This window comes from Cenococcum geophilum, assembly GCF_001692895.1.
Source record: "Cenococcum geophilum 1.58 unplaced genomic scaffold K441scaffold_8, whole genome shotgun sequence".
In the NCBI taxonomy this organism is placed as follows: domain Eukaryota; kingdom Fungi; phylum Ascomycota; class Dothideomycetes; order Gloniales; family Gloniaceae; genus Cenococcum; species Cenococcum geophilum.
Genome location: NW_027137566.1, coordinates 2,967,713 through 3,028,660, shown reverse-complemented (window position 1 = coordinate 3,028,660; position 60,948 = coordinate 2,967,713). Strand labels below are relative to the sequence as shown.

The 60,948-nt window shown below is 40.2% G+C and overlaps 12 protein-coding genes across 12 annotated transcripts; 5 read left to right on the top strand and 7 right to left on the bottom strand.

Moving 5' to 3' along the window:
• Positions 1–1,839: 1,839 nt before the first annotated feature.
• Positions 1,840–2,996, bottom strand: K441DRAFT_741164 (DDE-domain-containing protein). The gene is made up of 2 exons (XM_067654373.1): positions 2,219–2,996; positions 1,840–2,135 (listed from the first exon to the last, which is right to left on the bottom strand). Exons 1-2 carry the CDS (start codon positions 2,634–2,636, stop codon positions 2,128–2,130), a joined length of 426 nt encoding a protein of 141 aa, XP_067507652.1. The 5' UTR covers positions 2,637–2,996; the 3' UTR covers positions 1,840–2,127.
• Positions 2,997–4,844: 1,848 nt separating this feature from the next.
• Positions 4,845–5,354, bottom strand: K441DRAFT_655102 (uncharacterized protein). Its single transcript, XM_067647788.1, has one exon. The coding sequence runs from the start codon at positions 5,070–5,072 to the stop codon at positions 4,884–4,886; it is 189 nt and encodes a 62-aa protein (XP_067507651.1). The 5' UTR covers positions 5,073–5,354; the 3' UTR covers positions 4,845–4,883.
• Positions 5,355–17,736: 12,382 nt separating this feature from the next.
• K441DRAFT_674777 (uncharacterized protein) lies at positions 17,737–18,267 on the top strand (the record flags this gene model as incomplete). The annotated part of the gene is made up of 1 exon (XM_067650793.1): positions 17,737–18,267. One exon carries the CDS (start codon positions 17,737–17,739, stop codon positions 18,265–18,267), a length of 531 nt encoding a protein of 176 aa, XP_067507650.1.
• A 609-nt stretch (positions 18,268–18,876) lies between these two features.
• Positions 18,877–19,608, bottom strand: K441DRAFT_545765 (thioredoxin-like protein; the record flags this gene model as incomplete). Its single annotated transcript, XM_067642830.1, has 2 exons — positions 18,877–19,203; positions 19,297–19,608. The coding sequence occupies 2 exons, from the start codon at positions 19,606–19,608 to the stop codon at positions 18,877–18,879; spliced, it is 639 nt and encodes a 212-aa protein (XP_067507649.1).
• Positions 19,609–20,070: 462 nt separating this feature from the next.
• On the top strand, positions 20,071–21,936 carry K441DRAFT_703642 (UDP-galactose transporter). Its single transcript, XM_067653490.1, has 4 exons — positions 20,071–20,414; positions 20,467–20,554; positions 20,603–20,986; positions 21,036–21,936. The coding sequence occupies exons 1-4, from the start codon at positions 20,163–20,165 to the stop codon at positions 21,473–21,475; spliced, it is 1,164 nt and encodes a 387-aa protein (XP_067507648.1). The 5' UTR covers positions 20,071–20,162; the 3' UTR covers positions 21,476–21,936.
• A 56-nt stretch (positions 21,937–21,992) lies between these two features.
• On the top strand, positions 21,993–22,376 carry K441DRAFT_344488 (uncharacterized protein). Its single transcript, XM_067641285.1, has one exon. The coding sequence runs from the start codon at positions 22,028–22,030 to the stop codon at positions 22,238–22,240; it is 213 nt and encodes a 70-aa protein (XP_067507647.1). The 5' UTR covers positions 21,993–22,027; the 3' UTR covers positions 22,241–22,376.
• On the bottom strand, positions 22,198–24,259 carry K441DRAFT_693947 (uncharacterized protein; the record flags this gene model as incomplete). Its single annotated transcript, XM_067652685.1, has 3 exons — positions 22,198–22,580; positions 22,758–23,411; positions 24,159–24,259. The coding sequence occupies 3 exons, from the start codon at positions 24,257–24,259 to the stop codon at positions 22,469–22,471; spliced, it is 867 nt and encodes a 288-aa protein (XP_067507646.1). The 3' UTR covers positions 22,198–22,468.
• Positions 24,260–25,323: 1,064 nt separating this feature from the next.
• K441DRAFT_655097 (uncharacterized protein) lies at positions 25,324–26,053 on the bottom strand. Its single transcript, XM_067647787.1, has 2 exons — positions 25,659–26,053; positions 25,324–25,605 (listed from the first exon to the last, which is right to left on the bottom strand). Exon 2 carries the CDS (start codon positions 25,581–25,583, stop codon positions 25,362–25,364), a length of 222 nt encoding a protein of 73 aa, XP_067507645.1. The 5' UTR covers positions 25,584–25,605; positions 25,659–26,053; the 3' UTR covers positions 25,324–25,361.
• A 774-nt stretch (positions 26,054–26,827) lies between these two features.
• Positions 26,828–28,060, bottom strand: K441DRAFT_674773 (TPT-domain-containing protein; the record flags this gene model as incomplete). The annotated part of the gene is made up of 5 exons (XM_067650792.1): positions 26,828–26,980; positions 27,043–27,149; positions 27,209–27,756; positions 27,811–27,994; positions 28,057–28,060. 5 exons carry the CDS (start codon positions 28,058–28,060, stop codon positions 26,828–26,830), a joined length of 996 nt encoding a protein of 331 aa, XP_067507644.1.
• Positions 28,061–28,530: 470 nt separating this feature from the next.
• Positions 28,531–29,320, top strand: K441DRAFT_344388 (uncharacterized protein). The gene is made up of 3 exons (XM_067641284.1): positions 28,531–28,672; positions 28,726–28,909; positions 28,963–29,320. The coding sequence occupies exons 1-3, from the start codon at positions 28,592–28,594 to the stop codon at positions 29,064–29,066; spliced, it is 369 nt and encodes a 122-aa protein (XP_067507643.1). The 5' UTR covers positions 28,531–28,591; the 3' UTR covers positions 29,067–29,320.
• A 15,697-nt stretch (positions 29,321–45,017) lies between these two features.
• Positions 45,018–45,786, top strand: K441DRAFT_655093 (uncharacterized protein). Its single transcript, XM_067647786.1, has 3 exons — positions 45,018–45,294; positions 45,325–45,431; positions 45,474–45,786. Exons 1-3 carry the CDS (start codon positions 45,280–45,282, stop codon positions 45,571–45,573), a joined length of 222 nt encoding a protein of 73 aa, XP_067507642.1. The 5' UTR covers positions 45,018–45,279; the 3' UTR covers positions 45,574–45,786.
• Positions 45,567–45,904, bottom strand: K441DRAFT_655092 (uncharacterized protein; the record flags this gene model as incomplete). Its single annotated transcript, XM_067647785.1, has 2 exons — positions 45,704–45,904; positions 45,567–45,616 (listed from the first exon to the last, which is right to left on the bottom strand). The coding sequence occupies exons 1-2, from the start codon at positions 45,807–45,809 to the stop codon at positions 45,570–45,572; spliced, it is 153 nt and encodes a 50-aa protein (XP_067507641.1). The 5' UTR covers positions 45,810–45,904.
• Between the last annotated feature and the right edge of the window lie 15,044 nt (positions 45,905–60,948).

Below are 60,948 nucleotides of genomic sequence, written 5' to 3'. Positions count from 1 at the left end.
ACGAACGGGCGGACGCCCTCCCTGCTAGTATGTTTTCAAAATAAGCGAGCCCTTGCAAAATGGTTGGGCTGTATTATTCTGCTAGCATACTAGCAGGGAGGGCGTCTGCCCCGTACGTGTTACCCCCTTGTAACTGCTCCTTCCTCTGGCAGCTACGAGCCACCAGGCTTTAGAGGGCAATATTTAAGAACTCAGTTACTAAAGATTAGCTTCTACGACCAATTTTTGCCGTAGGTGAAAGTATATCGATAGGAGGCTTAGGGTGTAAACAAGGGGGTAAATAGAGCAGTAGCAGTATATAAGTGATCGGGGCGGTTACAGACACGTGAAGTAGATCTACAAGTAATACGTTAGCTGAATTAAAGCTCCTCTAGTACAAATAGTAAAGTAGGGAACCAAACAGTAGAAATTGGCGATAGTCAATAGCGACCGCTACAGTGACGACTAAGTTCAAGCCAAAATATAGCAATAACTACTAGGCCGATTTAAATAATTTTTACACCGTTCAACTGGCCTTGATAAACTCTCAAACTTAACGTAGCCTAATTACTAATAAAAGCGTTAGGTGGTGGTTAATTAAGAAATCAAAATTTAATATGGCGCATAAAGTTGTAACGTGAGCGATAGGGCCGGCATAGTTATGACGGTTCCTAACAAATTTCGTCTGTGCATAGTTTTGATGTTCCAAACTATGCCGACCGTTACAACCCTACCGCTCACGTCATGGGAATACAAATCGGCGCGTAGTTCTAAGTAAAACTCCGATCCACCGGGGTGAGGTTTGTGAGTGCGGTCTTGCCACACCCACCAAATTTGAATTGCCATCAACATATCCACAACAAAGACATTTTTTATCATTATCTATATTTTGCAGGGCCAAAGTAAGGTCTTTGCTATTATATTCACGACTTTTTTTAGTTAATTTGGTTTGTGTTTAATGGTGCAGGCCTAATTAATAATTTCTGCCCTGGTGCCTTAACCGAACTCACAAACCTCACCCCGGTGGATCGGTCATCCAAGCTTATGTAATCTACACGTGATGCAACAAGCGCGTGATGATAACGTGGGAACGAAGTAACATTTGCCGAGATTCGGCCGCCTTCAGGGCTCGACAGGGCAGAAATAAGCTTTTGCGTCTCCGGGACTCAGGTTACCTCAGCGAGCTCAGACGTGATTTTTTGGCTAGCGTCGGAATAACGGTAGGGCCCTCCTTGCAAAATCACGTCTAAGAGTGTTTGGCGCGTCTTGTTAAAATCATAAGCAAAATCCGCCAAGCGGATATTGCGGATATCTAATTTATTTATTCATATAACGCATTACTATTACCAAAAGTTAATACATTATTTTTAAGACTTAGGACTTCTAAATGGTATAAATTTTATAATGTGGCCATTGCCTAGTCCTAATATTAATTTCGTTAAAGTTAAAAAACGCGTTGTTAAAGTTATGAACATATATTATATTTTATTGAATAGTCTGCTAATATAGATAAAACTATATAAATTTGCAGTTATCTATTACTTAAAGCTATTGCAATACCTAGGAGGTATAATAGTTAGGTCCTTTTTTATAAATATCCTCCCTTGGCCCGAAGTGCCTCTGCTACTATTAGGAGGTAAGCTTTGGCAGAACCTCGTGCAAAGCCAGTAGAGCTTCGTGCAGAGCTTCGTGCAGAGGTAGAATTGTGGCCTCTACCGCGACAACTTCCTCCCAACGTCGCGCGGGTATAAGGAGCTAAGGATCTCATAACTTACAGAGTAACGTATTAGCCACCCGATCGAGCTACCCCCCGGTCGAGCCACCCTCCCGATTGAAACATCGTCCCGATCGGGCCACGCTCTGAGCAGAGCTCTCGTATGCACAGACTCTCACCCAAAACGTCAATTCTATTAATACTATTTAAAAACATCGTCCTGCATAGGTAGTTCCTTCCACACCTTCTTCGCGAACGTAATAACACCTCGTAGAGCTCCACGTCTTTCCTTTTGGGTAGCCTCCTCCTGCTCCTTTTCCTCCCTCTCTTGGTTCTTCTTAAGAGCCTCCCCTACTGATAAAACCCGTGCCTTCCTATATGACTTCTTCTCCTTGCCACGACGTTGTCTCTTCTGCTTCTCTATAAGCTCCGTACTAATACGCTGAAGAACAATCTTATTAGCAAGAGTGCTTAAAGCTATTTGCTGTAGATTGAGTATTGCTTCTGAATGTAGGGGTGGTGCACCTTGTAGAATTAGATCGACGACTTTATTGATCTTCTCTCCTACAGAAGGAGAGATAGGAATATTAATTCGAACACTATCCTTACTTGTAAGGCTTGCAAAAGGAGGAGTCTTAGGTTGGATCTTTGATATAACAGTAGAAGGATTAAGGGGAATAAGACCTGTCGCCCGCCACGCACTAGCTATATTAGTTAAAGATATAGCTTTATTACGCGCAGCTTGATAATATTGCAAGAACTCTAACTTAGTGATACTTAAGGCTCCGTAGAGCGCAGAGTTATAGAGGTGCTTTTTGTAAGCTCGCGCCAAGGGACCAAATACGCCGATATTAAGAGGTTGAAGTCTATGCGTCGAATGTGGGGGAAGGCAGAGAGCCACGATCTTATGAGCCTCGCAATACTTGATGAATTGCATTAACATGTAGCTCTTGTGGCCATTAAAAATTAATAAGCGATAGATTCCTTGGAGTCGTGGGCTTATATATAAGTTAAAGTGGTGCAACCAGTTAAGAGCAATATCCGAATTTGTCTACCCCGAATTGCTTACTTGGATAACCGTCTGGCGATTAAGGCGTGGAGTTATCTAGGCTCGTTGTATTTGCTTTCCTTTAAAGATGATATAAGGAGGCAGCCGATATCAATTTCCTGATATACATTCGATTAAGGATACCCACTTGCGATTGCCTGCCTCTATAGTGAAAACCTCAGCCTCTGACCGTGACATTAACACCTTAATCTTATCACTAACTCCCATTACAATTCCCTTCTCATCCATATTGTATTAATCTCCCTTAGAAATTCCGTACTTGGCGATTGTAGCTGCGTACAGCTTAAACTAATCTTTAATGATCTTGGGGTCTTTAGCATTCTTTCGCTTTTAATTAAGACATCTAGCAAATTAAGCTTTAAGTTCTGAGTGGCGATTGAGGAAGTTCTTATACTAGTGTTGGCCAAGCTCCGTAGAACACTTCTTTGCTTTGAGAAGATCTTTGGCCATAGATTTAAGGTGCTAGATTTAAGGTGGCCACCCCTAGCTTCCCATAGTATTAATCCATTTGACGATAGAGTCCTCCTTAAAGACTGAGAGCTTTTGCTGGGCTTGATGAGACTCCTTGCACGACCGGCGCCCCTTCCAACGGTGGTTAAGAGTTGATCGCGGTAGGTGGTGAGATTTAGCAAGCTGACGAATAGATTGGTCGGGGTTGGCTTCTAAAAGCTTAATCGCAATTTGCATTCGAGCTTCTTGATCNAGTTCAAGCGGTGCGACAGCCGTAGAGTCCATGGTTGTGGTGTAGGAAAGGTAAGATGCATCAGAAAAGGGGTGATTTGAATCGCGATCGGCGGGTGGCTCGACCGGGGGGGTGGCTCGATCGGGTGGCTAATACGTTAGGCTTTTCTCTATAATTTGGTGTACTTTTAACGTTGACAGGTATTGTGGGAGGGTAGATCAATTTGGTCAAAGTTGACAAAGTCTTCTCATATAAACAGTGTTCAGGTTTTCTACAAAGCTCGCCAAAGTCTCTCAGACCAAGAAAACGATTGCCGTCCTAAATCAGCTTAGCGGACGGTGCGGATATTCCTATATCCGCACAATCGTTTTCTTGGTCTGGGCTTCTGAGGTGTGTACGTAACGTCCATCCCTGCGTCGCGAGACACCCTGTCGCGAGACATCGCGACCAATTTTCCACACAACAATACCAAATCTTAGCTAGGAGCACAAGTATTCTCGGAATAAAAATTGTAAGCTATCTACTTCAGCTTCACATTATATGGAGCTGGTGTACTCTCTGCTCAGCGTGTAGTACCACTTTACACCTTAGGTGTAGTTTAACCTTCATAACTCTGCTTATCCTTTACAGCTGTTGAATTAATGATTTTATGCGCAAAATCTGTCAGATATATATCAATGCCAATAGATGCTATCCCGAGAGTTTTATTATGCTTACTGCTATATTCGCGCGGTTGCATTTATTTTTGTTATGTTAAGCTCAATTCGCAAATTATGATCGCATTCACGGTGCGTAAGATACGGCTAAAAGAGTATAGCCCGGCACAGTTCCAGCTCGGGGTACACTTATTATGATACGTGTCTGGAGTCTTAGCAATACCCGAATGCCTTAAAGGTCGGCTTGAATCTTGTTCCTATTTAATTACACGTGAACCAATTCTTCGAAAGCTTGCCATACATTACCTGTCTGCCTCGATATTCTAACGCCGACGCTTGCCAGCCCACGTGATCTGCCCCACTGCCTGCGCAATCTGACTGGCTAGCTGCGCGAATGCACTGCCCGGAATGCTGGCAGCAGCCATGATCTCTTCGACAGACGGCTTTCGTCTTTCTTTGCGTGCGCGCGTAATTATTTCCAGAGCACAACTTTGGTGGGAAATTGGCCTTGGGTACGCTTTACGCCCGCGTGAGTTCCACCATACCCTGTGGGCCACGTGGTGAACCCATCAGGCAGCTAAGCCTTAACACTGAGCAGAGTCCTCGTTTTGATTCTTCTCATTAGTCTTGACAATAACTTATTACCCTACCTATTTGTGTCACACCTATTGACAACCGCCGTACACTCAATCATGTCGAGCGACAAGTGGCCGATAATAGCAGCAGTCGGTGCTGCCGCTGCCGCTGCCGCTGCCGCTGCTTTCGGTCAGGTTATCGTCGCGGCTATTCAAGCGGGTCAGCAGAGCGGGGAGGTGAGCTGAGTACAAGCATGTATTCTACTGAGCGTAACATCTGGTCGCGATACCACAGGATAGAGATATCAAGGATTTGCAAGAGAGAGTTAAAGCAATTGAGCAACAGCTCCGCCAAAACGATGTCACGTCCAGCTGCAGTAGTTAAGAAACGCTCCATCAATTCAGAGAAATCGAAAGTCGGGTAGAGAGATCTGCGAGGTTGGGTGGATACCCTCAAAAGAAAGAATTTGGAAAAATCTTGGCAAAATTAGAGGGTACCCTGGCCTAAAACAGATTAATCGATCCAAAGATACTTCCAGTTTGTCACTTATTTGAACATAACACAACTTACTAACAGTCTTCAGAAAAAAACTTAGTTAGAGCGCTTTTTTAAGCGCAAAGGCGTAGAATATATAGGCATACGATATAATAGGTGAATATAAACAAAGATTGTAGCCCTACAACAGCAAGAGTTTTAGTGCAACGAAATTCTACTTTTATAAATAATGAAAGATTAAGGTCTTAAGTCTCTGCCTCTACAATTTAACAATATAGTTGTTGTGATAAATTACATGCTGCGATTAAGCAGTAGCGGAAGGGAATTGCCTTTTATTAATGTTATGTCACACGGGAATGCAGGTGTATGGTGGTGTGAGGACTCCATAAGGTGGAGCAGTCTCAAAGGATGAGAATATATACAACAGGCGAAAGCAATCACGTGATCTCAGGAAGCTCCTGTGGATGTCCACGTACCTCCCCCCCTACCAACATGTTATAAGCTTAAGGATATATAAAAATAAAGCTGGTACAGAGGTATACTCGGGCGCATAATCTACGAGGTAAGTGCACTCCCAGCCAAGCTTGCCTGGCTATACTACTTTAAGCTAAGTACTACTGACTAAAGTCTTAGCCCTTGTTCGTCAATTGCAATTATCGCAAACCGCAGCAGCGCGTGTAATATGAGAAGGATTTTCATAGTTTCGGAATAGCTTCTTTATATATTAATCGATTGTATAAATGATTTTCCGCGGTTTAATCGCCTATTTAGCATATAAGGGTCTGCCAAAGGACGTAAGGCTAAAAACACACTTAAAGTATAAAGCGGTATTATATAGTAACTATAGATAATATAGGCTCAATATAAAGAGGGGATTAAAATCAGATCTTGCGCTACCTATTCTGATAATATTTTAGCTATTATTCTAAAGTTAATATTGTTGTAAGGAAAATAAGTCGCGATGTCCCGCGATATAGGGTGTCTCGCGACATAGGGATGGACATTAGATACTGCACCTACGAAAAAGGCTGTGCACTTCACAAAGGTACAGACAAAACTCCTTAGTACGGTATGGGTTTTGGCGCCAAATGTACCGTAATACCAATAGTATTGTTATATTAAGAGTCACGTATAGGGTGAATAGGCGGTAAAATTTCAATAAAAAGTGAATCTTAAAGCCTGGAGGGTATAGATTTCCCTCCTTATGGGCCAGATATACCCCCTTCCCATACAACTAGTTATACTGATATTGGTGGTAGAGCTTAACGATATCGTCAAAAGTCAGATTATCGTTAGTTGCACCAAAAAAGGCTTGATTAGGGTGTGTAGATCGTAATACAAAATGTATCGTTATATACCCCGGTATTATATTAAGGAGTTTTGCCTGTATCCCTTGCACTAATAGGGTCCTATAAAATGTGGCTCGTGCACGCATGTCAAGAACATCAACAGGGTTGCGGCCGATAACTTTTATCCTGATAGCCTATCGGATAATAATAGTATCAGCTAACACCGTATTATCCGATATTTATCCAATAAAGCTTGGCATTTAGAACTTCCGCATAAAAAATTATTAAATTCTTTAGATGGCTCTAATATGGCTAGTAATAATCTTTAATTCAATAATTTTGATAGCAATATCTCATTTAAAAATGATGTTTCTTCTACTACTCTTTTAAGCGCTAAAACTAAGGGTGATAAAGGCTTGGTCTTAACTAGACGTATAACAATAAAACAGTCTTCCTTAATTTATAAACACACCTATACAGCAACAGCTGAAGAGAAAGCTCGTACGAAGAAGAGCTATTTCTGTCAATATTGTCCTTCTAAAGACCCAAAAGGATATTGTATAATTACAGCACCTGTTGTACCAAACGCGTGCTTACGCGTTCGGTACACCAGGTACGCGTTTACGCGTTCAGTGCACCAACCACTCGCTTACGCGTCTGGTGCACTTATAAAGCACTGACTAATCAGGGGGGAGGTGCATCAGTATATAGACCACGTAGTCTGCTTTATATAATTAATAGTCACCATCCAAACAAGCATACGATACTACATATATTTCGTGCCCGTGGATACAACTTACTCGTGCTATTAAGTTAGTACGAATACTGATTAGTAAGCGCGCACAGATTAGCAATTACTTGATACCTCCCCCCGAGCAATATATACAACAGCGACCACCCGTTTAGACTCCTAGTACGACCTACTAGAAGGTCGGAAGTTAGGGATTATGGACTTATCTCTAACTCTATATACTTATTTAAGTCTTAGTACGGTTTACCGGAAGTATAATAGATATAAATATAGACCTGTACGGAACCCCCTACCCTTAAACCTTAAACCCCTATCCCTACTACACCCTCTTTTAATACCTCCGACGTCTTTTTAGACCCCTTATAAAGACCCCCTACCCCTTTATAAACTACTACGGACCTATTAAGACCCCTTATAGACACTTTTACCCTTCTACGAACCGCTATGGATATTAACTGCCTTTACGGACCACTATAAGACCTCTTCCACCTACTGTGTACTATACTATACTATATAGTATAGTAGACCTAAAAAAGCAAGTTAATAAAGGCCAGGAAAAGTAGAGGTAGGGAGCCGACCTTACGTCTATACCTAACGTTAACAACTATATTAAATTTAAAGTTCTTAAATATAAATATTTTAAGCTTATAAACGTTAACCTATAGGAGTAATACTAGNAAGACTTTACGGACTTTATGGAAGCTATCTTTAAAGCATGCAACCCTACTACTATCCGTAACCTATGGACCCTCTTATATAACTAAGGTATATAGGTTAAAAGGAATAAACGAGTTACTGTTGTATAGTCCTTATACAATATAATATATAAGAAAGACCAAACGGAATGGACTAAAAAGGAAATCCTAAACTAGTTCCAAGAAACTAAGGAACTCTTTACTTCTTCTAAACTTAATATAATCGCTAGCCTTATACCTAACCTACTTAACTAAATTTATCTTATAAACCTAAGCAGTTTTAAAATTAATCTTATGGGCTAAAGTATACCTAGTACTTAAATTATAAACCGTAATACCCCCGTAAACCAAAATACAGACCAAATTACCCCTGTTGTTTAAGTCATAGATCCGTAAGCTATATATCCGCAAACCATAAATCTATAAGTTATAGATCTACAACCTATCTAACTAAAGACCTATGGCAAGGAGCTAGCTAACCTAGCTAAGCTCTATATCGATAAATCTAAGTATAGCGGCGAAAACGATAACTTTAACTTTAAACTAACCATCTTTACGAACCTCTGCTAGAAGGCTGATATTCCTAAATAAGAGTTTAGCTAAGCCTACTCTACCATACTACGCGGCCTAGTACTCGACCACTACTACACTAACCTTAAGAGTAACCCCCGTACGAAAACATACCCCCGTAAATAAACCAGCTAGAAGTGCTTCGTGTGCGGTAAGGAAGGATGTTAGTCTATAAGGTATACCTAGAAAAAACGTAATAAGTCTAAGAAGAGACTTAATAGCTATATTAACTAGTTTATTTTAGAATATAAAGGAGAGGAAGTAAAAGAGCCCCCAGATAAGTTAATTGAAGCCCTTATAATTAACTTTAACTTAAACGCTTAGGAATAAAAGACCTTAGAGACGTTCCTAACCACTTTTAGACCTTTTACGGACAGCTAAGCCTTTAATATTACGACCATATTAGCCGACCGCTCCTTTATACACTTACTTACGCCTAAAAACCATCCTATAAGCACCCCCGTTATAAATGTTATAGATTATAAGTAGGACCTATTTGCATATATTACCACAAAACGCTATACCCCTAAGGAATTCTATGGTATTATAATCGATACAAGTGCCTCTAAAAAGTCTACCGTAGGCTATAAACAATACCTTGCATATAGGACCACCATAAATAATAATACGGATATTGATATTACGTAAACTAGGGCCGTAAACATCTAATTCGGCATCGGCTTAACCGCATTAATTAGATCAGTTAAAGTTAAGACTTTAATTAGCTTAGTTAACTTCTACATAGTAAAAGCGGACACCCCCTTTCTACTCTATTTTGTAGATATGGACAGGTTATAGGTATACTATAATAATATTACGGACACCCTAATTGGCCCCACAAAGTAAGTATATTACCCTACTAATTATATAACAATTTAGACACCCGTTCCTTATATAGGGAAAAACTTTACAAACCTATATTTAGGAATCTTTCAACTATAACCTATGCTACCTTACTGGTACTAAAATCCACCGCCTATACCGCTGTTTCGGCTACCCGTTAGCCGAAAAGCTGTATAAAGTCCTTAAACGCTCTAAACATAACAACGTTAATAGGAAGGCAATTAACTACCTAACTAAATACTGCTCCTCCTGCTAGAAATACGGACGTTCCCTAGGCTAATTTAAGTTCACCCTTTATAAGGACCTTAACTTTAACCACTTAGTGTACGTGGACATTATGTATATTAACGGCAGTTTAGTATTATATATAATCAACGAGGTAACCCGCTATTAAGCCGCCCGTTAGTTGTAAAATATATCTATAAAATACACTTAGGATATTTTACGGACCTACTAGATCAATATATACGTCAGACCTCTGTAGTATATTACCTATAACGCTAGTAGGAACTTTATTAGTAAGGAATTCCAGCAGTATGCTATAGCTATAGCTATATTAATAAAAGCTGTTTAGTTAAGGCGCACTAGTCCGTTAGGCTTATTAAGTAAGCTTACCTAGCCTTATAGAGAGCTTACTAGATTATTACGGACGAGTGTAAGGATATCTAAAAGGAACTAGCTTTATAGATGGCCGTAAAAGCTATTAATAACACCACTGGCCCTAACGGACTAGTACCTACCCTCTTGGTTTACGGAGCCTACCTAAGGATAAGCAACCTAGGCCCTTCTGCCCCGTCTATTACAAAACAAGCAGCTATAATACGGAAGGCAATAACTAAAATAGTTAAGCTACGGGCTAAGTAAGCTATTAATAACGCCCTATACTACTATAACGGACCTAACACAACCCTAGTATATAACCTCCCGCTTAACTCTAAAGTCCTTATATAGCGTAAAAGCGGCAGTTAGAATAGACCTTATTATCTACTAGCCGTAGAAAATAAGACGTGCTATGTATAGCTTCCTAGTAGGCCAACCAGCTTTAGAAGTATATCCGTAAAACCCTATTTTTGGTCTAAAAACATTTATAACGTCGAGCTAGACGAACCAAAAGCACCCGCCGAATTGGATAAACTAAAAGCACCCTTACCTACCTTAGAGGTCCCCTAAAAACCTAATAAACCTACGGAACCTACTATAAAGCGTAGCTGAGGACGCCCCTATAAAAACCCTATAATGGAGAATCACCTAACCTCTACAGGCATATTTATAAAGTAATCTCCACCTGTAAATATATTAGTTCTAGTATAGGAAACCCCTTTTACGGACTTACGACGTAAAGAGATTAACGGATTACTTAAGAAGGGCGTCTTTACGGTTATAACGGAGAGAGACGTTCCGCAAGGCGTCTGTATATTTAACTCGCGCTTTATTAATAAAATTAAGCACCCTAGTATTAATAAAGCCTTTAAAAAGTCAAGGCTTGTTATATAAGCTTATAACGACTAGGGAAAGAACCTCGTCCTTATATAATTGCCTACAATTTAACGGGTTAGTTAACGGATTATACTTACGCTTATGCCGGGACTACAGCAAACTAAACCCGTAGCCCTCTACTTACGGGACATTTTATAAGCCTATATGCAGTCCAATACCTACCTAAGTAGGGATATCTTTATACGGCCACCGCTTAAGCTTAATCTATAACCAGGAACAATTTTACGGGTTATAAAACCACTTTATAGAGTACCGGAAGCTAGAAACCACTGGTTTAAAATATACTACTAGCACTATGTTAGTAAACTTAAGATAGAGCAGTTGACCTATAACCCTTACCTCCTATATACCCTATCAAACGGCCTTGGTATCGTTAGACTTTAAACGGACGATACCCTCTTTTTAGCAAACCAAACTTTTACGGACGCGGAAGAAACCGAACTATAAGAAGCTAAGTTCCTAGTAAAGCTGTAAAAGCAGTTAACTAAGCGGACTCTAATTAAGTTTAACGGAGGCTTAATTATATAAAAGGGTAACTTAATTTAGCTAACTTAGGAACGCTAAGCTTAAAACCTAAAGCCTATTACGGCAAAGCCTACGGACCTTACTAGTTCCCGCGGAGAGACCTATAAGACTATAACTATAAAGGACTAATACGCTGTATAGCGTGCAAGAGGTACCTATATCGCTATAGTCTATTAACCCGAATCTGCCTATAACTTATCCTTTATAGCCCAGGTAGTAGATCCATAAGAAGAAAATATTAAGTAGCTTAATAAGCGCATTTAATAGCAAATTAATAATATAATAAGAGGACTTACTTTTATACCGCTAGACCTAAATTCTATTAACATAATAGTATTTACGGACGCCTCCTTTACTAATAATAGGGACCTGTTATCGTAAATTGGCTTTATAATTATACTTACGGACTATAACTAAGACGCAAACATACTGTATTAGTCTTTAATTAAATGTAAATAAGTAACCCGTAGTGTACTAGCTTCTAAACTATATATACTAGCCTATAGCTTTAATATAGCAGTTATAATCAAATTAACGATCTAGAAGATCCTATAATTGGAGCAGCTACCCCTAGTTTTATACACCGATTTAAAGTCTCTCTATAACTGCCTAGTTAAGCTAGGTATAATATAGGAGAAGAGACTTATAGTCGACCTAATGTGCTTACATCAGGCCTATAAATAACGTAAGATTATAAAGGTTAAATAGATCACCAGCGGAGATAACCTAGTAGACGCCATGACTAAGGCAAAGCCGTATTAAGCCCTTAAAACCCTAATTAATATAAATAAGCTTAACCTAAAAGTTATAGAATGGGTAGAACGGGACTAACGGAGCACCTATGGTATATCTACGGCCCGTTGGAAGGCCGTACGGCTCGTTATACGGTATAGGTAGAAAACGGTGGAAAGCTATAGTAGAACTTAGTGGACTTACGTAACCTACCAAATTTTACAGGGTAGTTAAATTAACTAATTACAATTTTCCATCCCCGGGATAAAAAATCGCCATTAGTTTACTTAGCACTAGCGCCTTAGCGGCCCTCAAAATCTAACTTATGGCTCGTCTACTGCCCGTTAAAAGGCTGTACGGTTCATTTTACGGACCATAAGCAGAACTTATAGCTAGCTTAGGGCACCGTTTAGAAGGCAGCCTAGACGGCACCTTAGGGAGATTTCCTATATATTTTCCTTTATATTTTATAGTTTTATTAAAGCAATTACGGAGGCTATATATAGGTGGTTTCATTTTTCAAGTACTACCAGTATATAATTACAGCACCTATTATACTAAACGCGTACTTACGCGTTCGGTACACTAGGTACGCGTTTACGCGTTCAGTGCACTAACCACTCGCTTACGCGTCTAGTGCACTTATAAAGCACTAACTAATTAGGGGGGAGGTGCATTAGTATATAGACTACGTAGTCTACTTTATACAATTGACAGTCACCATCCAAACAAGCATACAATACTACATATATTTCGTGCCCGTAGATACAACTCACTCGTGCTATTAAGTTAGTACGAACAAATATTATAGCTTAATATATAGACTTTAAATTCATCTTAAGAAATATAAAATTAAATAGAGTTTAGAGGAGAATAATACTTATATAACAGTAAGAGATTAAGGAGAGAGTTCTACTTAAGCACTCTATACTAAGCTTTTAGAAAGGGGATAAATTAAAGGTCTTAAGGGCGAGGTTTTAAAGCGTACGGTATATTAAAATATTATAAAGCAAGCACTTCTAGATCTAATTATCGTACGACGGCTTCCCTTCTTATATATAGAATGGCTAGAGTTTTATACTTTTATAAAAGCATTAAATTAAGAAGCACCCTTAATTATCTCTATACACTACTTAACGATTACAACCTAAATTTTTAACCACTTTACTAAGAGTTAAGATATTGTACGAAAAGTACTTTAATCTACGAAGACAAATATTTACCTTACCGTAGACATCTAAAGCTCTCTAAGTTATACTCTTCTTCTCGGAATCTATGCTAGCTTTATTAATATCTAGGATAAATACCGGAACCCCTTAATTGCTCTTCGTACGGTATCTAGCTAAAGTAGTATAGATTAATGGGAGGCACTTCGTCCTGTTCTTATTAAGTATAGTATTAAAATAAAGATTGGAGCTCTTATTGGTAATAATGCTAGATTAAATAATATTCTCTGTCATATAATTAGCTAATAGCTTAGCCTTAAGTATAAAATTAACTGGATCGTAATATATTAAAGAATTTGCTATTAGGGGCATGTTATTAATCTTATTGTTTAGGCCTTTCTATTTAGTTTAAAGAAGAATAAGAAGCTTATAAACTCGTATAATAAAGAAAATAAGAAGCAGAATAAAGAAGAAGAAGAGGAAGAAGAGGAGGAGGAGGAGGAGGAGGAGGAAGTTATATAATAAGCACCACCGCTAGTTAAGAGAAAAGATAAGAGGAAAAAGAAATGTAAAGAATTAGAGCCTATATTATACGAAAAGTATAAAAGGGGTAAAAATATTTAAAATATTATAGGGCTAATAGGGAAGCTTTATAACTACGTCGTTTATATCTATAGCTTAGCTAACCGTACAATATAGTTTATAGAGCGTGCTAGTAGAATAATTCCTCTTAATAATTGTATAAGGTGGAATAGCTGGTTTAATATATTAAATATAGCTCTAGAGGATAATATAAAGGCTACGCTTTAACTCTACGTTAAGTACTATAAGGATAATTTTTTAAAAGATAATATCCTTATAATAAGCGAATGGATATATCTTTATACAATTTATAATTTCCTTTAGTCTTTCTATAAAGCAACTCTATTTCTTTAAGGAGATTATATAACACTAGACAGGGTTCTAGAATTAATTAATATTCTTAAGGATATAATATATACCGCGTTAGTATATTATATAATACTCTTAACGTTTCTTTAGCTAATCCTTTTCTAGGTAATAGCTACTAAGGCTAAGGATAAGTTTATAGCTCCTTAACTCTAACGTACTAAGAAAAAGCTTATAAAGTATGTTAAGAAGCTAAACAATTCTCCCTACTATCTAGCGGCACGGGTTCTCGACCCAGAGTGTTATATAGCTTTCTTAAAAGATTAGAATGATTATATTACGATTAATAGAGAAAAGAAACTCTTTAGCGTATAAAAGCTTTGGGAGAGATTCCATAAGAAAGCAATACTTTTAGATTTAACTATATTGTACAAAACTAAGACTTAAAAGTCGCCTTTAGAGTCTAAAGTAAACCTCTCTACCTTTTATAAGGCTTGTTTTTAGTATTATTTAAAGTATACTCGTCTATAGAGCTAGGATAAGTTTAATACCTATATTAACGAGAGCTTAATTCTACTTAATAGCCGTATAATAGCTATTTTATAGTAGACTTAGTTTTTATAGCATATAAGATTCCTAAGACTCTTACTACTTGCAGTTAAAGTTCTCTTAATACCTGGAATGAGTGATAAACTAGAGAGAGTATTTTTAGGATCTTAACGTCGCATTCCATGGGACCGTACGAAAACTACTCCATGGATACTTAAGGCATTAGAATGCGCGAAGGACTGGGTAGATCATGGAATTCTAGGTATTCCTTTATAAGTTGTACGCTAAGGGGTGCTACTATATTCTGCCTAGGCACACTGCGGCATATTGCGGCTATGGCAGAATATGGCAGAATATTATAGGCGTAGCAGAATATGGCAGAATATTATAGGTGTGGCAGAATACGGCAGAATATCGCAGGTAGCACGCCCTAGCACTGTTACACTAGTATTTCTTTTCTTAATACACGGTAGTTTTTAAAGCGTTCGTTTCTGTAATATAGAAGACCCGGTATGGCGTCTTATGGACAATGTAGCTTAAAGTATCGGAGAATTATCGGATACTCTCGTAATACTATTAGCTAATAGGCTGATTATCCAATACGGGTATCGGGGTGTATCGGCCGCAACCCTAAACATCAATTTTCTCGCACCATAAACTCTATCGAATACCACTATACAAAGACAGCCCGTGTTGGCAGGAGCACGTAGATTGACTTAACTCCAAAGAATAAGGCTCTATATACAATATACACCAATATTTTAATGTTTATGACTTTATTTAAGAGCTATAGTGATGCGGCAGAACGACTTACCGCTTATATATGATTGGTGCGCACGGGCCACATTTTATAGGACGTTATTATCGGTGTAAGGGATATACACTTACAAGAAAGGTAAAGTCTGTAATTTTTAAGCTAAATTATAAGAGCTAAACTTGAAGTTCTCTAGTGTTCAAGAGGGCGAAATTGCGTGTGTACCACGCTGTATCGCCTTCCTCCACGTTTCGTTGTACAGCCAATCGAGAAAGGGGTCGGCGTACAGCGTGATGGACGCAGCGAGAATGCACACAGCATCACTAAAAGTCTTGGCGTAGTCCGTCAAAAATGCTGCATTGATCACGTACGGCCATCCAGACTAATATGTACAGTCACCCGTACGTGATGCATGCTTAACTTTGGTATAGGATGCGATTCTGTATAAAGAAGAAGCTACGAGTCTCCGCTATCTGATCACCAAGATCTACACCTAGTACGTCCTTTCGATAACTGCACTTCGAGATACGACAAGACAATGTATCTGCGATGCTTTACATACCGCTGCTTCAGTCGCGCTGCCTCAGTTACGCTTCCAGGACAAATGGCTTCGGCATGTCAGTTTGGTAGAGCCCCAATGCGCTGCCCCCAATTTGGAAATTCTGCTAGAAGTTCCTTTCGTTCTGTTAATAATTGGGCATTCTTCATTCAACACACTTTTACGGGCTGCTTTGCGAATAAACCCAGATATAATAGGGACTGACTCGCGCGCAGGCTACTAGCTACACGGCCGTGAGTGGTGTAGGCATGAGTATCGTCACCGGCTTCGTAGTGCTGCTAGTTTTCTTAAATATTTTGAAACTAGCATGCACCTTTAGAAGCAGTCAAGGTCATCTCACAGTGTCGCATCCTTCGCCCCCAAGTCAGAGGTTGTTATGAAAGCACTCTACTTAACGTATTCCACCGCTCACTTGCGAACACCACTCACTCGCGCACCCCAAAAACCACCAAAAATCGGAAAAATTGCACCTTGATACCTTAACAACAGCTTAATAATAAATTCTTAAATTTTATAATTAGCATTTTGTGCCTATATTAAGACTCTTAATAACATTTTAGCGTAATAAGCCTGGCCATTATTAAGATATCAGGTTTTGGCCCCCAATTTTGAGCTAAATTGTAATATTTTAGAGTTACCCAATAGATCACCCCCCAAATCCAATAAAAGATTTAAAATAGGTTTAAATGGGTATAAAAGGCTAATTATAAAATTTTAGAATTTATTATTAAGCCGTTGTTAAAATATTAAGGTGCAGTTTTTCTGATTTTTGGTGGTTTTCGGGGTGCGCGAGTGAGTGGTGTTCGCAAGTGAGCGGTGGAACACGTTAGATGTAACACTACATTCACGCCAAAATATTAACGAAAGGAACAGCTACAGTACTCCACCAAACGAATTGTTCTTGCAGTTTGCTACAATCGTCCGTGGCTATTAAATCTCAGCGGGGTAGCCTTTGCTAACCATTGAGCTTCCAATATTCCCAGCTTCGCGGTCAGCTGGAGAACAGCCACTCAGCCAGCCATGCAACGCTAACCCGGTCATCCCGATTTTCAGAACCTTGCATCCACCCACAATCAGACGGCAACTTAGATCCACGAATTCAAATTTTGGTCGACGTGCACCCTTGAAGCCCAATCGACACCAGGCGCCTACAGCCGTAGCTTAGCCTCATAACATCTATGGCTCCTCTAGTAGGTTGTCTGTGTTCTTGGCAGCGATCTCCAGCATTGTTGAACGCCTCACCGAATGTCTATTTCTGAGATATCGGATATCTCCAGAGAGGCTGAGTTGTTCAGGCCATGTCTCCAGCATTGTTGAACGCCTCACCGAATGTCTATTTCTGAGATATCGGATATCTCCAGAGAGGCTGAGTTGTTCAGGCCATGCAACAGTCCTTCAAGCGCATCGTCGAGGACAAGCCAAGAAGAATCATAGCTGGAGTGAGCGCTTGGCGATACATGCAGCCAGCCTCCATTGAAAACGCCCAGCTGTGAATGTGCGATAGAGGGCATGTTCATGTGTTACTTACTCCTGAGAGTGATCATTAGAAACGCCTCTAAGTATATAAGGTCTCCCACTGTGAACCAAGCAGTCTTCCATCAAATCGAAATATTCAAATTATCGCCCCAACCAGCATTCTCCACATACACTAGCAAAGCTCCTATTCGGTCTTCGTTTCTCTACCCTATCTTCATCTCTCAGCAAAGTAGAACTTAGAAGCAACTACACTCAGCCACCGTAATCCACCATGGCTCTTTTCACACACTCTTCCTGCACAAGTAGCACCTCCTCTCTAGTCGACAACACTGAGAGCCAGACATATCTTCGCTCTGGAAGAGGAGGGGCAGGCAACTACCACAAAGCAAGCACCGTTCCAGCCGCTCCTCCTGTCCCCCAAATCATAACACCACGATCTGGCTCCTTTTCGAGTGGTATTGGTGGTATTGGTAACATACATCATGCTTCCGATCGGTCAAGCCTCAGTCTATACAGAGAAGCTATGCAAGAACGAGCCGTCCCGCGTAATCCACCAGCTGCTTATCACGTCGGTATCGGAGGTGCTGGCAATCACGTCGAGAGCAGGTCATCGGAGCCGCTTGATAATGGATCCCTTCCGCACAGTAGTCTCGATGTCCTTCGTCGAAGAATTTTGAAAGCATTCTCGTCTAGGAGCTCCCGAAGCAAATTAGACAACGAATCGACTGTTCCCGACACCAAATCTACGATCTCCTCAGATTCTTCAAAGTCTCCTGAAACGTCTTGCTTCCATCCCGGATGAGGACATATTTGTTGAAGGCAGGGTGTTACGAGGGTATCCTGGCTTACGTAGGGTCATGCGGACGATTAATGGCACGTTACCTATCTCAGGTGTCAATGTCTCCTCCCGTTTGTACGACAGAGCATTTGTTTGGTGAAACTTTCAAGAAGGTACAGTTGGCTGGATTCCACTTCTATCACTTCGGGATTGCTATCAGGAGCATAATTAGTTGAAGCGTTCTTTGGTTCTCATGATTTGAGGCGTTTGTAATATTCCCTAGGACTAGGTAGTCATATCAATGGTTTTCTACTTTTTATGCTTCTTCCCGAGCCACGATGTCGTGAAATGAAGTCGTTAGTTGGACCAGTTCTCTTCTTCGCCCTGCAATCTTCGTTAAGAGCTAATCGGTGGCATCATCGAAAGTCCACCGTTATTGCTATCCCACATTCTGATGCCCTAAGGCATCCTGTGATGCTCGTGTGTGGGAGACCGAAGCTAGTTTGAGCATCGGCTTTGTTTGCCTGGTAGTCGGAAAGGTATTGTTCTGATAGCGTTCACTCAGGAGGCGGCTTCTTGCTCCTGTTCGGACGGAATCATGCAGCCACATTGTCAAACTCACTAACTCCAATATCAATCCCAGTCATCATCGTCGTCCTCAACCTTTGCCGCATTCTTAGTCTTCCCGCCAGTCTGGGCATACTGCGACCCGTCCTCATTTGCTATCTTAGCCCTAGCCAACACGTTCGCTCGCAGCAGTCTCGCCTCCAAATCCCGTGTAGTGAACATGTCGGCGCTCCGCCCAAGCCCTTCAAACCCGACTATCCTATCAACACTAATCCCGTCTATGAATGCTAGGACACAGGGGAGAACCTGCACTTTTAATTTCGTAACAAGGAATGGCGCGTTTTCGACATTAATGCGAAGAAAGCGAGTTTCATAGTGGCTTGGGACGAGATTCTACGATGAATGCAATTAGCACAAGCTCAACTCTATAAGTTCACTCGGGTTGGGCTTTGACTTCTTGTCATACTAAAAAGCCCAAATACTAACCTCCAAATGGCCATCCATAATCCTACACCGATTGAAATCTGGCTTGAAGAAATGCACCACGCAGAATTTCGTGCTGGTAGTTATATCCATCAGAGCCTTCTCATCCTTGATCTCTGCATATGTGCCATGTTCCGTCGCCCGCATTTCCTTCGCGCGACTAAACTCAGCATGGAGCTGCTGCAGACGCTGCTCGCGGAAAGCATCTAACTCGGAATCGTCTTCAAGCGCAGCAATAAGGGCATCTTCGTCTGAATCATCGTCGTGGGTGGCACGATCGACGACGCGGGCGACCTTGGGATCGAGCTCAGCCATGCTTTGCTGAGTGGAGATGATTGCGGCCGGACATTAATTTTGGTGTGGATGGGGATGATCTGCGCCGAGAGAAATCTTGATGGAGGGACGCTAGGGCACGCGAAGTTCAACGTCCAAGTCCAGATGGCAGTGAATTTTGAAGAGCATTATTTTGATGGCTCGATAATATAAGTAGGGACCCATAGGCAATTTCTGAGGCGGATAGACATGCATTAAATCTCAGGAACTGTACGCGGCAAGTGGTTGATATGATCAAGATAATCCTTTGATTACAGGGATGATTACGAGGCTTAACTAGGGGGCTCTGCCGCTTCGCGAATGGGAAATTTGGCCAAAGAAGCAAATGCTTTCGTCAAGCAACAACCACCGATTTCTACATCTTCACTTTACTCTCCTCCCCTGTTACCTCCTCACCTGCCCCTTCTGAACACTTCTTGTGCATTATATCCGGCGCGCCGTCCACTCCCTTGTTTAGGCCCAGCTGCAACGTCGTGCTTCATCAGCCTGAGTAGCACAACCCCTTACTTCACCTCTAGACATTCCTCCTCGACAACATGGCAGACGATAAGAAGAGGGAGGAATACGCCATTGATATGGGCGACCGCAAAGAGTCGAGCTTCGACCGCGCCTCGTCACCCATGAAGCCCTCTACGCCGCGACGCTCAGCTTCACATTACTCCGTCGCTGAGAGCCCTATACTGCCGGTCATATCTTACTGCGTTTCGTCCATTTTGATGACAGTCACGAATAAATATGTATTGTCCGGCTTGGATTTCAACCTCAATTTCTTCTTGTTGTGTGTTCAGGTAGGTTTCGGTACTCCGCGGGGAGTTTTATGGTATACTAACAGATACACAGTCTGTGGTTTGTGTTATTGCTATTCAGAGCTGTAAATCTGCTGGCGTAATTACGTATAGGGATTTCAATAGTGATGAGGCCAAAAAATGTGTGTTTCCCCCTAAATTCTAGAAAAGCCCCAATCTAACATGTCCAGGGTTTCCAATTTCTCTCCTCCTTATTGGTATGATCTACACGAGCACAAAAGCGTTGAAGTTTCTTTCGATTCCGGTGTACACCATTTTCAAAAATCTTACAATTATACTCATTGCATATGGTGAGGTGCTCTGGTTCGGTGGATCCGTCACACCGATGGCCTTGTTCTCCTTTGGGTTGATGGTCTTCAGCTCCATCATTGCAGCATGGGCGGATATTCAGCATGCATTGGCAAGCTTTGGAGAAGCTACCAGCGAGGCTACCAGCGCTATCTCGACGCTGAATGCCGGATATCTTTGGATGATGTTTAACTGCTTCTGCACTGCAACCTACGTCTTGGGCATGAGAAAGAGGATAAAGTTGACCAACTTCAAGGACTTCGACAGTAAGTTCATGGTTTTCCAGATTGAAAGCAAGACATTGACATGAATTAGCCATGTACTACAACAACCTCCTCACCATCCCGATCCTCCTTGTCGCCTCTCTCTTCATTGAGGACTGGTCTTCGGAGAACCTCTCCAAGAACTTCCCCGCTGCGCAAAGAAACAATCTCATCCTCGCCATGATCTTCTCTGGCCTCTCCTCCGTCTTCATCTCCTACACCTCTGCCTGGTGTGTCCGCGTGACCTCCTCAACAACATACTCGATGGTCGGTGCTCTGAACAAGCTCCCTATCGCCGTTTCTGGCCTCGTCTTCTTCGACGCACCCGTCACATTTGGCAGCGTCTCAGCCATCTTCGTCGGCTTCGTCAGCGGCATCGTCTATGCCCTCGCCAAGGTCCGCCAAAACAACAAGCCCAAGGACACCCTCCCCACCGCCAACCCGCCCATGNGCGCCAGCAGCCAGAGCATGCGGGACAGCTTCAAGTCATGATCTCTTTATTCGCCCATGATCCCTATTCTCGCATTGAGGAGTCGAGCTCCTCAAGCCCACCCGTGCGGTACCGCGCATGGGTCCTTATGTACGGCCCTCACAGGTCTTTATCCACGCTCAGCGTTAAGAGCGGAAGAAGAAACGACCTAGCATCTCTAGCCTCCAAACGCACACGGACGTTATAATTAGACCACCCAGGACTGACGAAAATTCTGTTCTTGTATCTGTTAATCAATCCCACCCTTTTTCTTTTCCACCGCCTTTTTTTTAAATACGCTTTAAACCTGGGTTTGGAGCTACGGACATGTTTGACTCTTTGGCGCTTTTTGAACTGCTTTTCTCTTGCTGAGTGTTGGGGCTTTTGGGGGGGGCAGTAGGTGTTGTTTTGCAAAAAATGCGGGATTGGAGCGAGGCTCCGATTGGCGGGGATTTTGCGTTGTATGGGTAGTATGGAGGTGTTGCTAGAATTATTTAATGGAGTTAGGTGGGCGTGTCTAGTGCTGCTCGGTGTCCAATTCTTGCTTATGCGGTGACTTCTGCTCGGTATGAGGAATGGTGGCCTGGTTGGTGGCTGTGCAGGCTTCGTTTCAGTGGCTGAATGGCTGTGGCAGTGTGTTGCGGATGACTAAATGGAGCGATTGCCTCGAGTACGCTAAAATTGCAGTGCGGTGCGCGATTTTCCCTCGAATAGGGTTGTGTTATTTCCCACCCACCCTCAGCAAGCTGGATACCTCTCCAAACCAAGAAACCACTGATCACGCATAAGCTGCGATATTAGGAATTTATCTATAGCAAAATTAAGCAAGGTAGGTTACCTAAGTTTCAACTACATAAATGCAGCACGGTTCTATGCACAGTTCAAGAGTCGGTCTCGCCTACTATGGAGATGGCATTGTGCCAAAATCCAGTATCTACCGCCGGCCCGCTGGGAAAACATCTATCCACGCCTCATGAGAGCATAGTCCCCACCCCTGAACCCATCGGGATTGCTACCTAGAAGCTATCATCATCGTCACCGTCTTCATCATCTACGCCGTTACCAGCGCCTCCCGCCCCGNCATGTTTGTCGTCGTTTCCAAAGCCTGCGAACGAGTTGGCTCCGCCGCTGGAGGCCCCAGTAATTTGATAAATGCTTCGGCCCTAGCGGAAGCCTCCGCGAGTGACTCCTCCGCGAGCGGTCCGTTGGCCTAAAGCATTGCCTTGTCCTCGAGCGACCTCTTGACCTTGGCCCGCTTGCCCTCCGCCTCAAGGTCATACACCACGCGCGCCGCCTGCCCCGCACACCGCGCCTCGGCGTCGTGCGGCGCGCACCGGCTCAGACACCGCATCCCGATCTCGAAGTCTGGATACCGCTCCGCGCACTCGAGCCACCACGTCCCGCGCGCGTTCGCCGGGTCCGGGGCCGCATAGCGCAGCTACAGCCACTGGTGCGCGCAGAGCGAGACCGAGGAGGAGAGCGTGAAGGACGGGCGGCGCAGCTAGCAGGACCGCGCTGTGCAGACGTAAGGCGGGGCGCCGGCGCACGCTTTGGCGGCGAGGAAGCCGCGGGAGCTGGGGCGGGGGAGGGTCGCGCGGGGCGCGCGGAGTCGTAGGCGTCGTGCTGCGGATAAGCTGCTGCGGCAGGAGGAGGAGGAGAGGAGGAGGAGCTGGGGAGGAATCCAGAGGCTCCTCGGCGCCTGTGGAGGCGTCGTCGTCGCCTGCGACTGCCTTGATCGTCTCCCGGACTACGGGTCCGATGGGTCCTGGCCCGGTGGAAGCTGCTTGCCTCTCGAGCTCGCTGTCGTCGAGCGGCAGCTCGGGCTCGCCTGTGATGGTGTGGTCGCTGATGGCTAGCTGGTTTCCTTTCCAGACTGGCTGCTGGCCAATGCCCGCGCCGCGTCGGATGATCTGCTCGATTTGCCCCTCGATGTCGTAGCTGGTGGTATTACCGTTGGCGCTTGTTCTTTGGGCAGCGGGCGCGCATTAGATGGCGGCGCGGAAGTTGGGGTTAATGCTCTAGACGGGGTTTGGGGGGCCTATTTTAAGGCGTGGTTGGAGTTTAAGAATTTAGTTTTATTTGGGTTAGGAGTGTTAAGTTAGGAATTGTGACGTATAATGGATCCCGCTAATGAATTTAAAGAAAGCGGTAGGAGAATGTGAGAGTAGAGTATTAGAGGAATATAGAAAGGGAAGAGAGCGTGTGATAGGAGAAGGATTAGATATTAAGTATGAGTAAATTAGCTCGCCAGGAGCTGTAAATATATAGTGTTGCGGATATTAAATTAGCAGTACAGCGAAGAATTCGTGAAGAATTTGTGAAGGTGCGGGTAGGCAAGGATTTATGAACGCGCGAAGGAATATTAAGAAATTAGTAGGAAAGACCGGGAAAGGATCTAAACATGGCTTATGACTTCGAGGCATATTTCAACACTAGCAACTCCCCGAGGCTCGAACTCTCTCAAGGCGGGTACTGATCGGCTGATCAAAAACTTCTTTGTTATGACGAGAGCGACCGTGCCACTGAGCTGTGAATTTTGCTTTGATGTGGAAGGTTTTTCTCATCGTATCCAACCGCGCGGTAGTAGAATAATAGGACGTATACATAAAAAGGGATGAACAAAATTGCCCCAAAAAGAAATCTCCCCCGGACAGGATCTGCAATATTTATTAGTTCTGTTTGAAGGAAAAGTTTTTTTGACCTTACGAACCGAACTGTCGACCTTCCGGTTGATGTAGCAAGCTTAACAGCCGGACGCGCCACCGATTGCGCCACGGAGGAATTATTGAGCACAAGTTTTTGAACATTAAATATATTATTACAACTGAAAAAGATTTTTTGAATACTAATGCAGACGCTTTCGTCATGCCTTCCCCGGCAGCACCTCTATGATACTCTAGATAGTCTAGCGAGGGCATATATTCAAAGCTTTGCTCGAACCCTATTTATTGAGGAACAACACCCAGGTGTTGTGGCCTTTCTTCTTAGTGTCGCCAAAGCATCAGGTTATTCGCTGAGGCCAGTACGTTGCTCCCATATTTAAGCCAGCGATTTCTGTCCTCCATTTTTTCCATTGCCCTAGTTAGCCCGATCCTGCCGAACGCCTACCCACCGACCGTCTTCAGCGTTTACGAGGGCTGGAGCCTCACCTCAGATGCCTAGCCAAACGTAGAGACCAAAGTAAGTTTCTTATTACTAAATATTATTAGGAATATTACGAGCTCCTTAGCCGCTAATAGAGACTTTATATCCTTAAGGCTACCGTACTCCTATAGCTAATTAAGGGGCTTCTTAAATACCTTAAGCTTTATCCGGGTAACGCTTAGAAGTCGTGCCTTATAGCTAGAGTAATTGCGTTGTCTACCTTGTGCCTCGCCATATATTAGTATACTAGGTACGAACGCCACGCGGGGGGAGAATTATCGCGATCATAAAAGTTAGAATAAGGGCGTCATAAAATACGTGTAGTTGTGACCGCAGTAGCGTCGCGGTTGGGGTGGGTAGATTGCCATATCACGAGGAGTCGTTAATCGGGCGAAGCTTTAGATTTAATCCGGAGTTTAAAGAAGGAGCTTTAAGATCTAGATGTGAACTGACACTAAGACCTTAATTTAGATTCTATATACGGTATAGCTTGCGGATTTGACGCGCTTGCCGATCTGGAGGAGCTTCAGATTAGAAAGTCGTCAGATTGACCGAATGATCGTCACAATCAGATTTGAGCTTCGGATAGTTTCTATTCTGGAGCCTCCAGATTCAATCTGAAGTCGCAACCGAACGTTCCCTAAAACAGGTAGAAGAGTACATAAATCTAAACTACCAAATCCACTAATAGCCCCACCAAGACAGTAAAATACAAGAACGTACAACTGTAACTCCTACTATTTAACCCATTTCACCTCTTCTTCATCAGCAACCCCCTCCACCTCCACCGCCGCCGCCATCTCCGCCTCCGCCCCCGCCTCCGCCTCCGCCATCACCGCCAAACCATCCACCTCCTCCACCACCGTCACCGCCATAGTAGCCTCCGCTGGCGTAAGCGCCACCTCCGCCATAACGGCGCCCGCGGCGTTGTCGCTGCTTCATGGGTGGCGGGTAGTCGCTTTGGTATTTAGAGGATGTGCAGCCCATTTTGAAAGATGCGGTAGAGTGTCTACGAAGCGTGAGAGAGTGATTTTTAAAAATGGTTGTGGATAGAAGTCGTACTTTGTGATTAGTTTGGTGTGCGCAATAGTATGCTTAAATAGATTCTCGCCTTAGGAAAGATATTCGGATATCCAATCGAATTGCGGTGATAGGACAAGAGGGCGGTCGGCTTCCTCAACGTTAAACCTATGGAAGGTTTGCAGAGAAAGTGGATATAGAGGATATGTTTGTCCGAATGAATGCCATATACAAACCACCGTCCTAGCAGGGTATTTATCCTGTCTGCTCCACACCTTCTCCAAAACCCATTTCGTCAGCTAGGATCTCGCCAAACGCCAACTCCGCCTCGCACATGCCCGGTGCTCATCTCACCACATCTCAAACAACCTAAACGAGCGTTACGAGCGTGGCTGAGCCTGCCACACAGCCTTAACGTCATCCGGAACGAGGCCCTCGCACAATGCAAACGGTTGCGGTGTGGTGGCGCGCAAGGCTGAGTAACAGGATTGTCTTGAAGGATCTCTTGGCCTGTGCTGGGCCTATCTCATAAATCAGACACTCCGTAGTAGAATTTTAACCCAACTCAGTTAGTTAGATTAGCACGTGCTCATATCTGCTCCCTGTACTCTAGAACGGAGCGTCTAAGAGCTTATAGGTGTCTGTGAGGTGACAAGCTCTGCATCACCCAGCCACCAGACAAACCTGCAAAAGGTAAGCAAGTGACTGGCAAGTTGCTAGGCACCCTGGGTGTGTGCCTGGCGGCCTGGTTGGCGGTGGTCGCACGTGATGGCTGCCGAACAACGTCATTCGGCACTGCTGGTCGCTACCCAGACGGGGATTTTTGCCGGAGGAACTGGATTGCAGATTTAGGATTATGCGATGTGAGGTAGGAGTGGGGGAATTAAATTCCTTTGTGAGAGGTCAGTTCATTCAGGAACAGGCGTGTTGGGAGTGCGCCAAGATGCGCGGGAATATTTCTTAAAAGGGTTACTTGACTTTGTACTTTGTACGCGTGGTTACAGCTGCGGCTGGGGAACGGACTTCAGTTCTTGTCACGGCATGTGCAAGATGTCTAAGAGAGGTAAAAAATGCCTTGCAGTATCTTTTCGCTAATTACAGGTCTAGATTGGCTATAGAGGTAGAGGCTCTCTAGCCAAGAGATTTCTACTCGCGCAGTTTGTAGCGCATTGACGGCCCGGAAATTCTACCCTATATGAGGGGCAAACAGTCTATTTACGTGACAGTGACAAGTGCGAGTATACCCATCCACCTCCCAGCGCGAGGGTGATTCCGCAGATTTCTTTTGGTGAGAGGATCGTTCCCTCGCTATACCACCCGAAGGACAGGATGAGAATGGTTTTAAGGTGGCCAACGACATTGAACTAGATGGAATAGAAGAGTCAGCTTCATTTCATTTGCCTGGTGGTCGTACATATTGCCTTACGGTCAATGCGGATGTCCTTCCGATTATGAGAAATTGAGATAGGTTGAACAGACTCGCCATTGTGCCAGATGCAAGCAATGACCAAAGAACATCATTAGGAACAGCGCCTATCAGGAGAGTCAGTGATGAAAATCATGAAGCCATCACATATAGGCTTAAAACTTACGGATGTCTGGTACCGCATCGAAAAATGGTACGAAAGGAATTAGAAGCAAGACGGAGAGCGGCGCTTGGTTTAGTAGGAGTTGCTGAGGCGAGACATCAAAATCTTCTATCTTCTTTCCAATCCAGATCTGATACAAAGCCGTAGCGGTAAACGCCATGACGGCAACGACTACTCCAAACAGCTGCGTTCCGGCTGAACTCCGAACGGTTAATGCAACACCGATGCATATAGCAAAAATGGCTATTAACATATAGCGCGTGATTGTCTTCCTGAAGAGCACGAAATTGAGTAGTACGACACAAGGCGTTGTCATAACTTTAGCCAGCTGGTAGAAACCAATCGAGTTGTACGTCAAACTGAGGTTGCCAAGGATCACATAGGCAGCAAAGAATGCGCAGACGGGAGCCAGATCCCATGGAGACAGCCGGATAGCGTTGAAGGCTCTGAAAGGAGACCTTGTCGCGACGTAGAGTACAGTAGCCGTGGCGGCAAAGTGCCACATCACAACAAGCAGCTGGCACGAGTGCAGTTGCGCATCATTGAACACACTGGAAGCGCTCAGTACTTTCCGGATCGGGCTATATAATCCAGCAGAAACTCACCGTTTGGTACAGAATATTAGTCCCAATGTGGCGACCGTATTCAGTAGGATCCATAATGCAGTGATGAGTTGCTCTTTGACCGGTGATGGGGTAGGGACATCCGGCTTCTCCCATTGGGGCAACGATGTCGAAGACCTTGGCGACACCTCATCTACGGCCAGCTCTATCGATGGGTGTTTTTCTTCTTCACGGATGTGTCAGTGCTTCCAGCTCGGGACTCCGTTAGGCCACATGAGCTCCACTTACCCATCGGAAATTCGTGGGCGGGGAAGCGAAAAGTAGAACGTAAGGTCAGTTCCTGCTAGGCCGACATAATAATCTTTGAGTGATTTGCCTGTATGAATGAGTACTTTACGAGCAGAGGTCAATGATCGCCAACGGGAGAAGTTCTGTAGAGGAGGTACGGGGGATATAATGAGACGAAATTACACGCTCCGAGGTTCCACGCTTACGCGAAAGGTAGGGGTGTGCGCTCAATAATAAGAGACGAGAAACCTTCAAAGGGATTCGGGAAACTCACAGTGATATAGAGTTGCTTTTGTGGCAAAGGCGTCCTTTGTCCGGCGTCAACGGAGTTGCAACCTCATATCGAAAGAGAGGTACGGAAGACGTGGAGGAAAGTACGGAGGACGTGGAGGAAAGCACGGCGTCAGGGGAGGCAGTGCAGTATTGAGGTGCCCCTTGCGGCGTAGTGTCTTGGCACTCAGCTGAACCTCACCTCAGCCTTCAATCTCACCGAAACAATATGTGCCATGATTTGAGTTCTTTGGATTATGCATAAATGGTTCTTAGAGTTAACGACTGCTCGGAGATGGCAAGGCTGTATGCACGCCATGATAAAGATCAATGGCGACGCTTCCTGGCAAGTAAAAAGAGGCCAAGGCTGGAAGCCTTGTTATTAACAGAGACCGGCAGAACATCACACACGAGGAAGCTCAAGATCTTATCTCTACTGTGAACAGGTGGACTGATATGCCTCCAAATAAAAAGGTGGAACTTAGGCAGCGTGTGAATGAGCTGCTAGACTCCGAGGATATCCCTCAAGTAGACTCTGATATTATGAATTGGCGCATGCCAAAAGCCTTTAAGAAAATTGCTAGTTAGTTATCTCTATAAGGATGGTCAGTATAGTGTCACTTAATTGAATTTCAGGATCTGGAGATACGCCATCCCCGGGAGAAGCCAGCCGATCAGTCAATCAGCCTGAGGCACGCCAGCTGCCGTGGGATCCTGTAAGGGATAGTATGCAAGGATAAGTGGCTGGTGGTACAAAACGCGACAAGGTGTTGGCCAGGAACGAATTTGCTACGAGCATCTGGAATTGACAGGAAAGAAGCGATTGCTGCTGCCGTGACTTGAAACGTCTTGTAAAGAAAGAAAGGAATGTAGTTGCTTCTTAGCGGTAAGAATCTGCAACATCTGCAATATGGCCTTCTTCAAGTGCTATGACAGAGCACGCAGCATTGTGGTTTCTACTTATCCTGATCGATCTAATATTCTTAGCATTCCTCGTTTCCGTCTAATTTGCCTGTCTCCACATACCCTACTTATCGATGAATACCCAGATCTTCTAAATTTCTCGACTTCAAAACACGAGCTAAACCGTTGCCCGACACATCCTCATGGCGGTGAAACGGGAGACTCGAGTCCTTATTGCTGGAGCAGTCGTCATTTCTCTTCTCATCTGCGTCCTTGGCTTGCGACAAGAACTAGCGCTTTGGACCTATAGACATCCACGCCGCCGCTAAAAACGTTTGGGCACCGATGAAAGGTGCTACTCGGAGGCCACCGAAGCACAGTATACCTCATCCTCTAGAGCGCAAGGAAAGACTAGCTTATGTCACTTGGCTCTCCAGTACCGTTTCAGGCCCGGACAAAGATAACTTTAATGACGGCTACATCGTTGCAACGCATATCCTGGTGTACCAACTCCTCCATACCCCCAAAACCCGGACCAACAAATCCATAGACGTCGTTGTCGTTGTCGTCGTCGTCGTAACACCCGACGTCTCCGAATCACGACGGAAGCGGCTCCGAAAGACTGGCCATCGTCCCACCCATAGAATTCCTGTACGCAGACAGCGACTAACTGCGTTCCATGAACGGGCGCTAGCGCGACATTATGTCTAAGCTTCGTGCTTCGTGTGTGTGAATTAACGGAATATTCTCGGATACTGATGCTGGATGGCGATACGATATTACCGCGATCATTGGACAGCATCTTCAACGGTCCTGGTGCAAATATTGTCAATACTTTGCACAATGCCACACACTTGGATGATAGAGGAATGCTCCCGTCTCAGTACCTTCTTGCCAGCATGGGTGAAATACCCGGTCCAGACCATAAATATCCTGACTAGGACGACTTCCACTAGGACGGGTATGGGAGGTTCTGTGCCGGTTTCTTCCTGATAAGTCCTAGCAAAGAGATCTTCAATCATTATAAGACAGTGCTGGATATCGAGGGACGATTCGATTCACTCTTGGTGGAGCAGAAATTGCTCAATTATACTCACCACTGGTCAGGCTATGCCATATAGGGAAATAGAATCAACATGGAATATCAGATCGGTGAACGACAACGATTTCGATCAAGGGGTAGCAAGTGCGCATGAGAAATGGTGGGACTATCCGGTAAGCGGCAACGAAAAGCTGCATGATCACTTCATGAGGGTATTATCAGGCATTTCACGACGACAGTACGTGTTATCCCACGGACTTGCTCAAATAACACATTGAATCAGGCATCGTGTCTGGTGATAATTGCTGGTATCTACTAGTTGTCGTGCTCGCTAGAGACAGTATTCCCTGAAAAAGCACTCATTTGGTAGGCTCAGAGCGCTTTTACTTTACAATAGTTAATCGAACCAACTAGATATCTGCCACGCCTAGCCTAACTAATCAAGGACAAGCAATCTTTTATTCGTGCGGAGGATTCTCAAGTTCTCACTGCGGCACAGTTTAGGTTCAAAAGGCTTCCAGGCTATCCGAATCAGGCAAACCACGATATCAGAGCGCAGCCCCAACCCGATCTACCAAACGAATTATACCGGCTTAAGGGTCGGTGTGCGGGATCACAAATTCAAATTTTCCAGCATAACCACCCTCTGGTCCCTCCCTCCCTCCTCTCTTTCTTCATCCTCTGCTTACACCAACAGTGAGAGGCAGCCGTCTGCCCAGCTACAATTACACCGTGGATAACTGCTCAGACCAAACAAACAATACCGTACCAACACTCAGAAGGCCTTGCTTCTTCTCTCTTTTCCATTTTTCTTCCCCTCGAGAGCTAAACATCGCCTCCTCTCAGGAATTGAAACCAGCCGCTCTGCCATGTCAGGGGACTACTACCACCTCTTTCTCTCCAACACGAAAAGCAACCTACCTTAACCCCACTGAAATGCTCTCCAATAGTTCCAAAATGCCTCCCTTCCCCTTATCCGTGACCCTCAAGCGGGTCAGCTCCCCAGAGGTCCTCGACACCTACTAGAGCCAACAGCGCAAGCGTCCCGCACTCCGAGAAACGGACCCAATGGCTCCAACCACTCGACGAGAAATCGAAGAAGACTGCAACCCCGGCCCTGAATTTCCTCAGCGGGCCAATCCGCAGCTTCCTCAACACGACCGCCAGCAAGCTGGTCCTCCAAAGCCGCGCACTTCGCCTCCGCGACGAACTTCCCAAAATCTTTTTCAAGTTCGCCGAAAACTTATCTGTGCCGGACGAGAACCCTCAAAGCAACAAGGTTCCGGAACAGCCTGCGCCGGCGGAAGGAGGTGGCCATGGCGGCGTGGATCGCGGAGCTTCAAGGCATATTGGGCCGTGCGAGCGGCGGGTGGGGCGTCTCACAGATACTGAGGACCGAAGCTTGTAACGCTCCGGGTGATGCAGGCGGAGAATGCGCAGGAGGCGGCTGTGGCGAGGCAGGCTGGTTCTCTGCTGGGAGCTGGTTCGCCGCTGGTTGCTCTTTCGGCTCAGGAAGTGTCTCAGGCTGCTGGAGCGAGTTGGCCTTCGGACGACCCGCAAGATGACGAGGTTGAGCTTGAGGAGGGTGAGATAATCAAAGCTGTGGAGGATGGTGATGATGCTAACTTGGATCAAGTGTTGATTCCAGTGCTTTAATCTATGTTCAATATTGAACGTTTAATATTCAATATATTCAATATTGAGTATATTTTAAGAAGGTAAAGTTTATAACCTTATTATTTATATCCGCTCCTTAAAGTTATATTAGAATCAGTTTAAAGTTATATCTAGAAGATCTATTCCTATAGATAAGAATATATATTAGAACTTATAGTTTATAGCCCTTAACGCTATTAAATAGGAGAAAGTTTAATTAGTAATTAACGTCTATATAACCAACTAGTATAAGGAAGTAAAAGACGACTACCTTATACTAAAGGACTAGAAAATTGTTAATAAAATATACTCCTTACTATAACCGTTCTATAAGGTTACTTTAATAAATTAAGGTAACTTCTTATTAATTAACTAGACGTTATATACAATAGATCTACTTATTAAGTGCCACGAGCGTTTAAATATAAGTTTTTTTTAAATACCTTAAAGGCCTTGCTGTAACGAAGCCTTATAGTAGGGACTACGGTGGACTTGTTAATGGGCTAGGTATATAGGTATTGCAAGTAAGTCGACAACGTAATAACAACTGGTGGAGTGGTTGCCTAACAGATTAACTCTAATTATATTCTAAGAATCACTATAAGGAAGGAACTATCTAGGTAGGGACTAAGGGTCCTTAAATACACAACCGTACTCCTATGAAATCCTCCTTGTACGTGATGTACGTCTTATATATAAGGTACGTGAGTTCCCTTTATTCCTTACGTTCCTCTCGTAGCACCTTATATGACCTTAGTTACCATTCTTTATCACATAGTTTCACGGGTTCCATCCTAAACTGTGCTTATATTAACTAACTAGCTTCTTCCAACTTCTCTCTAAGTAGTCGTAATATTATACTTAAAGCGTCCGTAATACTATCTCCCTCCTCTTTATCTTCGTCCTTAAAGATACCTAATATCTTTAAGTTGTTTACTAGAGGTATAATATCCGTCTAATTAATTTAGTTAATATTGTTACTTATAATACCTAAAGCTTCTTCTTCTTTATACGCGCAACGTTATGCTCGCACTATTGCTATAATATTATCGCTTAGTAAAATAATACTATCTCCGTGTTCTTATTGCTTAAAGGAGGGATTAGTGTATGTTACGCTAGCGAGTCCTTTATCTTAGCAACCCTCCTCTTATTTAGAGTATACTAAAGTAAATATTTAATCGTCTTGTGATATTTGTTTTACTTCTAACGCTAAGTATACGCATCCTATAACTCTTAATAGTCTTTAAGTTCCCTAAGTAATTTATTATAGGGTTTTATATTTAATCTACTGCTATAAAGCTTAATAGTAACCTGGCGTAGGCCCTTACTAAGCTTAAATGTTCTTAGAATACGGAACAGAAGGCTCTAGATGCTTACATTACAGCGTCTACCCATCTACTTCGTCTTAAAAAAGTGCGTAAGAAGGTCTATTTTAAGGAGTAGAAACTTATAGAATAAGGTCTATAGGAACTTAGTAATAAAAGAATAGATTCTCTTCTAATAGAGAAGGAAATAACTCTAAGTAGTTCGGCAGTCGCTCTTCCTGGGTCCCCTTTAGGTGGCTCGTTCTTTAGCGATTTCTCTTTATTAATATTACCTGACCTTTTCTCTTTTAATACTCCTATACCTTTCCTATAGCGTTCTTTAGATTCTCTAGTGGCTTCTAGGTAGTCTTGTTATAGCCTATTTACTTTACTTCGTACTATGTTTTATTGTCTACGTCCTTATAACTAACGATCTTTAAAACTTACTATTTGTCTTCTTCTTATCCTCTATACATATCTGCCTTATAAACTAGTGGCTTAATATTTCCGTATACTAGCTCTAGCATTGCGATATACTATATAGGGTAGATCTTTATTTTAACTGGTAGGTTTAACTTAAATATAACCAATAAAATCCTTTATATAATTTTAAAAGGTCCTAATCTAACGTAGTCCAACTTCTTGCTTAGTCGTTAACTCTTAAAATTTTTGTATAGTAGCTATACTTTATCTCCCTCCTTAAGATCTAGTCCCTTAGATCTCTTAGCATTATAGTACTTTTTTATTCTTTACTATACCACCTTAGCTATTTCCGTAAGGTTTGCATAAAGATTTATTAAAGTCTCTATTCTTTATTTAGCTCTACTACTCATTTTCTTTACTTAACGTGGCGATAATAATATTCTTGGTTTATATCTATAATTCGCCTTAAATAGTAACGTACCTATTCCTTCTTGTAGTGTTGCATTATATATAAACTATATAACTGGTAATAGCGATACCTAATTATTCTATACGTGATTAATATAATGCCTTAGATACTACTCTAGTGTCTAATTTAATCTTTCCGTTTAACCGTCTATCTATAGATAATATGCGGTAGAAGTTACTGCTTAAACTCCTTATTCTGCCAAGAATACCTCTTAGAATGCTACTACAAATCTTAAATCTCTATCCGATATGATTTTACTTAATGCTTTATATCTTACGAACACTTCTTTAATATAGATTCTAGCGACATCTTCCGCTAATATTTCTTCCGTATAGGCTATAAAGTATCCCTACTTCGTAAGCTTATCTATTATTACTAAGATTATGTTATAATCTTGTCCGGTAATAGGATCTTTTAATTTTAGTAACTTAATAATAAAGTCCTATAATATGACCTCCTATGGTCTCTCTGGTGTTTTAATAGGTTATAGCCCTCTATACGGCTTATNCCTNNTTAGTTTATTNCTTTAGTAATNTANATACTNNTTAGTNACNNTTCTAGCTATNNTNTAGATTTTATNAATAATATACTCCTCCTAGAGTCTTAACACTAAGCCCGTAGCTCCATTATATCCTTAAGTTAGTCTTTTATAAAAGTCCTCTATAAATTACTCTACTATGCTTCTTAGGATGTACTTTACCTCTCGATTTTCATATATGTCTAACTATAGGTCTTTTAGCTGTGCTTTTAGAATTCTTTATACCTAAAAGCTTTCTAATATCTTGTAGACCTTTTCTAACTTATTCTCTTAAGTTGCTGCGATTTTTAGATAATTATACCTAATTAATCCGTCTATATCTTTTCGCAGTAAAGCCCCTAATGGCTTTTCGTTATTTTGTAGTTTAGCCTTTTAACTTAGAGCATCTACTCGCGTGTTGTTTGTACCCTTAGTATACTAAATCTCGAAATAGTATTCTATAAGTATCTCTGCCTATCTAACCTGTCTTTAGTTAAGTTCCTTTATTATTAGGAATCCTATTAGGTTCTTATAATCCGTTTTAACCATAAATAGTTTTTCTATACCTTATAAGAATGCTCTCTATTTCTTTAGTACTATAACTATACCTAACAACTCCTTATTATAGATGTTATAGTTTAACTCTAGTAGTGTTATCTTCCGACTATAGTATGCTACTAAATACTATCCGTCTGGATACCTTTATATAAAATATGCTCCTAGTATAAAGTCTAATATATTTATTTTTATAACCGTCTCTAGTCCTAGTTAATAGATCTTAAGAACTGGCTCCTAGGTAAACAACTCTTTGACTTTTTTAAAGAGTTCTCGCTATTCCTCTCCCCATGCCTACGGTTCTTCTTTCTTTGTTAATCGTGTAAATGGTTTAATATCCTTTAACCATTACGCTATAAACCTTCTGCAGTAATTGCAAAACCCTAGGAACGATCTTAACTACGTAACGTTCTCTAGTTTCTACTAATTTACTATAGCCTTAATCTTCTTTAGATCTATGCTAAGTTAGCCTAGTTTAATAATAAATCCAACGAAATTGGTTTTCCTAGTAAAGAACTCGTATTTCTTAATTACTACTAGCATCTATTCTTCCTGTAGTCTCTTTAAGACCTATTTAATATACTCTCCGTGCTTTTCCTTATTTATTAAGTAGATAATAATATTGTTAAGGTATACTATAATAAATTCATCTAAATATTCTCCTAATATATTGTTAATACGCTTCTAGAACGTTACTAATGCGTTTATAAGCCCGAATTATATAACTAATAGTTTATACAGTCCTTCCTTTAACCTAAAGGCTGCCTTTTATTTATTGCCTTCCTTAATCCTAATCTGATAGTACGCCTATCTTAGATCTATCTTTATAAAGATTTACGCATTACCTATCCTATCTTAGATTTCGCTAATTAAGGGTAAAGGATACCTATCCTTCTTAGTAATGCTGTTTAACTGTTTATAGTTAATATACAGCCTTAGTTTACCATTCTTTTTTGGTACGAATAGTACTAGATATCCTACTAATGACTACAATGGTCTAATATATCCTTTTTATAAGTTCTCTTAAACAAACTCTTTTAGTGCTCTACCTTTTTCTTTAGTAAGCTTATAGATTGGAAAGAACCTTAGACTTGTTCCTAGTTCTAATTCTATCTTATAGTCCTATGCTATATACTCTAACAGCTTTTTACTCTCGGGTAACTATAATTTCTTGCTATACTTGTGGTATCTTTTTAGTATATAGCTTAGCCCTTTTTCCATTTCTTTATAGGTCGCTCTTACTTAGTACTATACTAACTTAGTGTCGGTATAACTCTCTTTATCAACGTGCACGAATATCACTTGTAGTGGTACGTATGCGGTGTTGAAGTTGGTAGTTAATTGTTAGAAGAAAGGGGTTGCTCCAAGGTCAGACAGTTAGTCTCGCTTCGTAGTCTCGTGACTACGTCACGTGATTAACGTTCCGACACTAGAGTAACTCTAAAAAGAAGGCTAATCTACACTCCAAAGCTAAGTCTTCTAGACTACTCGTAGCGTAACGTAATAGCTAGCTCTTCCATCTATAATACGCAATAGCTTTTACGTGTAATGGTGCTGGAGCGTTGTCTGCCAAATTCTGCCAAATTCTGCCAAATTCTGCCATGCCGTTGAACCAGCCAATTAGGATTTTCCATCCCCGGGATGGAAAATCGCTATTGGCTCACCTGCTACTAGCGCCTTGGCGGCTGGCTCTGTATAGTATAAGTCCGTACCTACCGAAGCCGAATCCGTTCGTTTAACCTACCCTACGGCCCATAATTTAACTCAGTTCGTGTTAATAAGCCGTAATAGTGCCGTATAAGGCTTGCCCTTTATTATAGCGTCCGTAGGGTTAGTGTCTCCATTAATATTAATTATTAAGCGTTTCTCTTGCGTAGTTCCTTGTTGGATGAAACAGTTATATAAAGACTTCGAATTAGTGTAGAGAATTGCGGACATTACGAATATTGCGGATATTGTTAATATTGTGGATCTTGCAGATATTGCAGATATTAGACACTGCGGATATTAGACACTAGTATCTTAGCGGTGCAAACAGGTAGGCGTGTGTAAGGTATTATAGGTAGTTAGCCTCCTTCCTCCCCCATTAGTTCGTCTCTCTCTTTCTCCTATATAAGGGTATTGCCTACTCCCTACTATACACCCAGGCAATACCTTACAGTTTGTTGTTTAACCTACCCCTTTATAGTTACGGCTGTAGTCTCGGTTGTTTCAATTGCGGTTTCGGCCTTAATCTTAATTATGGTAGCGGCGATCCGTAAAGGTAGTATATACCCCCTAACTAGGGTGTTCCTTCTTCCATATAACAATTAAAGACCGTAACTTATTGATTAACTAAGAGAGATCTTCTAAAGGGTTAGAGACAGTAATATGGCATATTAGCACTCCCTGGCAAGCAGTAGCCAGCTTATTTGTGAGAATGCGGTTCGTACGGAAGTCTATATAAATCTTTGCAATTATAGCCACCTCCTTGCTATATCTAGGTCCTTGCCTAGGTCCTTGCTCCACACTAGGCACGGCCGGTTTAGGTGGTATATATATATATAGCTGCTGCGGTTGCTGCGGCTGCTATAGTTGCCGCTCTCTTAACCGTAGCAATTGGTTGTAATTGGAGGATTAAGGACCGGAAGGGGTAGTAGGGGCAGTGGGGGTAGCGGGGGTAGCGACCGGAGTAGCTAGTAATGCAGCGATTGGGGTAGCTGGCGGTATAGCAATTGGGATAACTGGTAGTACAGCAGTTGGAATAGCTAGTGGAATTGGCGGAGTAGCTGGTGCAGATATAACAGGTGTTTGAGGTATTATAGCTGTAAGGGTGGTCGTCGGTTTGACGAAGTTAGGGTTAAGGTTAGTAGTACTAGGGTAAGAATACTAGGCAGGAGGAGGACCAGGTGGGGTAGTAGCAGTTAGAATAGCTAGTGGAATTGGCAGAGCAGCTAGTAGTAGGGTAGGAGCAGTTGCTGGAGAAGAGGCAGTTGCTGCAGGCGATAGTTGCTAATTTTGCGTAGAGGTAGGTTATAATAGGGTATGCTGCTGTCAGGTAGCAGTTAGTGCAGCAGACCTAGGTGGTATTATAACTATAGCTATAGGCTGACCTGATAGACCGTTATAAGCGTGGTTTAGCCTATCTTATAGTGCTCTTAAAGCTAGTGGTTCTGCTAACTCCCTAATGGTTACTACAATCTCCTTATCTATTTATTAATGCAGCTTTTCTTCTTATATAACTTTAAATAACAGCTCAGATACAGTAATTCTGCTAGTGCGTCTGCCTACGTAAACACCTCTTTTAAGGAGATGTCTTCGTAGCTTGGATCTAATATCTGTGCGTATCTTCTTAAAGCTCTCTACTATAAACCCCTCAAACTACTCCCAAAAAATGTACCATAAGTCGTTATCCGTAAGGTCTTATATTAGATATATTGTCGTTTCTACGAACTCTACTAGTTCATCCTTTATAGCCTTATCTACATTAATTCCGTATCTATACTTAGCAATTCTCTCCTTCCAATTAATTTCCATATTGTCGTGTTATAGTTTAAGGTTAAGGTTAAGGTTGAGGTCGAGGTTGGGGTCGAGGTTGAGGGTTGTGGTTAAGGTCAGGGGTCGAGGTCGAGGGTAAGGTAGAGGTTAAGGTCGAGGTTAAGGTTAAGGTTAAGAGATAAGGGTGTAAGGGTGTGTACGTGTCCCCTTAACAAATCTACAGTTTTTAAAGACTAAAGACGATTCTTAGTAAAGATATAATCCTCTAGGCGATCTAACGCGTTGGCGGTTAAGCTGATACGTGGTCTCGAGCTTCGAGGGTAGTGTCTTCCAGGTATATACGTGTCCTATCAACGAATCTACAGTTCTTAGACACTGTAGACAATTCTTAGCAAAGATACGGTCCTCTAGGCGATCTTACACGTCAGCAGTTAAGCTGATACGTAGTCTCGAGCTTTAAGGTCCTCTAGGCGATCTAACGCGTTAACAGTTAAGTTAATGCGTGGTCTTGAGCTTTAAGGGGTGACGTAGCTCTCTCTAAGTAAAGATACAATTCTTTAGGCGATCTTACGCGTCAGCAAGCTGATACATGGTCTTGAGCTTCGAGGGTAACGTAGCTTTCTCCTTTAACTAAAATAGGGCGATAGCTCTGCGATCTAACGCGTTAGCAGTTAAGCTAATGCGTGGTTTCGAGCTTTGCTATTGCGTATTTCCTGATCTGTACGTCTACTAATCAGTGTCGGTATAACTCTCTTTATCAACGTGCACGAATATCACTTATAGTGGTACGTATGCGGTGTTGAAGTTGGTAGTTGATTGTTAGAAGAAAGGGGTTGCTCCAAGGTCAGACAGTTAGTCTCGCTTTGTAGTCTTGTGACTACGTCACGTGATTAACGTTCCGACACTTAGCTTATTATTGCATTTTACGGCGTTAAGTATTCCTAATATTGACCTAACCTATAACCCAATTAATCTTTAGATTATATTCCTGTAACTAAGGCATTCCTAATACTGCCTTATCATTCCCTAATGGTAATATATCGAAAGACATCTTAACTTATCTTCCTTTAATAGTTAACTAAATAGGTCCTATTTTAAGATTAATAATGCCTTATTATTCCCTAATGGTAATATATCAAAAGACATCTCAACTTATCTTCCTTTAATAGTTAACTAAATAGGTCCTATTTTAAGATTAATAATGCCTCCTTTATAGGCTATCGGATCTCCTAAAATCGTCACTAATAGGTAAGAACATTCCTTCTACCGGTGTAGTAACCCTATTCTTTTAACTGCTGCTAGTGAGATATGGTTCCTTATTGCTCCACTATCTATTAATGCCTTAAACTATTAATCTTACCACTTAACTTATAAATTTAGGTATTGTCCTTAAATTCCTTTAAGGGTCTAAGGCTCTACTACTAGCTCCCTTTGGTCCTATAGGCCTCTACTTTTCCTAACTATTGGCTGCTAGATCCTATTTATACTTAGTCCAACTTAGGCCAATACTTAGTTCGCTTTTTGTCTTTAATATTGTTGGGAATAGGGCAAATTGCCGCCATATGCGGCAAATTGCCGTCACGTAAGGCAAGTTGCCGTCACGTGTTGCCGCGGCACTAGCGTGGTAAGGAACCTTAAGTTTCTTACCCTTCCCCTTTCTTGGAATAAAAAGAATAACAATTATTATACTATCTACGAACTATAGCTACGTGATATCCCCCTTATATAACCAACACTAATTAGTGGTTAACTTTATAGTTATGCTATAGAACAGCTAGGTATTTACTAAGAAGAGACGAGCCACTATATTAGTGCTACTTGTGCTAAGGGAAGCTGTCTTTTAAGGTTAGAACTGGTCCTAAACCTTAAATAGAACTCTTCTATAAATCTAAGGATCTAAAGGCCAGAACTGGTCCTAAGCCTTCCCTAGATTATAGATTCTTGCGTCTATTACGCAGAATAACACGCTTTATAAGTCTTCGCGATTTAAGGCTAGAACTAGTCCTAAGCCCTATAATCGCAAATATATGTTATAAACGCGTACTAAATAACAATCCCTATACCACCAATATTCCCTTCCTTTAAAGATATAACTATGGCCATTCTGAATAACTAGAGAGACTCCTTACTACTAGGGGTAGCTATATACGCGAAACTTATTAATAAAGATTAGGATATATTTACCTTTAATATAACAACCTATACCGCAAAATAAGTTAATAACTTTCTCCTATACTATATTCTATTTTACTAAGATAGCCACTACGCCGATTTATAGTTATGGGAATACTTTAGGGAGGATTTTATAGGATAGACCGCCGACACCTAGGTACTTAGTAATGTTAATATTATTTGGGATTTTTGAGACTCCCTTTAAAGGAATAGGGTATACGTTACTAAGGACGGTAACCTAATTACTAGTAATATTTACGCCGTTCTTACTAGTATAGAAGAACTAGTATAGACGGAAGCTAAGATTATACGTTAACTATGGAAACCTAAAACTAACCTATATTCTTTAGAAGGCAACTTTAATTTAGAACGAAACCCCTAAAACGCTACTCTCCTACCTAAAGGTGCTTTCCTACCTAGAGGTGCTCTTCCTTTACCTCTACTACCTTTAACTCCTCTATTCTAGCCAACCGATAAGCCTTTATCTTAAAAAGTTATAAATCTAATAAAGGTATATTTGGACGAAGAGAAGAAGTTTAGAGGAGAATTATATAATATACTTAGAGTAAAACTATAAGTCTTTTATAACTGCTGTAATAAGGTTGGAATTTAACGCTACTAGTTCTATTATACTTTCTCTATTATATTAAAGGGACGGGCGGCAATGTTTTATTATAACTATATTGTAGGTAAAAACTATAGCTTTAATATAATGCTTTAGCTTACTAGAGCCTACTTTAAAACTAATAAGAATTGCTAACTCTATATATTTAAATGGCGGGAGACTATATTCTAGAGAGTTATTGCTTTTAACCCAATAATGACTTACCTAGAGTGTCTTTAACTACTCTTTAATAAACTCTAAAAAATCTAATATGGTCTTACTAAAACCTACTAAAATAAGAACAGTCTAAGGGACTAGGTTATCTTAGCATACTATAGCGTTCCTAAGTGTAACTTAGCGCTATATAAACCTATAAATACATTTAAAGGAGTATATGCCGAACTACGCTCTGCTATAGGCACTGTAATATAAATATAAAAACCCTAATAATTCTATATTAAAAACCCTATTTAAACCGGGATTCCAGACTAATATAATTATAACTAAACTAATTAAATATATAGTGGCCGGAGTAGGGGATACGGTAGAGGGTATAATTAACGTCGACTATGAAGTAATTATAGAGGTCCTTATAGAGGTTTATTTCGGAACAACTGTTAGAAGAAGTGCTACGTTTATAAGAAGCTAAATTGCTAGTTAAATAGACACTCTTTTAATAAGTAAAAGGAGGTATATAACAAGTTCCGACAAAGTGCGAGAAATGTTAGAAATTGTAAGGTTACTGCGGCCTACTTCCAAAGCTTTCTGGTCCAATATAAAGGCATAGAAGACCTTAAGGATAAGGTTGATAAGGCTAAATAGCTTCTTATAGATATAGATATTAAGGACTACTCTCCCGACTAATACTTTACTAAGTATAGTGAGGTAAATGGCATATAAACCGTTGCTATCCTTAATGATTAATCTACGTTCCATTCTGTTATAAAGTTAGATATCTTTAATAAGCTAAAGGAAAGTTCCGCGTTCTTCTTTAATAACAAATACTTAGTGAATATCTTCTATAGTATTATGCCAGATACTAGAGCCGCAGGAGTATCTATAGTAGGAGAACCTCAAGTTTAAGCTCTTTAGTAGCTTAATAGCTCTGTTTAAATCGACTAATTAACGGCAGGCTAATATATAATTCGCTTTAATAAGGGTACTATAATCTCTCTTAGCATAATTAAGGTCCAAACCCCATTAGGATATATTACCTTCTATATTATTCCCGCGAATACCCCGTTCCTATTCTATATCTAAGATATAGATAAATTAGGCGTTAAGCTCGATAACCTTAAGAACATACTTATTTAGGGAGATAATTGGGTGCCCGTTATACGCAAGTAGGGTTACCCTTAGTTGCTCCTCTAATAACTAGAAAGGAGCGTTACTTAAAATCACTTAACTAAGTTAGAGCTACGTTAACTATACCGTTGTTTTAGCCACCTATCCGTTTACTAACTGCTTAGGGTTCTTTAACGAGTAGGTTATAAAGTTAAGGTTAAGGCAATTAAGCATCTTATAAAGTACTGCTATTACTACTAAATGAACCAGAAGTCCCCTGGCCGATTTAAGTTCACCCTTAAAGATAACTATGACTTTAACTTCTGTATTATTATTAATGTTATATATCTTAACGGCAAGCTAGTCCTCTAAGCTATTAACTTATTAACCTCCTTTTAAGCCGCATGTTTCTTAAGGGATATATTAGCTAGAAACGCATGGGATACCCTTTAGTTATACTAGATTAATGTCTACCTAGGACCCCCTAATTAAATTATTTATAACGTAGGAAAGAACTTTTTATTTATAGAGTTCCGATAATAAATAAAGGCAATAGCAATTAAGGTTAAGGAAGTCCCTATTAAGGTATATAATAGTATTAAAAAAGTGGAGCGATATTATACGCTATTACGCCGCGTATATAAGATTATCTCTTTAAAACTAAAGGACGCTAGCGAAGAACTTACCTTACAAATGGCTGTTAAAGCTATTAACGATTCCGCTGGCCCGGATAGACTTATACCTATATTACTAGTCTTTAGCGCCTACCCTTAAATAACTAACAATTCTCTACTATCTCCCTCTATTATATAATAAGCTAAGGCTATTCGCAAAGCAATAAAGAAGGTACGACGTCTATACGCTACGCGCTAGGTTAATAACGCACTAGAAATAAGAAATGGCCTAAATACCTTAACTACGCTTAATCTACCACTCTAATCTAAAGTACGGGTATGGCGTGAAAAGGGAGGATGGTTAGGCCTATATAAACTTATTATAATTAATAGTTAAACTTATACTCTTTAGATGCCCTATAGACCTACTTAATTCCGTTTAACTGTTATTAGGCCCTACTATAAAGATAACAGTTCCGAGCCTTTACAGGATGCCCTAAAAGATGCCCTAAAAGATGCCCTAGAGGAGAACCACAATTAACATGCCCTAGAAGGCGACTGTAATCCTAATATAATTATAGTAGACGTGCCGCAACTATAACGCGGTAGAGGTCGCCTAAAGGGATTATAAAATCGCTAACATCTTATTAATTTTAAAGAGCAATTCGTTGCTGCTATAGAGAGTAGAGTTAAGTTATTAATGGCCTTTATAATAGCTAAAGAGAAGGCTAACTTTAAGCTCGCAAAATAGCTCTAAAAGGAAGGTCGTATTATAACCCCAGGAGCTTCTTTCTAAGCATCTAATAAGTAGGAGATTGACGGTCTTATCGCAAGAGGAGTCTTTAAATTTAAGAAATATGACCCTACTAAGTTCGATGGAGTTCGCATCTTTAAGTTAAGAATGGTTAATAAGATTAAGGGTAAAGCTACTAACGCCCTATTTAAGAAATTAAGGCTTATTATCTAAGGTTACAACGATAATAATAAAGAGATGATCCTTATATAATCTCCTATAATTTAACGAGCTAGTTAGTAAGTTATTGTTATATTAGCTCCCTTCTTAATAAAGAATAGAATGGTAGTTTATTTGTAAGATATTACTTAAGCCTACACCTAATTAAAGATGCACCTTTAGCGCTTAATATTGGCATACCTTCTGGAGCAAATTCGCCACCAGTATCCTGAAGACACGATTATGGTTATGCTTAAGCCATTATATGGAATTGCAGAGGCAGGAACTTATTAGTGGGCTACTTATAGTAAGCACCACAAAGAGAAGCTTTTGATAACTACTTCTATATTCGATCCCTACTTTCTTATTATAACTATAGGAACTCTATTTAGAATCGTCGGCATATAAACTGTCACGGCACTGACCTGACGCGTTGTTATGGCTACGCGTATGCATGAGCACGGACCTGACCCCTGAGCGACGTGTATATATACCACCTCACCTCCTACATAGATCTTCACACGACATCGTTTGTCAATCATATACAGTCACCTCGTACATCGTACCTTGACAGTCCGCACGTACTGTGACAGTATGTCGTGTCATCTTATACGCCCCTGGTAGGGCCTCGTTTCCAAAGCCACGTTTCCAAAGCCACGTTTCTAAAGCTACCCTACCCCGGGCGGGATTCTTACCCTCGTTCTACAACAATCTCTGCATGTTAAATCCATTCAAACCGGTCTCCTCTTTAAGTTTCTAAGCTGGTAGTAGGGAGACACCCTGCGGGCTATAGTTTCTCTTCTTAGTTTGAGTTTCCTAGGCTGGCAGCAGGGAGACACCCTGCGGGCTATGGTTTCTCTGTTTTAGTCTCCGAGTCTCCGTATCTAGCCATGCTACTGCTTCACGTCCAAGTTTCTAAGCCGGCTGTAGGGAGACACCCTGCGGGCTATGTTCCTTGTGTCTTGATTACAGTGTAAGACTATGGGTTACGATCTCGTCTCCGTCTCCGTCTTTGAATTTGTATAGATACTACTTCAAGTTTACCGCGATAAGAATCTACGTTTTAACCTCGATCTCCGTACTCTGAGCCTTTTGAGTCTACGTCTTAACCTTGATCTCCGTACTCCGAGCCTGTTGAATCTATACCTCGATCTCCGTACCCTGAGCCTTTTGAGAGTTAATATCCGCAATACGCCCCGCGGTTACATTTTTTTTCGTCTCCCCCGTTTTACCCCTTCGCCTTCGGCTTTATTTAGTGCTCGAGACGAGCACTAGCGGAGAGCGATGTAGTAGGGATATAGGTAGGAGGGTCTGAGGACTGTAAGGACGAGGACCTTTAAGGACTGGAAGGANGAGAACCTTTGAGGACTGGAAGGATGAGGATATATGGTCTATTTTTTTTTACCTCTGTTTTTACTGCCGTCACTTGGCTCACAGGAGCTCGCCTTGTTGGGGAGGGATGTACTGTCACGGCACTGACCTGACGCGTTGTTATGGCTACGCGTATGCATGAGCACGGACCTGACCCCTGAGCGACGTGTATATATACCACCTCACCTCCTACATAGATCTTCACACGACATCGTTTGTCAATCATATACAGTCACCTCGTACATCGTACCTTGACAGTCCGCACGTACTGTGACATAAACTAACAATATAATTATCTTAGGAGATAACCAATTCTTAGCTCTTAAAGAAGATAAGCTAGTAAAGGCAAATCTTATAGTAAAGCTAAAGGAAAGACTTAATTTAATAACACCATTGCTCTTTAATAGATGTATCCTTTCTATAAATAAGGATTCTATTACTTTACGCCAGAAGGGTTAAGGTAAGAAGATCGATATTATTAACGTTAATTCTCTAAAATAAGGATATATGGAATAACGCGCTTATGGGGCTTATGTTGCTTTTATCTATTAACCTAAGGCTTCCTTTAATCTCTCTATTGCCGCCTAATACTAGGAACTAACTAAGGATAACGTTCTTGCTTTAAATAAGCGCCTTTTTTAGTAGATGAATTATCTTAACTAAGGGCTACTCTATATACCTATTAATCTCCCTACTGCTAAGATCTTCGTGTTTATTAATAGATCGTTCGCTAATAATAAAGATTTTAGCTCCTAGTTAGGATATAAGATTATTATTACAAATAAATCTACTAGAGAGAATAACTTTATAATCTACGGCAACCTTATCTATTAGAGCTTAACTAAAAGCAAACGCATTATTTAAAGCGTTCTAGCGTTAGAGATATATGGAATAGTTAGCGGAGTTAATATAGTAATTGCAATTAGAACTACCCTTAAGATAATTACGGATTAACTCGAAATTCCCGCTATTCCTATAATTATGTGCACCGACTTATACTCCCTCTATAAGTGTTTAGTTAAGCTTGGCACTATAAAGGAGAAGCGTCTTATAATTAATATTATGGTACTTTAGCAATCCTATAAGCGTTAAGAACTCTTTAAGATTTAATAGATTAATAGCTAAAATAACCTAGTAAATATAATGACGAAGGTAAACCTAAATAAGGCACTAGAGATATTTGTTAATATAAATACTTTATATATATAAGTTAAAGGTTAGGTTAAGAGGGAAATTTAAAGATATTACGGACGCTTTAAGTACAATATTATAACTACTTAGAGAAGAGACGGAAGAAGCTAGTTGGTTAATTTAGGCACGGTCTAGGATAGAGCCGATAGAACCATGTGACGAGGAATGGTAAGTAGAGTCACGTGATGTGATCTGTATAATCTGTGTAATCTGTGGGATTTATAATAGAGTAAATAGAGCAGACAGAGTAGATAGAGCAACAACTCTTATAGGAGTACGGTTGTGTATTTAAGGACTTTTAATCCCTACCTAGATAGTTCCTTCCTCGTAGTAATTCTCAGAATATAATTAGAGTTAATCTGTTAGGCAACCACTCCACTAGTTGTTATTACGTTGTTGACTTTTATACTTGTATTTCCTATATACCTAGCCCAATAACGAGCCTATTGTAGTTCTTGCTATAAGGTTTCGTTACACAATTACTACCTAGTTACAGTATTAATATAAGAAGTCGAATAACATGCTACTAAAAGCAGCTACTATAATGCTATTAATGGTAACAACTACTTTAAGGACAGGAGGTGATACTAGTATAGCAGATACTGACTTATAGCAACCTATAACGGTCGGACAGCTATAGGAAATAGTTGACTAGCTAATAGCTAATAATATAGTAATAGAAGAAAGACTTAACGGGATAGGAGTAGTAAAGATTAAGCTACTATTAATTAAGAGATTTATAGGAGAGAGGTTGAAGCTTAAAGGATTCCTTACGTAGATGTACTTTAAGGTCTTATAGGAAGGAGTAAAGTTACCTACACCCGTGGATTGGATAGCCTACGCAGGACTATTTTTATTAGGAAAAGCACTTAAGTGGTTTAAACCTTACCTTACGGAGATATAGGCAAACGGAATGACGACCACTAACTAAGATATGCGATTTATATTCTTAAGTTAGGAAGGATTTATAGAACGACTTACGCAGATATTTAGAGACCTAGAAGAAATAACTATAGCGGAAAGAAAACTTTAGAACCTTGTATAACGGACTTTAGCAATTAAATATATAATATAGTTCTAGATACTAGCAATATAAGTAGAGTGGAATAATAGGGCGCTTATGGTATAGTATAAATAGGGACTTAAGGCTAAAGTCTAGGACGTAATTATTCTAATAGAAGATGCGAACACCCTAAGGGAACTAATAGATTAGGTGATTAAGATTAATAATTGGATCTACTAAAGGGAACAGGCTAAGAGAGGCTAGGATAGAGTTTTATAGTTATATAAGGCGTAGAGTACGCAATAATAAAAGCTAAGTTAGAAACTATGGTATGGCGTAAAGCCAATAGACCTAAGCGGTACTAAAGAAGCCTATAAGAGATGGAGCAAACTAGGGAAACCCAGAGGATAAGGATTAAGTGATTAAAGGTCTAAGGAGTAAAGGCCGAATTAGGGATTTTAATAGCAGAAGACATTTAGGCGGACTCTATAGTAAGAGAAATGGTTTAAAGAAGGAGCTTACATAAATTGCGGAAAATAAGGTTATTACGTTAGAGACTATAAAAGTGGGCAGAGTTACTATATAGTAAAAGGCATAAGACTAGTAGACGATATATATGTACAGAGGGATAATAATATGCTGCGAGGAACAAAAGAATGTTTAATTAGAAGTTTTGCGTTTTGTTATAATAACGCATACCAAATTTATAAGGATACTAAGTATAGTATAAGCTATTAGCTATAAGAGCTAGTACCTATAGGATATAGAGGAACTAATAAACTAGTTCGTAAATCGGATATTAAGGATGATGAATTCGACCTAGGCAAAATATTCCGTAATAATAAGGTAGTAAAGGCCGCTTACTAGGAGCGAGTAGACCTTAAAGATATTATACTAAAGGCAGAGGATGATTCCACTATAGAATAAGGAATATTAGTAGGGATTAAAACCCCACTAGATATTATGTCTATCGCTTTATAAGACGCAAGAGAAGTAAGACAGCGAACCACTTTAGCACTTAATAAAGGCAAAAAGCTAAAGGCTTAAGATTCTTATGATGAGATAAGAGATAACTAAGATTCTTAAGACGAGATAAGGCACACCTAAGGACCTACAATGGACGAAAACCGATGGAGTAGGGTAGCAGCTTAGTTTAAAAATATACGAATAAGCTTGGGATAGAGTTTCCTATAGGTATAAGACTCTTAAGACAAGATAAGTAAGATTTAAGACTCTTAAGATAAGATAAGAACACTATAAACGCCTAGTTAGACTAAGGCGGGAGCTAAGCTTAAGTTAGAAGTAAGCTTAGGATTAAAGAATCTAAGAGGTTAAGAATTTGGGATATAAATTAGAACACCTATAAGCAAGAGGTAAGGAGCTTCTTTATAAATTAGAGAATCTGCAGTGTAAATAGTAACTAGACTGGGAGATAGATATATAAACCTAGAGGACTTACTAAGGGAACGCAGTGTTCAGCCTAAAGATTGAAAGTTTAATACTAGGATTAAGAAGTAAGATGACTTTGAGGATTAAAGCGTAAGGCGTAGACTAAAAGAAACCATAGAAGAGTTTAGGTAAAGAATTATTACATAGCAAGAATAGAAACTAGATAAGAGATTTAGCATATTAGGACGTATGAAGGACAAAGCACTAGTATAAAGAATTACTAATAGGCCGAGAGCAGGTATATTAAGAGCTAAGTAGCTTACCGAACTAGAAAATGAAGAGGATTTAAAGATTCTAACTAGGTTTGAAGAACGATATATAAAAGGCTGTCACGATGCAGCGATAAGAAGATACTTCCTTATGGATAGACTGTATATACTCTAGTAACTATACTAAAAGTGGTATAGGCAAAGGCATAATGATAAGTGGGAAGATTTCTATATATAGTTAGATAAAAAAGTTATCTAGGACCACCCGATTATAGAGAAGGCTATAACGTATATTAAAGGAGCCTTAATTATAATATTAAAGAATCTAGAGGAATGTTTAGAGGACTAGAGAAGCGAGAGGCGTATCTTAGTACCTATAAATAAAGTTATAACGTTTAGATCAGCATAATAAATGTTTAAACTTAGGGACGAAGACGAGCTAAGAGTTGACCTAAAGCACCTAGCATACCACACGTTATTATAGATTGCGTGCGTGGATAATATATGCGAAATGTATAAGAATCCGAAGGAAAAGAATTAGAAATACCCTATAAGGATATACTGGATAATAGATAAGTAATAGTATAGGAATACTAAATATATATATAGATGGCATCTAGCAGAAGTCCAAGAGGAAGGAAGTTTAGTACTTTAACCAGGAAGATTTCTTACGGAAAAATGCTTAGATAGACAATAGTAGTAGGAATGCTTAGAAAATACGTGTCTATGGTATATTAAAGATAAAAAGCGAACTAGGCATTGGCCAAAGAGCGAGCTAAGTATACTAGGATTAAGCAGCTAATAGTTAGGAAAAGTAGAGGCCTACGGGACTAGAGGGAGCCAGTAGTAGAGCCTTAGACCCTTAAAGGAATTTAAGGACAACACCTAAATTTATGAATTAATTGGCAAGATTAGTAGTTTGAAGCGCTAATAGATAGTAGAGCAACGCGAAACTATATCTTACTAACAGTAGTTAAGAGAATGGGACTACCTTATAGATAAAAGGAGTAACTTTACCTATTAGTTATGATTTTAGGAGATCTAATAACCTATAGAGGAGGGATTATTAATCTTAAAACAGGACCTATTTAGATAACTATTAAAGGAAGATAAATTGAGATGTCTTTTAATATCCTACTATTGGGACGGGATGAGGTAGTATTAGGCATGCCTTAGTTATAGGAATATAATCTAAGAATTGATTGGGTTATAGGTTAGGTCGATATTAGGGATACTTGACGCCGTAAGACGCGATAATAAGCTAAGTTGGTATAGTACTAAGTAGGAGCAACCTATAAAGAAATAGAAAAAGGACTAAGTTATATACTAAAGAGATACTATAAGTATGGCAAAAAAACTATGGTTACTAGAAAGCGAAAAGCTATTAGAATATGTAGTATAGGATTATAAGATAGAGTTGGAACTAGGAATAAGTCTAAAGTTTTTTTTAATCTATAAGCTTACTAAAGAAGAAGGTAGAGTGTTAAAAGAGTTTATCTAGGAAAATCTATAAAAGGGATATATTAGACTATCGCAGTTATTAGCGAGTTATCCAGTACTATTTATACTAAAGAAAAATGGTAAACTAAGGCTGTATATCGACTACAGATAGTTAAACAGCATTACCAGGAAGGATAGGTATCCTTTACCCTTAATTAGCGAAATTTAAGATAGGATAGGTAATACGCAAATCTTTATAAAGATAGATTTGAGATAGGCGTACTATTAGATTAGAATTAAGGAAGGCGATAAATAGAAGGTAGCCTTTAGGTTAAAGGAAGGACTATATAAGCCATTAGTTATGCAATTTAGGCTTATAAACACACTAGTAATATTCTAGAAGCGTATTAACAATATATTAAGAGAATACTTGGATAAATTTGTTATAGTATATCTTAACGATATTATTATCTACTTAATAAGTAAGAAAGAATATGGAGAATACGTTAAATAGGTTTTAAAGAGACTATAAAAGAATAGATGCTAGTAGCAATTAAAAAATGCGAGTTCTTTACTAGGAAGACCGATTTTGTTAGATTTATTATTAAACTAGGCTAACTTAGTATAGATCTAAAGAAGATTAAGGCTATAGTGAAGTGGTAGGAACTAGAGAACGTTATATAGTTAAGATCGTTTTTAGGGTTTTGCAATTACTGCAAAAGGTTTATAGCGTAGTGGTTAAAAGATATTAAGCTATTTACGCGGTTAATAAAGAAAGAAGAACTATGGGTATAGGGAAATAAGTAAAGAAAACTCTTTAAAAAAGTTAAAAAGTTGTTTACCTAGGAGCCAGTTCTTAAGATCTATTAACTAGGACTAGAGACGGTTGTAAAAATAGATATATTAGACTATATACTAGAAGCATACTTTATATAAAGGCATTAAGATAGATAGCATCTAGTAGCATACTATAGTTGGAAGATAATACTACTAGAACTAAACTATAATATCTATAATAAGGAGTTATTAGGTATAGTTATAGCACTAAAGAAATAAAGAGCATTCTTATAAGGTATAGAGAAACTATTTATAGTTAAGACGGATTATAAGAACCTAATAGGATTCCTAATAATAAAGGAACTTAACTAAAGATAGGTTAAATAGGTAGAGATGCTTACGGAATACTATTTTAAGATTTAGTATACTAAAGGTATAGATAATACGCGGGCAGATACTCTAAGCCGTAAAGCTAAACTATAAAATAAAGAAAAGCCATTAGGGGCTTTATTGCGAAAAGATATAGATAGATTAATTAGGTACAATTATCCGAAAATTATAGCAACTTAAGAAGATAATAAACTAAAGAAAGTCTACAAGATACCGGAAAGCTTTTAGGTATAAAGGATTCTAAAAGCGTAACTAGAAGACTTATAGTTAGACATATATAAAAATTGAAAAGTAAAGTATATTCTAAGAAGTATAGTAGAGTAGTTTATGGAAAACTTTTATAAGGGATTAATTTAAGGACATAGTGGAGCCACGGGCCTAGTGTTAAGACTCTAGGAGGAGTATATTATTAACAAAATCTAGAGGATAGCTAGAAGGGTTACTAAAGAGTATTTAGATTGCTAAAGGAATAAACTAATAAGATATAAGCTATACGGAGGGCTATAACCTATTAAAATACTAAAGAGACTATAGGAGGTTATATTATAGGACTTTATTATTAAGTTACTAAAATTAAAAGATCCTATTACTAGATAAGATTATAACGCGATCTTAGTAATAGTAGATAAGCTTATAAAGTGGGGATACTTTATAGTATATATAGAAGAAATCTTAGCGGAAGATGTCGCTAGAATTTACGTTAAAGAAGTGTTTATAAGATATGGAGCACTAAGTAAAATTATATTAGATAGAGATTTAAGATTTATAGCAGCATTTTAGGAAGTATTCTTAGCGGAGTAGGGAGTTAGAGTAGTAACTTTTACCGTATATTATCTATAGACAGACGGTTAAATAGAAAGATTAAATTAGATACTAAAATAGTATCTAAGGCATTATATTAATTATGCATAGAATAATTAGGTATTGCTATTACTAGTTATATAGTTTACATATAATATAACACCCTAAGAAGGAATAGGCACATTACTATTTAAGGCAAATTATGGATATAAGCCAAAAACATCGTTATTACTATAGCAAGTAAAGAAAACGAGTAGTACAGCTAAAGAAAGAATAAAGGATTTAATAAATCTTTATATAGACCTTATAGAGATAGCTAAGGTAGTACAGTAGAGAATAAAAAGGTACTATAATACTAAGAGATCTAAGGGACCAGATCTTAAGGAGGGAGATAAAGTATGGCTACTATACAAAAATTTCAAGAGTTAACGACTAAGTAAGAAATTGGACTATATTAGACTAAGACCTTTTGAAATTATATAGAGGATTTTACCAGTTATATTTAAGTTAAACCTACTAGCTAAAATGAAGATCTACCCTATATAGTATATCGTAATGCTAGAGCTAGCGTATAGGAATATTAAGCCACTAGGCTATGAGGCAGACACGTATAGAGGATAAGAAGAAGACAAATGGCAAGTTTTAAAGATTGTTAATTATAAAAATATTAACGACAAAACATGGTATAAGGTTAAGTAGATAGGCTACACTAAGACTACCTAGGAGCTACTAGAAAATTTAAAAAATGTTATAGGAAAGGTATAGGAGTATCGGAAGAGATTAGGTTAGGCAGTATTAATAAAGAAGGATCGCCAAAGAATAAGTTACCTAAGGGGGACCTAAGAAGAGCAGTTGCCGAACTACTCGGATCTATTTCCTTCTCTATTGGAGGAGAATCCGTTCTTTTATTACCTAGTTCCTATAAACCTTATTCTATAAGTTTCCACTCCTTAAAACGAACGTTCTTATAAACTTTCTTAAGACGAATTAGTCGAGCGGACGCAGCAAGACGAGAGTTAAGGGCGCGTTGCTGGGCATCAGTAGCCTTTCTCTCCGCGTTATAAAAACGATGAAGCTTAGCAAGGGCATTTAAGAGCTTATTATTAAGCCTTATAGTAGCAGATTAAATATAAAACCCTAAGATAAATTAATTAGGGAACCAGACGACTATTAAGAGTAATAGGACGTGTATATTTAGCGTCGGAAATGGAACGGATATCACAAAACAATTAAATGTTTGCTTTAGTGCACTCTAAATAAAAAGAGGGCTATTAGGACGAAGGACTCGCTAACATAATATAAACTAACCCCTCTTTCGCGCAATAAGAACATAGAGACGGCATTATCTCACCAAGAGACAATATTATAGCGATAGTGCGGGACCAACGAGCTATAGAAGAAAAAGAAGGTGCTTTAGGCATTATAAGTAACGATATTAACTAAATTAATTAGATGGATATTATACCTCTAGTAAACGACTTAGAGATATTTTAAATCTTTAAGGACGAAGATAAAGAGAAGGGAGATGGTGTTACGGACGCTTTAAGTATAATATTATAACTACTTAGAGAAGAGACGGAAGAAGCTAGTTAGTTAATTTAGGTACGGTCTAGGATGGAGCCGATAGAACTATATGACAAGGAATAGTAAGTAGAGTTACGTGATATAATCTATATAATCTGTGTAATCTATAAGATCTACAATAGAGCAAATAGAGCAGATAGAGTAGATAGAGTAACAACTCTTATAGGAGTACGGTTGTGTATTTAAGGACCCTTAATCCCTACCTAGATAGTTCCTTCCTTATAGTAATTCTCAAAATACAATTAGAGTTAATCTATTGGGCAACTACTCCACCAGTTGTTATTACGTTGTTAACTTTTATACTTGCATTTCCTACACACCTAGCCTAATAACGAGCCTATCGTAGTTCTTGCTACAAGGTTCCGTTATAAAAGAAGTTAAGATTTTATAGAACTTTAACCACCGGTTAAAGTTATCTAATTGGTTAAATTCTTGCCAAGAGCGCTACACCTAATTAATTTAGGTGGCGGTGTGGAGTTCTGCCGACGCTATTCATTGATCTAGCTAATTAGGATTTTCCATGCCCGGCATAAAAAATCGCTATTAGCTCGCTTACTACTAGCGCCTTAGCGGCCCACTTGTCTTCGCGTTAACCCCCTAACACCCTTCCTCTTTTCCTTCTTCCCCTTAGCTTTATACTTTTGTATAGTAGCAATCTATAGGTATTTGTAGATAGTAACTATAAAAAGAAGAGTTGCTAGTGTTAGGAATAGGGCAAATTGCCGCCATATGCGGCAAATTGCCGTCACGTAAGGCAAGTTGCCGTCACGTATTGCCGCGGCACTAGCGTGGTAAGGAACCTTAAGTTCCTTACCTTTCCCCTTTCTTGGAATAAAAAGAATAATAATTATTATACTATCTACGAACCGTAGCTACGTAATATCCCCCTTGTGTAACTAACAAATATGCCATAGACAGGTATTCTCTAGACATTCCTACTATTATCGTCTATCTAGGCATTCTTCCTGTCACGGGACGGGGCAGTGGCTACAAGACGTATGTATTTGAGGAGTCTACAAGACGTTACGCGATCGATCGTAAGGGTNGAGGGCGTAAGGAGGTNATATACCTACGCGTAGCTGACATAAGCTGTACNCGAGGTGTACGCGAGAGCACGGGGCTCTCCTATAGAGGCCCCTGCGGTGGGGTTCTATAACACTACCCCCCCTCCTATAGAGGCGGAGCTCTGGCGACGCTGTGGTTACTATATATATATAGAAGGGACACTTAGGGTATAGAAAAGAAGAAAAGGGGGGTATTGCTAAAGGCTTAAAATAACGTCATGTAATAAGGCTTGGCATCTAAGAATCTAACCAATTAGACAACTTCGACCGCCGGTTAAAGTTCCTAGACATCTTAATGATATTCCGGTCACGTGATTGCACTTTGCCGCAATCTAACAGCAATCTAACGGTAATTTGCCCCTACGTGGTAATATACAACGGTTTAACTCTATAAGGGCTCCCATAGAGGATTAAGTATAAAATCTCTGCTTAGGCCCAGTTTCTATAGGTTCGCGTAGTAAAAGTCGCTAATTAGATCCTTTATATTTTTGAAGTCTTCCCATAGTTACCATTCTAGCTAGTCTATGTCAAATCCTGTATATATAGCTCTGTAGTAGAGCCGTTGTCCTTTACCTTTACTAAAGTATTTAGAGTTAATAATTCGTTTAACGGTCCACTCCTCGTGGTTCTTATCTTCGTTCTCGTCTCGGATTAGTACTAGTAGGGGTTTAGGCTATATCTGCCCCGGTAAGGGGTTAGGCTGGTAAAGATATAGTAGCTATAGGTGAAATACAGGCCATATCCCGCGGGTGGCTAGGGCAGGTGGGAGCTCTAGCTTATATGCGGCTCCCCTATTAATAACTTATTTAATTAGGTAGGGGCCGAGGTTCTTATAATTAAGTAACTTTATAGGCCTCTGCGTAGAGATATTACGTATATCTAGCCATACCCAGTCGCCAACACGCATCTCCGGTAGTGGCGTTTTATAACAGTCGGCGAAGTAGGCCTACTTTGCTTAAGCCCAGGCCATTTCTCCCTTACAGTAGTTAAGTAGATTTTTTATGCGGTCTATATGCTAGTCAGCAAGTAGCATCTTAAGGCGTTTTCTATATAGTAGTTTCTTATTAATAGGTTCTGGTAGTTCTATGCCAGATTGGGGGTAATATCCCTTATTCGCGAAGAATGGGGTAAGTCCTGTAGTAGTTAAGACATAGTTATTCGCTGCAAATTTACCTAGTAGGAGGTGATCTACCTAGTTATCTTAACTATAGGTGACTACCTATCGTAGGTACGCTTTTATACTAGCATTAGCGTTTTCCGGTTACCTAGTAGTTTCGTAGTAGAAAAATATAGACATCTTAACGGAGATGCCAAGGCGTTAGCAGATTCGTCTCCATACATTAGAGCCGAACTATGTGCCTCAGTTAGACATAATTAAGTTAGGTAACCCATATAATCGGTAGATTTCGCGAAAGAAGGCGTTAGTAACATCGCTAATAGCTACGCCTTTAGTTAGGACGTAGTGGCGCTTTTTTATAAGTCGGCATATTATTATAAGGATATTCTTATAGGTACGGCCATATCGCTTATAGGGTGGTAGGTCAACAACGAAATCTATGGCGATATCTACCCATCGTTATATAGGTACTGGTAGAGGGTGTAGTAGTCCTTGGTACTTTGTATTAAAGGCCTTAGCGCGCTTATAACCGTAGTAGGCGCCTATAAAGCGTTCAACTAAGTCTATTATTTTAGGCTAGAAGTAGTATTAGCTAAGAAGCTTATAGGTTCCTCCTCTACCTGGGTGGCCGCTTAATTAGAGGTTATAGGCCATTTAGATTAGTTGCCGTTATAGATTTTCTAAGTTAGGGATAAATAGACGGCCTCTATAATAGAGCCTGTTCTCTTTTACTTCTAAGGCTGCTATATTAATCTGGCCTAAGCTTTAGAGTTTAGTCGGCAGCGTACGGGCGCCGGCGGTCTTTGCGGTAATAAGTTAATACAGTAATGGGTTAACAGAGGTGTTATATACCGTAGTAATAAGCTTATTAATTTTAGGAGGTAATTCTAGTTCTATAGTGTGGAGCTAAGGTATAGTTAGCTTTATTATAAGTAGCATACCTAGGGCTAAATTCCGTGCTTTTAGGATTATCTATTATTGGAACTAGTTATAAAGGTTATCTTTGGACTAAGGAAGGTCTTATAAGCGGCGTGTTAGGCTATTAGGCTTAGTACCTTATACTCCTGGCCTATATATAATTTTAAAGTTAAAACCAGAGAGGAACTCGTTCTAGCGTACTTGGCGTTAGTTTAGCTGTTTTATAGTTATAAAGTACTTAAGGTTGCGATAATCCGTAAGGACTTTAGTTGGCTAGTTAGGTTCTACTAAAAAGAGTTCCGGTTAGAATTCCTCGAACGCTTATATAATCGCGAGAAGTTCCTTATTATAGATCTTATAGTTACATTCTTATAGTGTAAGCTTAGATAAATAGAATGCGACTAGGTAGAGAAGACCGTCGTCGCCCATTTAGAAAAAGACGCCTGCGTTAACGTGGTCTAAGGAGTTAGTCTTAAGATAGAGTTGTCGTCCTAATATAAAGTAAGCTAGGATAAGTGCTTTGGTAAAAGTATCTTTAAAGTCTTGGAACGCCTTCTTATATTTAGGCGTCTAAATAAAACGTAAATATATTTTTCTTCCTTTTGCAGAAAGGCCCTTTATTCACATTATTGCTATAAGTGGTGCTACAACACCCAAGAAGTTGTATATAAATTTTTAATAGAAGTTAGCAAAACCGAGGAAAGCTTATACGTCTTTAATGCAGTTAGGGGTTTGCCATTTAGTAATTATACGTACCTTCTCAGGGTTTATATAGGCACCCTTAGTAGTAATAATTAGTCCAAGGTATTTTACTTTTATAACTAAGAATTCGCACTTCTTTAAATTAATATAAAGTCCTACGTCCCTAAGGCGCTGTAGGACCTTTCAAACGTGCTTAGTATGCTTAGAAGGGTTATCGCTATAAATAAGTATATTATCCAGGTACGCAGAGCAGAAGTCGTTAAGGTAGTCCCGTAAGGCGTTATTAATATAGCTTTAAAAGCTGCCTGGGCTGTTATATACGCCAAAGGGTATAATAGTATATTCGAATTGGCTAAAGCGCGATACGAATGCGGTTTTCTATTTGTCACCTTCTTATATTCGGAGGCAGTTAAAGGCGGCAATAATATCGAGCTTGGTATAGATTTTAGCTTAGCTAAGCCGCTTAAGAGTCTCACGTATAAGCGGTATAAGGTATTAGTTCTTAATCATAATAGCGTTAAGTCCTCTATAGTCAACGCAGAATTAAATACCTCCTCCTAGCTTCTTAGTAAGGAGAATAGGGGCAGCTACTAGGAATATACTAGGGCGAATAAACCCTTTATCAAGGTGTTCGTTAATATACTTTTTAACAACTAGAAGTTCGTCTTTTAACATTAAGTAGGGTCTCTTATAGGGTGGCGTTTTTCCTTATTTAATATTAATAGTATAGTTATCAGGTCGATATAGGGGGAGTATATCTACGCTTTTTTATAAGCATACGTTAATAAAGTTATAGTACCTCTTAGGGAGGAGCTTACAGAGTTCCTTATTGGTAAGTCCTTTTTTAAGCTTTATAAACTTCTTAAAGTCTAAAGGTAAAAGTCCATAGAGTTCTATAGGGGTATCGTTTTCTAGGAGGTTAACTATGTCTATCCTGTTACTGTAGAGGACGTAGTCCTATTCTTTATTAAGCTTATATAGTTATAATTAGGAGGCTGCGGTAACGGTCCAGCCTTTCCTACGTGCTATGCGGTAGAAGGCCGCAGCACTTACGTAGTAGCAGTTAGTCGTAGGTAAAGTAATAAGGGGTTCCTTAGGTTAGTATCCTGGGGAGTAGATAGAGGTGGCTAGGCTATGTCCTAGGCAGGTCTCTCTACAGTATTTAGAGTTAAAGGTTACTTCTCTCTTTTTCCAGTCAATGGCGGGGTTGTATTATTTAAGCTAGTTTATTCCGAAGATAATAGGGTAGTTAGTAAGTAGTGTAATATAGGCCTAAAGTTCTTCCTGGTGCCCATTTATATCTAGGTAGAGTTATACTATATAGGTAATCTTCTATACGGTATAACTACCGTCGGCGAGTTATAGGGCGCGGGCTTTAGTAAGGGGTAAGGTAGGTAGGTTATAAGTACGCACAAATTAGGTATCTATAAATTTATTGGTAGCTCCGCAATTAATTATGGAACGGCTTTTATATTATTTTTTGGTAGTAGTTCCTATTACGGGTAAAACTATCTATTTCCGTCCATTTATCTTTACTGAGTTATCTATTAAGTAGGCCGATATATAGATCCCCTTATCGTCAGGGCGTCCCAACCTACGACTTAGGGCTAGAACTTGGCGTTTTCTATTTCCGTATCCGACTCTACCGCTATTACTACGTCTTTGTCTTATACGGTAGTAGTATATAGCGACGTATTTAGTGTTCGAGGTACTAAGTTAGGTATTAGGCGGCGGCTGCTAAACCTAGCCATTAGGCAGTTTAGGCTATAGCTATAACAGCCTTCTTAACGACATCTATAGCAACGCTTTAGCTTCTAGAGTAGCTTATATTCTCCATCTAGTAGCTTCTGCGGGAAGGTTAGTATAAAAAGGTCAATATTAGGACCAGTAGTATTACTTAGGGTAGTAGGCGTCGGTGGTTTAGTAGGTCCAGAGGGCTTCTATAAGGAGGTCTTTAGGTAGGGGTTTATAGTAGCGATCTGATTTAGTTGTCGTTTAATCTTCCGTATAGCTGCTACCATATTATAAACATTATTGTAGTTATAGCTAGCGGCTGCGTAACTAAGGCGATAAGTAACTTTTTTAAGGAGATCTTCCTAGTCTTTAGTATCGTCTTGGGCGAGGGCTCCGGTATATTCCTAGAATTTAATATAAAACTTATTAAATAATTCGGTAGGGCTTATCTTTAGGGCACGTAGTTTAGCTTAGTTGGTGGCCAGTAGGTTATAGTTACGGTATATTAGGTTAAGATTGTTAAGGACTTCTTAGTAGGACTGCCACTTTTAGGGGCCATTAGTCTCCTATTGGGCGAAGAGTCTATTAAATAGTGTACCCTTTATTCGCCTAATAATATAGCCAATCTTAGTGTCTTCCGTAGGAAAAAGGCAGGCGCTCTAAGTTAGTTTCTTACGGATTTACATCTTCCAGTAGCTGTATTCTTTGCGGTCTCCCTAAAAAACTAGGGGATTAGGGTAACGTACATTAGACCCTATAGTAGCAGCTTAGGTTTAGTCGTTATAGCTTTTATTATTGCTTTAGTAGGGGTTCCCGTTAGGTAAGGCTACTCAACACTAACTCTTTATTAAGTATTAAGTAGGTAAAGTTGCTGGGGGCGTAGAGACTTAAGTGGCGTTA

Excerpts from the sequence above, each read along its gene's own strand:
- K441DRAFT_344488 (XM_067641285.1), top strand. The coding sequence starts at position 22,028 with ATGGTGGCCTGGTTGGTGGCTGTGCAGGCTTCGTTTCAGTGGCTGAAT.
- K441DRAFT_741164 (XM_067654373.1), bottom strand. The coding sequence starts at position 2,636 with ATGTTAATGCAATTCATCAAGTATTGCGAGGCTCATAAGATCGTGGCT.
- K441DRAFT_655102 (XM_067647788.1), bottom strand. The coding sequence starts at position 5,072 with ATGGAGCGTTTCTTAACTACTGCAGCTGGACGTGACATCGTTTTGGCG.
- K441DRAFT_344388 (XM_067641284.1), top strand. The coding sequence starts at position 28,592 with ATGGTTCTTAGAGTTAACGACTGCTCGGAGATGGCAAGGCTGTATGCA. Across the intron at positions 28,673-28,725 it reads ATCAATGGCGACGCTTCCTG|AACATCACACACGAGGAAGC; the intron begins GCAAGTAAAAAG and ends AGAGACCGGCAG. Across the intron at positions 28,910-28,962 it reads AGCCTTTAAGAAAATTGCTA|GATCTGGAGATACGCCATCC; the intron begins GTTAGTTATCTC and ends ATTGAATTTCAG.
- K441DRAFT_655093 (XM_067647786.1), top strand. Across the intron at positions 45,432-45,473 it reads GATCTCCGTACTCCGAGCCT|AGTTAATATCCGCAATACGC; the intron begins GTTGAATCTATA and ends GAGCCTTTTGAG.
- K441DRAFT_655097 (XM_067647787.1), bottom strand. The coding sequence starts at position 25,583 with ATGGGCTGCACATCCTCTAAATACCAAAGCGACTACCCGCCACCCATG.